Source organism: Bombina bombina, chromosome 1 (assembly GCF_027579735.1).
Source record: "Bombina bombina isolate aBomBom1 chromosome 1, aBomBom1.pri, whole genome shotgun sequence".
Lineage (NCBI taxonomy): Eukaryota > Metazoa > Chordata > Amphibia > Anura > Bombinatoridae > Bombina > Bombina bombina.
The window spans coordinates 605,604,206-605,676,294 of record NC_069499.1 but is presented as its reverse complement, the minus strand read 5'-3'; the positions used below and the strand labels follow the sequence as shown (position 1 = coordinate 605,676,294).

The 72,089-nt window shown below is 38.8% G+C and overlaps 2 protein-coding genes across 4 annotated transcripts; one reads left to right on the top strand and one right to left on the bottom strand.

The window, feature by feature from the left end:
• Positions 1-16,453: 16,453 nt before the first annotated feature.
• TRMT12 (tRNA methyltransferase 12 homolog) lies at positions 16,454-28,271 on the bottom strand. Its single transcript, XM_053698971.1, has 8 exons — positions 28,176-28,271; positions 25,283-25,457; positions 24,415-24,583; positions 23,793-23,991; positions 23,534-23,684; positions 23,345-23,454; positions 19,767-19,924; positions 16,454-17,085 (listed from the first exon to the last, which is right to left on the bottom strand). The coding sequence occupies exons 2-8, from the start codon at positions 25,369-25,371 to the stop codon at positions 16,684-16,686; spliced, it is 1,278 nt and encodes a 425-aa protein (XP_053554946.1). The 5' UTR covers positions 25,372-25,457; positions 28,176-28,271; the 3' UTR covers positions 16,454-16,683.
• A 42-nt stretch (positions 28,272-28,313) lies between these two features.
• CSTF2 (cleavage stimulation factor subunit 2) lies at positions 28,314-71,216 on the top strand. 3 transcript variants are annotated; one of them, XM_053698967.1, is made up of 15 exons: positions 28,314-28,423; positions 30,478-30,556; positions 30,681-30,850; positions 36,068-36,204; positions 37,936-38,055; positions 38,173-38,292; positions 39,858-39,972; positions 40,063-40,125; positions 47,501-47,560; positions 47,970-48,111; positions 54,886-55,058; positions 56,919-57,106; positions 57,626-57,706; positions 70,824-70,948; positions 71,059-71,216. In XM_053698967.1, the coding sequence occupies exons 1-14, from the start codon at positions 28,366-28,368 to the stop codon at positions 70,944-70,946; spliced, it is 1,629 nt and encodes a 542-aa protein (XP_053554942.1). In that variant the 5' UTR covers positions 28,314-28,365; the 3' UTR covers positions 70,947-70,948; positions 71,059-71,216. The 3 variants fall into 3 exon arrangements, with proteins under 3 accessions (XP_053554942.1, XP_053554943.1, XP_053554944.1); XM_053698968.1 differs by having other exon boundaries at positions 70,824-70,956; XM_053698969.1 differs by lacking the exon at positions 47,501-47,560.
• The last annotated feature ends 873 nt before the right edge of the window (positions 71,217-72,089 follow it).

Sequence of the window (72,089 nt, the reverse complement as noted above, 5' to 3'; positions counted from 1 at the left end):
TTGACACTTTTGCTTCTTCGGAGGCTGTTTTTGGGAGAAAGGTTCTACAGGCAGTGGTTCCTTCCGTTTAAGTTCCTGCCTTGTCCCTCCCATCATCCGTGTACTTTAGCTTTGGTATTGGTATCCCACAAGTAATGGATGATCCGTGGACTGGATACACTTAACAAGAGAAAACATAATTTATGCTTACCTGATAAATTTATTTCTCTTGTAGTGTATCCAGTCCAAGGCCCGCCCTGTCCTTTTAAGGCAGGTCTAAATTTTAATTAAACTACAGTCACCACTGCACCCTATGGTTTCTCCTTTCTCGTCTTGTTTCGGTCGAATGACTGGATATGGCAGTGAGGGGAGGAGCTATATAGCAGTTCTGCTGTGGGTGATCCTCTTGCAACTTCCTGTTGGGAAGGAGAATATCCCACAAGTAATGGATGATCCGTGGACTGGATACACTAAAGAGAAATAAATTTATCAGGTAAGCATAAATTATGTTTTTCATCCCCAATCATGTTCTTCATGCATGTTGCTGCATCACCTGATGGGCATTGTGTAAGGGTGAAAAAGCGGAATGGATACTAGATCATTTACAGCGATGGTTTCAGGGGATACAGGTTTGGTTTGGGCTCATAGTTGTAAAAAAAAAAAACAGAGGAGTATGGTACCTGAAATAGGTCTGGGCTCTAAGGTAGGATCATAATGTGTGAATGTGTAAACTGGGGCAAGTATCTGATATGGGCTCATAATTATGTGGCAATATTGGTGTTGTATGTCTGTATGGGTGTTGTATACAGGAATCAATGTTGTTTAGGATATGGATCTGTTGGCGCTCTACAAATAACCGATACTAATAATAATGCATGTATTTCTCCTGTATTTTATGTTTATTTCTTAACTAAATATACCCAATTCTCCTCCCCCCTGAAATGCTTCTCTAAATCTGAAATTATTGCAAACTTTATAATTCCTGCAGAGCCCCCAGTCACTCCAGAGTGAATAAAAATGTAGCACTTAAATCAGTCCATATAACAGTAACTTGGGTAAAATAAGCATGTGAAGGAACACTTAGGGCTTGATTTATCAAGCCTCCTCCTGCACTACAACTGCAGGCTCTGACAAGAGAACCTTCAGTCCGTATTTATCAAGCAGCGGTCATCAGACCGCTGCTTCCAACACTCTTCTCCACCTCTTAGGTGGAGAATATCAATCTCCTCGTGTCCGACCGGCAAGATTGACAGCTCCTGCCCGTGCGTGAATAGCTGTGCGCAGGCAGCATTGCACGCGAGCGCAAAAAACATAATTTATGTAAGAACTTGCCTGATAAATTAATTTCTTTCATATTGACAAGAGTCCATGAGCTAGTGACGTGTGGGATATACATTCCTACCAGGAGGGGGCAAAGTTTCCCAAACCTCAAAATGCCTATAAATACACCTTCCCACTACACCAACAACTCAGTTTAACGAATAGCCAAGTAGTGCGGTGATAACAAAAGGAGTAAAAAAGCATACAAAAAGAGGAACTGGAAATATAATTGTGCTTTTATAGAAAAAAACATAACCACCATAAAAATGGTGGGCCTCATGGACTCTTACCAATATGAAAGAAATTAATTTATCAGGTAAGTTCTTACATAATTTATGTTTTCTTTATGTAATTGGCAAGAGTCCATGAGCTAGTGACGTATGGGATAGAAATACCCAAGATGTGGAAGTCCAGCGAAGAGTCACTAGAGAGGGAGGGATAAAATAACAATAGCTATTTCCACAGAGAAATTAAATCCACACAATAATTACGTTTTTCTTAAAAAAAATTAAATCAAAAGCAGTAGAATCAAACAGACAGCTGCCTGAAGAACTTTTTTTTACCAAAGACTGCTTCAGAAGAAGCAAATAATGGTAAAAACAATAAAAGTATGCAAAGAAGACCAAATTACTGCTTTGCAAATTGATCATCTGAAACTTCATTTTTAAAAAGCCCAAGAAATGGCAACTGAATTTAGTAGAATAAGCTGTAAATCTCTGAGGCGGAACATGCCCTGCCTCCAAATAAGCCTCGAGAAACAAAAGGCTTTAACCAGGATGCCAAAGCAATGGCAGAGGCTTTCTAACCTTTTCTAGAACCAGAAAAACAACAGACTAGAAGTCTTCTGGAATCCTAGTAACCTCGATATAGAATTACAAAGCTCTTACCTCATCCAAAAAATGTAAAGAACTCTCAAATAATTCTTTAGGATTAGGACACAAAGAAGGAACAACAATTTCTCTACCAATGTTGTTCAAATTCACAACCTTAGGAAAAGAAGTCAACAACACAACTTATCTAGATAAAAAATCAGATAAGGAGACACACAAGAGAGAACTGATACATCAGAAACTCTTCTAGCAGAAGAGATAGCCAAAAGAAACAACACTTTACAAGAAAGTAGATAATATTTTAAGAAAATATAGGCTCAAAAGAAAGAGCCTGCAAAATCCTTAAACCAAATTAAGACTCCAAAAAGGAGAAATTAATAAAATAACAGGCTTGATCCAAACCAAAGCCTGAACAAAACAGTGAACATCAGCAAGTTAAGCAATCTTTCTAAGAAATAAAACAGAAAGAACAGAGATTTGTCCCTTCAAAAAAAATTGCAGACAAACTTTATCCAAACCTTCCTGAAGAAACTGTAAAATTCTAGGAATTCTAAAAGAATGCCAAGAGAATTTCTGAAAAGAGCACCATAAAATATAGTTTTTCCAAACCTGATAATACATGTTCCTTGAAACAGTTTTTATCACTATGTTGCAGACGTATAAGTCTGAGTCAGAGAAACCTCTATGACTAAACTCTAATCAATTTCCATACCTTCAAATTAGTAATTTGAGATCCCGATGGAAAAATGTCCCTTGAAACAAGAGCGCTGGCCAAAGCGAAAGCGGGCAAGGATGGCAACTAGACATCCGAACAAGATCCACATACCAAACCTGTGAGACCATGCTGATGCTATCAGAAACACATGAGACTGTTCCAATATGACTTTGGAGATCACCCTTGGAAGAAAAAAACAGGGGCGGAAAGATGTAGCCAGGTTGCAAAACCAAGACACTGCTAATGCATCCACCATCTCCACCTGAAGATCCCTGGACCTGAAAAGGTACCTGGGAAACTGAGAAAACACATCTGTATAGAGATACCAATCTCCCGGATGTAAAGTCTGACGGCTTAGATAATCCACCTCCCAAATGTCTAAACCTGAGATTTGAATCATAGAAATTAGACAGGAGATTAATTCCACCTAAGAACGTATTCAAGATACTTCTTTAAATGCTAAGGAACTGTGAGTCCCTAATTGATGATTGACATATGCCACAGTTGGGATATTGTCTGTCTGAAAGTAAAATGAAAAGTTCTCTCCTAAAAGAGGCCAAGCCTGAAAGAGCTCTGCAAATAGCACAGAGTTCTAAAATATTGATTGGTAACCCGCCTCTTGAAGTATCCAAACCACTTGTACTGTCAGAGGCCCTCAGACAGCTCCCCAACAGGATGAACAAAAGGAGGCCCCCTGAAAAAAACAATGATAATATAATCATCAAATCATAGAGAGTTGAGTGTTGGAATTAAGAATATCAACTGTGATATCTGAAAACAATCCCTCCACCATTGATTCAGTATGCAAAGCTAAAGAGGTCTCAGAGAAAAACGAGCAAAAAGGAACCACGTACGATGCTGCAGTTATGAGACCTAAAACTTCCATGCACATAGCCACCGAATGAATATTCTAGACTGTAAGTTTAGACAGGCTAACCACAATTACAATTGACTCTTGTCCAATAAAGAGAAAGTCATGACACTAAATCCATCTAGAAACCCAAAAAAAGGTGACCCTTGTCTAAGGAATCACAAAACTCTTAGGTAGATTAAATCCTCTAACCAAGTCTTGAAGAAACAAAAACTAGTTGATTAATGAGAGATTCTAATAAAAGAAAAGTTTAAGCTTATACCAAGATACCATCCAAATAAGTAAGCACCACAATACCCTACTGTCTGAATACAGAAAGAAGGGCACCAAGAACCTTTGAAAAGATTCATACGGCTGTCGCTAGACTAAAAGGAAAAGCAACAAATTGGTAAAGCTTACCTAAAAAAGAGAATCTCAGAAACCAAAAGTGGTCTGAATGAAATAAAATATGAGGATAAATGTTCTGTAAAATTGTGTGGACATGATATGACCTTGCTGAACAAAAGGCATAATAGTCCTTAAAGTCGCCAACTTGAAAGTTGAGACTCTTACAAAACAAAATAACGTCTTCAGATCCAAATTTTGACTGAATAAACCCTTTTTCTTTGGGACAAAGAATAGAATTTAATAGAAACCCAAACACCTGTTCCTGCTAAAGAACTGGTATAAGCACTCCTGAAAAAAATTCAGAGTGTACTAAGAAAGAAATAATCTTCCCATAGAAGGTCTCATTCTAAATAATCTATTCAAAACCCTAGAAATAATATAGATTGAATTTCCAAAGACAATTCAATCTGCTCCCCACCAGAAGGACTGGTTTGAGAACCGCACCTTCATGCAGTCTTAATAACTAGTAATTATATAGCGTTTTTCTCCCAGAAGGATACAAAAAAACAAAACAAAAAAAAAAAAAACACTTTTTCAGTGCTTGCACCCGGAGTTAACCAAATCAGCAACTGAAAAAAATAGAAGTTATTATAACCCAAATAAATGGTACACAATAAATTGACTTTAAAAAGGCCAAAGGGCTGTATTAACCCTGCCGGGATATAAATCTATGATCCTTGGATCTAGAACAAGCTTTTGTAGTCAGGACATTAACCAAATGATCTACATCACCAGACTAAAAGTAGGGCAGATAAAACTCCAAACCTCCAGAAATAGTGGAGATAATAGAAATCTGAAACTGCTTATGCTAACTGTTCAACAAAAGGCAGCCACAGATAAAGCTGTATTTCCATAGAAATAGTAGTACAGTCCCAAGAGGGAATCAGGATAAACCATTCTTTATTATTTAATAGGAAAAAAACCTCAAGAGCAAATTAAAATCCAGATTTAAAAAGGATTAATAACATATTTAATAGGACTACTAGACTCCTAATAGCTAAAAATAACAACATTTCCTTAACAAAGAACAAAAAATTTTCAAATTAAAAATAAGGAGAATTTTTAACAAACTGTCTGATACAGGATCCTTTGAGACAAAAAAAACCTTCATCAGTAGAATAAACTTAAGTATGCTGTCGGTCAGAACAAAATTAAATTAATTACATTTTAATAATCTTGAAAAGACCTTGTAAATTTACTTAAAGGCATAATAGCAGTCATAACCTTTATGATAAAGGCAATAATATATGATATTTGCAGATTAAATCAAGTACATGAACTGAGTAAGTAAAAACAGTAAATGTCATTGTACATATAGATTCCAAAGAAAAAAGGACAATACCGCACTCCGTAAAAATTGAAAATTTATTGAATAATTTTAAAATTCAAAAATAGAAATTATGTGACAGCCTTGCCACCTAATTGGAGAAAGAGGGAAGCACACAGGCTTACGCGTTTCGGCTGTTTGCCGTAATCATAGCCTTGTACATATAGAAACATAAATAAAAGCGACATAATTGAGCTGAAGAAAATAACAACCGCTTAATAATGAAAAAAAAACACACTTAACTTTGAAGAATTGTATTTCAGGGCAACATAGTTTCTACAGTAACATCAGAGTCAGGATCAGAATGAGACATCTCGCAAAATGTAACAGAAAAATAACATTAGGCAAAACATTAAATTTCCACAATGTAACTGTTTCAGTAGATAGGAAAAAAACAAAGATAGTTTTTTTGTTTTTTTTAAATAAAAAAAATAAAATAAAAAAGCAGGCATAATAGCGTTCAAAAAATCATGAAAACAGCTAGCAATAGAGGGAGAGGGTCAAATAACTGAATTTTGGCACCAAGAATGACAACTTCGTGCAAAAACAACTAACGTCAAAAAAGACGCAGGAAATGATGAAATTTGTGCCTTCAAAGGTGCAACTTCGTGGCAAAAAATGTTTGCGCCAAGAATGACGCAAGAAATAACAGCATTTTGCGTCCTCGCAAGCCTAGATTTGCCCGCGAAAAAAATTAGAAAAAGACTGAAAACCCCAGGTAAGAAAAAAACATCAATTATGCTTACCTGATAATTTAATTTCCATCGAGGGGAGGAGAGTCCACGGCTTCATTCATTACTGTTGGGAATTAAGAACCTGGCCACCAGGAGGAGGCAAAGACACCCCAGCCAAAGGCTTAAATACCTCCCCCACCTCCCTCATCCCCCAGTCATTCTGCCAAGGGAACAAGAAACAGTAGGAGAAATATCAGGGTATAAATGGTGCTAGAAGACAATAAAATTTAGTTCCACCCACCGGAGATACTCTGCATGCCGATGCAATGGCCAACAGGAAGAGAACCTTCCAGGACAGAATATTAACGTCAATGGAATGCATAGGCTCAAACCTTAAAGTGAATGTAAATTTTGATACTAAAGTGCCCGTTTTTTTAAAATTCGATTAAAAATACTTTAATTCATCAAAATTTACATTTCACTCGAGTTGTGAAAAAATACCTTTTAAACTTGACAGCCTCTCCAGCTTACCTCGGTCGTCACAAGCCATTTCTGACATCAGAAATGATGGATCGGTCATCCCCAGGGAAATCGGTGTCTGATTTAATGCCGTGATTGGAGGAAGCCGGATTCCTCATTTTAGACCCAGGAAGAGGCTTTGCGACGGGTGGAGGAAGCTGGAGCGGCTGTCAAGATTAAAAGGTAAGTATTTTTTCACAACACGAGTGAAATATAAATTTTGATGAATTAAAGTGCCCCTGTTTTTAATCGAATTTTTAAAAAACGGGCACTTTAGCATCAAAATTTACATTCACTTTAAGGACCAAATTTAAGCTTCATGGGGGAGTAGACTGTCTAAAGACAGGCCTGATTCTAGACAGAGCCTGAACAAAAGATTGGATGTCAGGGAGCTCAACGAGTCTCCTATGCAACAAGACTGACAATGCTGAAATCTGTCCCTTAAAAGGAATTAGCAGCAAGACCCTTCTCCAAACCATCCTGAAGAAAGGACAGAATCCTGGATACCTTCATCTTATGCCAAGGATATCCATGCTTCTTACACCAGGACAAGCAAGTCCTCCACACCTTATGGTAGATGCAACGAGTGACTGGCTTCCTTGCCTGAATTAGAGTATCAATCACGCCTTCCGAAAAGCCTCTCTTGGCCAAGACTAGGCGTTCAATCTCCACGCAGTCAGCCTCAGAAAATCGAGATTTTGATGTTGAAAAGGTCCCTGTTCCAGCAGATCCCTGCGCCAGGGTAACCTCCACGGCAGAGAGGATGACATCCCCACCAGATCCACAAACCACGTCCTCCCCGGCCACGATGGAGCAATCAGAATGGCCGACGCTCGCTCCCGTTTCATGCATGTCACTACATGAGGTAGAAGTGGTAATGGTGGAAAAAAGTAAGCTAGGTTGAACCCCCAAGGCACCGCTAAGGCATCTACCAGCTCTAACTGGGGATACCTGGACCTCGACCCGTATCAGGGTAGCTTGCAATTGAGTCTGGACGCCATGAGGTCTATCTCCGACGTTCCCTACCTGAGACAAATCTCTGCAAACACTTCGGGGTGAAGAGACCATTCCCCCAGATGAAAGGATTGCCTGCTGAGAAAGTCTGCTTCCCAGTTGTCCACATCTGGAATGTGAATCGCTGAGAGCAATCAGATGTGGGACTCCGCCCACTCCAAGATCCGAGACACCTCCCTCATAGCTAGGGAGGTAATGTTGACGATCTGGAATCTGATTAAGCTGGACGAACCCAGAAGAGGCCATGCCTTCAGAGCATTGTAGATTGCTCAGAGTTCCAGAATATTTATTGGAAGGAGAGAATCCTCCCGGGACTATTTTCCTTGTGCCATCCTGGCACCCCAAACAGCTCCCCATCCTGCCAGACTCGCGTCCGTGGTCACAATCTCCCAGGATGATCTCAAGAAGGATGTCCCCATGGACAGTTGCTCCGGAAGGATCCACCAAGAGAGGGAATCCCTGGTCTGAGCGTCCATGGATATCTGCTGAGATAGATCTGAATGATCGCCGTTCCACTGTCTCAACATGCACAACTGAAGAGATCTGAGATGGAACCTGATGAATGGAATGACGTCTATGCGGGAGACCATGAGTCCGATCACCTCCATACACTGAGCCACCGAGGGGCTTGAGGAGGACTGAAGGGCAAGACAAGAGGATGCAATCTTCCTGCGTCGACGGTCTGTGAGAAAAATCTTCATGGACATAGAGTCTATTATCGTACTGTGATACTGAGCGACGGCACCTGGACTAGGATGTCGTCCAGATAGGGCACTACAGCAATGCCTCTGGCTTTGGCCACCGCAAGTAGCGCCCCCAGAACCTTTGTGAACACTCTCGTGGCCGTATCCAGACCAAAGGGAAGGGCCACAAACTGGAAGTGTTGGTCCAGAAATGCAAATCTCAGGAACTTGAAGTGGTCCCTGTGGATTGGCACATGAAGGTAAGTGTCCTTCAAGTGTATGGTTGTCATGAACTGACCCTCTTGAACTAGGGGCAGAATAGATCTGATCGTCTCCATTTTGAACGATGGAACACTCAGAAACTTGTTCAAACACTTTAGGTCCAGAATCGGGCAGAACGTGCCTTCCTTCTTGGGAACCACAAAAAGATTTGAATAGTACCCTAGACCCCTTTCTACTTGGGGTACTGGTATGGCGACACCTAGAGAGGAGAGATCTCTCACACATTCTAGAAAGGCTTCTCTCTTTTCCGGTCTTGAAGACAGGTTTGATAGGAGGAATCTGCCCCTGGGCGGATTGGATCTGAAACCTATCCTGTAGCCATGGGCGACAATGTCCAGAACCCAAGGATCTTGAACGTCCTGAAACAATGCTTCTGAGAAGAGAGATAATCTGCCCCCTACTTGGTCCAGAGACCGGTCGGGGGCCACCCCTTCATACAGATTTTGTCTCAGCATGCTTCTTGCTCTGCTTATACTTACTCCAAGAATGAGCCGGTTTCCAAGTACCATTGGACTGGTCCGTTTTAACGGTGGGCTGCTGGCGATGGGCCTTGACCGCACGAAAGGGACAAAAAGTAGAACCTTTAGGCTTCGCCTTCTTATCCTGCGGTAGGAAAGCTCCCTTGCTTCCCGTAACCGTGGATATAATCGAATCCAATCCTGGACCGAACAGAATCTTTCCTTGAAAAGGCAGCGACAACAGCCTCGATTTAGAGGTCATGTCTGCAGACCAAGACTTTAGCCACAGAGCCCTGTGGGCTAAAACGGAAAAACCTGACACTTTAGCGTTCAGGCGGATAATTTGCATATTGGCATAACATATGAAAGAATTGGCGATTTTCAGCGCCTTAATCTTGTCCTGTATCTCGTCGATGGAAGTCTCCCCCTCGAGCATTTGACACAGGGATTCACACCAATATATCGCAGCTCCGGCGACCGCGGCTACAGTCGCTGCCGGCTGAAAAACAAACCCTGTATGTTGAAACATTTTCCTTAACATGTTTTCCAACTTTTTATCCATGGGCTCTTTAAATGACTAACTATCCTCCAGGGGAATAGTAGTCCACTTTGCGAGCGTGGAGATAGCACCATCCACCTTAGGGACAGTACCCTGCAGCTCCAACTGAGAGTCCAGGACGGGGAACAGTTTCTTAAAGGAAGAAGAAGGGGTAAAGGAAGAACCTAACCTACTTAAAAATCCACTCCCATTCCGAAGAGTACTACCCTTCATAAGAGACTACTTCGATCTTCTGCACTTTTCTGCCGTCCTCCTGTGATGAAAGGCAAAGAATGACTGGGGGATGAGGGAGGTATTTAAGCCTTTGGCTGGGGTGTCTTTGCCTTCTCCTGGTGGCCAGGTTCTTAATTCCCAACAGTAATGAATGAAGCCGTGGACTCTCCTCCCCTTTAGATGGAAAGGGAAATAAACAAGACCTGAATCATGGTAAATATACGTAAAATACATATATTTAGAACTTTATATTAACACATAAAGCGCCAAACCATAGTTGAGAGTGTCTTAAACAATGATACATACTTACCGAAAGACACCCATCCACATATAGCAGATAGCCAAACCAGTACTGAAAACTAACAGCAGAGGTAATGGTATATAAGAATATATCATCGATCTGAAAAAGGAGGTAGTTGATGAATCTCTATGACAGACAACCCTTGAAAAGATTTCCCGTGAGAGAAACCATAAAAACAATAGGCGATACTCTCTTCACATCCCTCTGACAAACACTGTACTCTGAGAGGAATTGGGCTTCAGATTGCTTAGAAGCGCTTATCATAAAAGAAATTATAAAAATCAAGCACAAACTTACTTCAGCACCACCATAGGAAGAAAAGTTTGTAAAACTGAGTTGTGGGAGGTGTATTTATAGGCATTTTGAGGTTTGGGAAACTTTGCCCCCTCCTGGTAGGAATGTATATCCCATTCGTCACTAGCTCATCGACTCATAAATGAAATAGCGCTCATGTGCAATGTTAAATTCTGCCAGCAGCATTCTGTCCACCAGAGGCGAGCTGCTGTGAACAGGCGTGCATATGTATGCCCCTGTCCGCCGTAGCTTGATAAATCAAGCCCTTCATGGGCACCAGAATCTCCACCGTCCCAGGGTCACATGGAGAACTTTAAGAACAACAAGCAAAAAGAAAAGGTGTAAACCAGTGTTTTAATCTTTATACCAGGTCAGTTATATTTAGATTATCCACCTATATGGCTTTGAGGGTGAATAGGTCAGAAATATATGTTATATTTCCCCCTGATATAGCAGAGGGCATTGCAGAGCAATTTTGAAAATTGTACAGGATAAATATTAAAGCCCAGCTTTTACTTTTTGGCCAATGTGTATTTATGATGTTTTATTCATACTTTATTTAAGTATATGGTACTCATCATGTTGTGTTTTCTTTAAGAGGTGATCTAATAAGTAGCATCATAGTATATTATGCCATCAAACACGGGTATATTTTACCTCTGTAATTACCTTGTATCTAAACCTCTGCAGCCTACTCCCTTATCTCAGTTCTTTTGCCAAACTTGCATTTTAGCCAATCAGTGCGAGGAGTGAGCACAATGTTATCTATGTGGCACACATGAACTAGCGCTATCTAGCTGCAAAAACCTGTCACAATGCACTGAGATGAGGCGGTAATCAAGGGCTTAGAAATTATCATATGAGCCTACCTAGGTTTAGCTTTCAACAAAGAATACCAAGAAAACAAAGCAAATTTGCTGATAAAAGTAAATTGGAAAGTTGTTTAAAATTGCATGTAGTATCTGAATCATGAAAGTTTAATTTTGACTAGCATGCCCCTTTAAGTGACAATAGATGTTAGTAATAATTTAATTAATTCATGTTAAAATGGCTTTTCTTACAATGCAAACTCTCTCTCTATCTCCTTGCAAAAGTATTCACCCCCCTTGACTTTTTACCTATTTTGTTACATTACAGCCTTAAGTTCAATGTTTTATTAATCTGAATTTTATGTAATGGATCAGAACACAATAGTCTAAGTTTGTGAAGTGAAATGAGAAAAATATATACATAAAACTATTTTTTAGAAATAGAAAACAGAAAATTGGCACGTGCTTATGTATTCACCCCCTTTGTTATGAAGCCCATAAAAAGCTCTGGTACAACTAATTACCTTCAGAAGTCACATAATTAGTGAAATGATGTCCACCTGTGTGCAATCTAAGTGTCACATGATCTGTCATTACATATACACACCTTTTTTGAAAGGCCCCAGAGGCTGCAACACCTAAGCAAGAGGCACCACTAACCAAACACTGCCATGAAGACCAAGGAACTCTCCAAACAAGTAAGGGACAATGTTGTTGAGAAATACAAGGCAGGGTTAGGTTATAAAAAAATATCCAAATCTTAGATAATCCCCAGGAGCACCATCAAATCTATCATAACCAAATGGAAAGAACATGGCACAACAGCAAACCTGCCAAGAGACAGCTGCCCATCAAAACTCACGGCAAGGAGGGCATTAATCAGAGAGGCAGCACAGAGATCTAGAGTAACCCTGGAGGAGCTGCAGAGTTCCACAGCAGAAACTGGAGTATCTGTACATAGGACGACAATAAGCCGTACGCTTCATAGAGTTGGGCTTTATGGCAGAGTGGCCAGAAGAAAGCCATTACTTTCTGCAAAAAAACAAAATGGCACATTTTGAGTTTGCAAAAAGGCATGTGGGAGACTGCCAAAATGTATGGAGGAAGGTGCTCTGGTCTGATGAGACTAAAATTGAACTTTTCGGCCATCAATGAAAACGCTATGTCTGGCGCTAACCCAACACATCAAATCATCCAAAGAAACATGGTGGTGGCAGCATCATGCTGTGGGGATGTTTTTCAGCAGCCGGGACTGGGAACCTGGTCAGAGTTGAGGGAAAGATGGATGGTGCTAAATATAGGGATATTCTTGAGCAAAAACATAATTTATGTAAGAACTTACCTGATAAATTAATTTCTTTAATATTGGCAAGAGTCCATGAGCTAGTGACGTATGGGATATACAATCCTACCAGGAGGGGCAAAGTTTCCCAAACCTCAAAATGCCTATAAATACACCCCTCACCACACCCACAATTCAGTTTTACAAATAGCCAAGTAGTGGGGTGATAAAGAAAGGAGTAAAAAGCATCAACAAAGGAATTTGGAAATAATTGTGCTTTATACAAAAAAATTATAACCACCATAAAAAAGGGGTGGGCCTCATGGACTCTTGCCAATATGAAAGAAATTAATTTATCAGGTAAGTTTTTACATAAATTATGTTTTCTTTCATGTAATTGGCAAGAGTCCATGAGCTAGTGACGTATGGGATAGCAATACCCAATAAGTGGAACTCCATGCAAGAGTCACTAGAGAGGAAAGGATCAAATAAAAAAAGCCATTTCGCTGAAAAAATATTTATGCTTAACCCAAATATAAGTTTATTCTCATAGATAAAAGGAAAAACTTAAATCATAAGCAAAAGAATCAAACTGAAACAGCTGCCTGAAGAACTTTTCTACCAAAAACTGCTTCCGAAGAAGCAAATACATCAAAATGGTAGAATTTTGTAAATGTATGCAAAGAAGACCAAGTTGCTGCTTTGCAAATCTGATCAACTGAAGCTTCATTCTTAAAATCCCACAAAGTGGAGACTGATCTAGTAGAATGAGCTATAATTCTCTGAGGTGGAGCTTTACCCGACTCCAAATAAGCTTGATGAATCAAAAGCTTTAACCACGATGCCAAAGAAACGGCAGAAGCCTTCTGACCTTTCCTGGAACCAGAAAAGATAACAAATAGAGTCTTCCTGAAATCTTTAGTAGCTTCAACATAATAATATTTCAGAGCTCTCACCACATCCAAAGAATGTAAAGATCTCTCCAAAGAATTCTTAGGATTAGGACACAAAGAAGGGACAACAATTTCTCTATTAATGTTGTTAGAATTCACAACCTTAGGTAAGAATTTAAATGAAGTCCGCAAAACTGCCTTATCCTGATGAAAAATCAGAAAAGGAGATTCACAAGAGAGAGCAGATAATTCAGAAACTCTTCTAGCAGAAGAGATGGCCAAAAGGAACAACACTTTTCAAGAAAGTAGTTTAATGCATAGGCTCAAATGGAGGAGCCTGTAAAGCCTTCAAAACCAAATTAAGACTCCAAGGAGGAGAGATTGATTTAATGACAGGCTTGATACAAACCAAAGCCTGTACAAAACAGTAAATATCAGGGAGTTTAGCAATTTTTCTTAGGAATAAAACAGAAAGAGCAGAGATTTGTCCTTTCAAGGAACTTGCAGACAAACCTTTATCCAAACCATCCTGAAGAAACTGTAAAATTCTAAGAATTCTAAAAGAATGCCAAGAGAATTTATAAGAGGAATACCATGAAATGTAAGTCTTCAAAACTCGATAAATCTTTCTAGAAACAGATTTACAAGCCTGTAACATAGTATTAATCACTGAATCAGAGAAACCTCTATGACTAAGCACTAGGCATTAAAATTTCCATACCTTCAAATTTAATGATTTGAGATCCTGATGAAAAAAACGACCTTGAGATAGAAGGTCCGGTCTTATTGGAAGTGGCCATGGTTGGTAACTGGACATCCGAACAAGATCTGCATACCAAAACCTGTGAGGCCATGCTGGAGCCACCAGCAACACAAACAATTGCTCCATGATGATTTTGGAAGAAGAACTAGAGGCGGGAAAATATAAGCAGGTTGGTAACACCAAGGAAATATCAACGCATCCACTGCTTCCGTCTGAGGATCCCTGGACCTGAACAGGTACCTGGGAAGTTTCTTGTTTAGATGAGATGCCATCAGATCTTTTTCTGGAAGACCCAACATCTGAACAATTTGAGAAAACACATCTGGGTGGAGAGACCACTCTCCCGGATGTAAAGTCTGACGACTGAGATAATCCGCTTCCCAATTGTCTATACCTGGGATATGAACCACAGAAATTAGGAGCTGGATTCTGCCCAAACAAGTATCCAAGATACTTCTTTCATAGCTTAAGGACTGTGAGTCCCACCCTGATGATAGACATATGCCACAGTTGTGATATTGTCTGTCTGAAAACAAATGAACGGTTCTCTCTTCAATAGAGGCCAAAACTGAAGAGCCCTGAGTATCGCAAGGAGTTCCAAAATATTTATTGGTAATCTCGCCTCTTGAGATTTCCAAACCCCTTGTGCTGTCAGAGATCCCCAAACAGCTCCCCAACTGGAAAGACTCGCATCTGTTGTGATCACAGTCCAGGTTGGACGAACGAAAGAGGCCCCTAGAACAATACGATGGTGATCTGACCACCAAGTCAGAGATAGTTGAACATTGGGATTTAAGGATATTAATTGTGATACCCTTGTATAATCCCTGCACCATTGGTTCAGCATACAAAGCTGGAGAGGTCTCATATGAAAACGAGCAAAGGGGATCGCGTCCGATGCTGCAGTCATGAGACCTAAAACTTCCATGCACATAGCTACTGAAGGGAATGACCGAGACTGAAGGTTCCAACAGGCTGCAACCAATTTCAAACGTCTCTTGTCCGTTAGAGACAAAGTCATGGACACTGAACCATGTTTTTGAAGAAACAACACTAGTTGATTTGTGTGAGATTCTGCAGAACGTAAAGACTGAGTGAGTACCAAGATATCGTCCAAATAAGAAAACACCGCAATACCCCGCTCTCTGATTACAGAGAGTAGGGCACCGAGAACCTTTGAAAAGTTTGTTGGAGCTGTCGCTAGGCCAAAAGGAAGAGCAACAAATTGGTAATGCTTGTCTAGAAAAGAGAATCTCAGGAACTGATAGTGATCTGGACCACCTCCATAGGAGGCAAAGTTTGTAAAACTGAATTATGGGTGTGGTGAGGGTTGTATTTATAGGCATTTTGAGTTTTGGGAAACTTTGCCCCTCCTGGTAGGATTGTATATCCCATACGTCACTAGCTCATGGACTCTTGCCAATTACATGAAAGAAACCTGTACCACTCTGTGCATGATTTGAGGCTAGGACGGAGGTTCACCTTCCAGCAGGACAATGACCCCAAACACACTGCTAAAGCAACACTTGAAAAAGCAACACTTGAGTGGTTTAATGGGAAACATGTAAATGTGTTGGAATGGCCTAGTCAAAGCCCAGACCTCAATCCAATAGAAAATCTGTGGTCCGACTTAAAGATTCTTGTTCACAAGTGCAAACCATTCAGCTTGAAGGAGCTGGAGAAGTTTTGCAAGGAGGAATGGGCAAAAATCTCAGTGGCAAGATGTGGCAAGCTCATAGAGACTTATCCAAAGCGATTTGGAGGTGGCTCTACAAAGTATTGAGTTTAGGGGGGTGAATAGTTATGCACATTGACTTTGTCTGTTATTTTGTCCTATTTGTTGTTTGCTTTACAATAATAATAAAAAAAAAAATCTTCAAAGTTGTGGGCATGTTCTGTAAATTAAATTATGCAAATCCTTTAACAATCCATGTTAATTCCAGGTTGTGAGGCAACAAAACACGAAAAATGTGAATACTTTTGCAAGGCATTGTATAATGAGATTCCTTGTTTAAAAGAGAAAACTCTTTTAAACGTCATAGAGTCAAGTGGATTAAATATTCACTATTGTTTCATTAACTAAGCGAAGAAAAATATAATGGCTTGCTTAAGGAAGCATTACCACCCAAACAATATTTAAGCTCTGTTTTTTGCAACACTCCTCATACTGCTGAAGTGGTAGTAGGGAGGAAACCTGGGTTCTACAAATGATCTTATTGCTGTGCTTCACGTGGATAAATATATAAGTTACCTAGGATAAGACATAACAGGTACACTATGTTTTATAAGTATAATTCTGTTTTCTTATGGAGAGGAATGCTCATTTTTATTTATGAAAAGTCCAAAATTTTATAACATGACCTAAATTTTATAACATGACAAACTTATTATAATGTGTTTTGTTTTCTTCAAAGAAAGCTATATTATTTTTTTCTCTACATTAAACATAAAATATAGAGTGTTAATGGAAAGTCACAATGGTGAACAATATATTGTATTTTAGGCATGGGTCAGGAAGAAACTAATGTGCCCTCCATTGTCCCTTTTGCTAGTGGGCGACATTCCAGGTCTAAGACAACATGGTCCACATGGGGCGCATATGACTTGACTTGCTCCAGCCTTAAGATTCTTGTGTGCCACAAGTTCCCATGAACCTGGCTAAGTGTTGTACAAATGTACTTTTCAGCTGACTCTGCCCATGCTTCCCATGATTTTCTTCTCCATATCCCAGAATCCTCCTCTGGCCTTTCCATATCCAATTGTTTGTGTCTGCTGTGGAAGCAGTCTACATTGTGATGGATGTGTAGAATACCTCCTGTGTTCTTCAGAACCCTACAAGCCACTGGATAACCTGGTTCTGAAGTAGGAATTAAGCCTAGATTTACTCTATCAGCCACATCCTGCAATTTGATCTAGAAGGGAAAAAAAAAAATCAAGTTAAAATTTAGATGGAACAACCACGTCATTCTTAGAACACAAAACTTAAATTTATAGTCTTTCAATAGATCGACAAGCAAAGCTTGAACCTTAAAATAGTTACTAGTTCTTTCTGAATATTTTTTTAAAAGGGACAGTCTAGTCAAAATGAAACTTTCATGATTCATATAGGCCATGCAATTTTAAACAACTTAATTTACTTTTATCCTCAAATTTGCTTTGTTTTCTTGGTATTCTTTGTTGAAAACTAAACCTAGGTAAGCTTATATGCTTATTTCTAAGCCCTTGAAGGCCTCCTCTTATGTCAGTGCATTTTGACAGTTTTTCACAGCTAGACTGCGCTAGTTCATGCCACACAGATAACATTGTGCTCACTCCAGTGGATATATATGAGTCAGCACTGATTGGCTAAAATGCAACTTTGTCAAAAGAACTGAGATAAGGGGGCAGTCTGCAGAGGTTTAGATACAAGGTAATTACAGAGGTAAAATATAACCGTGTTGGGATTACTGATGAGGGCACTGATAGGCATGAGAGATGGAAGGGGCGCTGTGATTACTATAAGGGGTAAGGGTAGGAAAGGAGTGGAAGTGGATGCTAGTGGGTCCCCTGAAGCTTAATGATCATAAGTTGCACTTTAGTCTAGACCACTGGTTTTCAAACCTGTCTTTAGACCTCCCTAACAGGCCACATTTTGAGGATTTCTGAACTGGAGCACAGGTGAAATAATCAGCTGATTAATAAACATGGTTATTTTACCTGCTTTCATCCAAGGTAATCCTGTAAACCTGGCCTGTTAGGGAGGCCTGAGGACAGGTTTGAAAACCAATGGTCTATATCAGTGTTTTTTGAAGTCCCCCTAACAAGTCAGATTTGTAGGATATCTGTACTAGAGAAATAATCAGCTGATCAGTAACTATGGTACCTAACCTACTCTTGCCTATCAGCTGATTATTTCACCTGTGCTCTACTAGAGATATCATGAAAATCTGGCCTGTAAGGGGTACTTTAGGACTGGCGTTAAGTAACACTGGTCTAGATGTCTAAAGCGAAACATCCTTGCTTTTACTGGGCATTTCACTGCTCTCTGTTTTTAAGGCTTTTCCTTTTATGATAATTTAACTTTATCTTTGTTTTACCATGCTCTATATTAGCCCATTTCGTTAACATTAAGTGTACAGTTTGGAATTACTGTGTAGTAGCAGGAAACATAAAAAAAAACCTGTTGTGCATGACTGAGTAGCTTTGCACACAGCCATCTGCCATCACCAGAAATAAACTGTGCAGTGTGTACTACATAAGACTTTGGCAAGTAGAATACATTTACCATGTTGTTTATTGGTGCAGTTGTACAATTATGCACCAAGCAAAGAAATGAACTTCAGATTGATAAACATGGTGATTTAAGACTCCTAATAAAACCAAACACTGAGAAACTGGCATAACTTTATCAAGCCCATCCATCACAATTTTTGAATAGTGAAGTATTTATTAAATGTGGTATATAAGACTCTTGCACAATCACTATCAGCAACAAAGCTTGTATTACAAAATCAAGATAATACAATTTTAATTGAGACCAAAAATTCAAATGAATGTTTAATATTTTGCAAGCTAGGGAGGCACTGATGATGAGTTTATGAAACCAACGAGGCAGTGGCTGAAAAAAGTTTGGGAATCACTGGTTTAGAGATTCAATTAAAACAAACAAAAATATTAATTCAAAATGGACACTAAAGTCAAAATTAATCTTTCATAATTCAGATAGCACATGCAATTTTAAGAAACTTTCCAGTTTACTTCCATTGTTAAATTCTGTACATTATTTTTACATTTACACTTTTCGAGGCACCAGCTTTTACTGAGCATGTGCAAGAGTTTACAGCGTATATGAGTCTGTGATTCGCTAAAGGCTGTCACATGATACAAAGAGCAGGCAAATTTAAGTAAATTATGAAATTTGTCAAACAAAAATCTACTGCTTGTTCACAATTAAGACTAAGTGCTTTTGCCTTATATTTTTATATGCACTTGTCGATTATGCAATTCTACTGTATTTAATAGTATTTTAAGGAATAGAAAGGTCAAAACCGAAATGTGCATGGGTGCATTTCAATTTTAAATAAAAGCATTTTTGTAATTTATATCCATTAGAAAAAAATGCTTCAGTTTTTTCAGTGGCATACACCGCACCTTCTCAGAGTCAGCAGTGGCTTATATGTCACAAATTATATCTTCACAGACACAATATACACTACCGCCAGTTGTCTTAACTTGAATACGGGTGCACAGGCCCTCACAGCATTTGTGCATATGCTGTTAAAAAATGCTTTTATTTAAGATTGAAATGAACCCAAGCACATTTCAATTTCGACTTTTCTATCCCTTTAATGTTAAGTTTATTGTTTAATGTTCTGCACAGCAGATCAAATGGCAGTGTCCAAAACACTAGTTAATCCGAACATGGACATCCTACAGATCTGTCAGTAGTACTAGTAAACTGAATTTGAAAAATGGGGACATAGGGCATTTAACCATTATAAGAGTCCTACACTAACAAAGACAAGCATGAAACTTGCACCATCTAGTCACATAAATATAAACTGAAATGAACAACTGCCTTGTATAGAGACAGCACAGCACATGCATTAATTACCTGTCTGTTATCACCCTCATGAATCTGACATTGGTCTGACACTCCATTCAACTTTAAGTTTTCTCGAAGAGCTGTCACAGCATCTGGGTTCCACTCACAGGCATGAACAAAAGATGCTTTGGCATGGATCAGGTAAGGCAAAGTGAAATATCCAATGCCTGGGAGAAGAGTAGCAGAGAGAAGTCTCACTCATCCTGTTTATATATATATATATATATATATACACACACATACACTAGTCCTAAAGCCCGTTCACACGGGCCATTTTTTGCAGTACAGCGGTCCCACCCCTTGTTCTCTCTCCCCCTCTCTTTTGCGTTCTCTCTCGCTCCACCTCTTTTGCTCTCTCTCTCTCCCCCCTCTCTCTTTTGCTCCCTCTCTCCCCCCCCTCTCTCTTTTGCTCCCTCTCTCCCCCCCCTCTCTCTTTTGCTCCCTCTCTCCCCCCCTCTCTCTTTTGCTCCCTCTCTCCCCCCCCTCTCTCTTTTGCTCCCTCTCTCCCCCCCCCCTCTCTTTTGCTCCCTCTCTCCCCCCCTCTCTCTTTTGCTCCCTCTCTCCCCCCCCTCTCTCTTTTGCTCCCTCTCTCCCCCCCCTCTCTCTTTTGCTCCCTCTCCTCCCCTTCTCTTTTGCTCCCTCTCCTCCCCTTCTCTTTTGCTCCCTCTCCCCCCCCCTCTCTCTTTTGCTCCCTCTCTCCCCCCCCCCCTCTCTTTTGCTCCCTCTCTCCACCCCCCTCTCTTTTGCTCCCTCTCTCCCCTCCTCTCTTTTGCGCCCTCTCCCCCCTCTCTTTTGCACTCTCTCCCCACTCTTTTGCACTCTCTGCCCCCTCTCTTTTGCTGTCTCTCTGCCCCCTCTCTTTTGCTGTCTCTCTCCCCCCTCTCTTTTGCGCTCTCTCCCCCCCCTCTCTTTTGCGCTCTCTCCCCCCCTCTCTTTTGCGCTCTCTCCCCCCCTCTCTTTTGCGCTCTCTCCCCCCCTCTTTTGCTGTCCCTCTCTTTTGCTGTCCCTCTCCCCCCTCTCTTTTGCTGTCCCTCTCCCCCCTCTCTTTTGCTGTCCCTCTCCCCCCTCTCTTTTGCTGTCCCTCTCCCCCCTCTCTCTTTTGCTGTCCCTCTCCCCCCCCTCTCTCTTTTGCTGTCCCTCTCTCCCCCTCTCTCTTTTGCTGTCCCTCTCCGTCTTGCTGTCCCTCTCCCCCCTCTCTTTTGCTGTCCCTCTCCCCCCCCTCTCTCTTTTGCTGTCCCTCTCCCTCCCTCTCTCTCTCTTTTGCTGTCCCTCTCCCTCCCTCTCTCTCTCTTTTGCTGTCCCTCTCCCTCCCTCTCTCTCTCTTTTGCTGTCCCTCTCCCCCCCTCTCTCTTTTGCTGTCCCTCTCCCCCCCCCTCTCTCTTTTGCTGTCCCTCTCCCCCCCTCTCTCTTTTGCTGTCCCTCTCCCCCCCTCTCTCTTTTGCTGTCCCTCTCCCCCCCCTCTCTCTTTTGCTGTCCCTCTCCCCCCCTCTCTTTTGCTGTCTCTCTCCCACCTCTCTTTTGCTGTCTCTCTCCCCCCTCTCTTTTGCCGTTTCTCTTCCCCCTCTCTTTTGCTGTCTCTCTCCCCACTCTCTTTTGCCGTCTCTCTCCCCACTCTATTTTGCCGTCTCTCTCCCCACTCTCTTTTGCCGTCTCTCTCCCCACTCTCTTTTGCCGTCTCTCCCCCACTCTCTTTTGCCGTCTCTCTCCCCACTCTCTTTTGCCGTCTCTCTCCCCCGCTGTCTCTCTCTCCCTCTCTCTATCCCCAGTCTTTAGAGTTCTCTGTCTCTCGGCATCTGGCCCAGCCCGCGTCACGCCCAGCCCCGCCTGCGTCACACCCGGTCACGCCCACATCACACCCCACTCTGCACCCGTCCGGCCACGCGACACCAGGTCAGTTGGAAGGCCAGGTGTGTTTGTCCTCGCGCGCAGTCTCTACTGCGCATGACAGCTTCGGACAAACACAATTTGCCTTTTATTATATAGGATATATATATATATATATATATATATTTAGTTTGCGATTTCTTTCTTTATCACCTTGCAGGCATGCAACATCATAAGGAAGGAGGGAGGGCAATCTCCATGTTCTATATTTCCAACAGTGGGAGGAAAGATTAGATTTCCCCAGCTCTATCCTGCCTATATCATAGTGTTACCCTATAAGAAACCTGGACAATTTATGTCTATATTGGGGGTCCAGATGTTCAAAGGATCGTCAGAATCAATAGGGATTGCTGCCTGTTCATCGCCAGTGAATACAGATCTCAGAAGTGTGTAGGGGGCATATTTTCAGTGCATCCTTACACAACATTTACTGTACATTCACTAAATGTAAAAATGGTTTCTATTTAGTAACAGATTTGAAAACTAAGTTTAACTGTACAACTGCTAATCTTGCCACTGAAAGTTTGCCGAAAAAAGTCTGTGTAAAACGGTGCACCTAAACTGGCAGATATTGTTTACAACATTAGAAACTCCAGTCGATGTTTCCCCATTAAAATACAAGTTACTCCCACAAAGCACCTATCTATTCGCTATGCATGTGATTACCATTGTTAATAAAGAAAAGAAAAAAACTTAAAATAAACCGATAAAAGCTGGGTGATTGCAGGTATTCTGTACATGTAGTGTGTTGTATGTATGCGTTATACTGTAAAATACTATATTATGTGTTTATATTCCGTTATATAAATTGGTCTTTTTAATTTTTGGAGTGTTCTTTTCTTTTTAGGAAGGAGATTTTTTGTACGGTATAATAATATCCCATAGAAGCTAGTAACCACAGCTTTTTACAATAGTGCTTTTTTTTTTTTTTTTAACTTTGCATAAGGAATTGATGGCTTTTTAACATTGTATTTTTACAGACGCTATAAGTTTTCATTGTACTGTATGTGTTTAGTTTTAAAATCGCTACTTTGCTGTATCAAACTCATTATATATTAATAACTCGTTTTTTTACAGTGTGACCGCAATATTAAATCCACTCAGTACTGTGTTAACTTACTTTGTTGTTACATGTTTTATTTTAACAACACATTTTGTAAAGAGTGATTATAATAGAAATGTATCAAGGTACGTTTAACAAATACTGAACATGTTTACCTCTAATATTGCCGCCACACTGTAACAAACGTGTGTTCTTACTAAAGAATACATTTGGTTCGGTGAGGATATTAGAATTAAACACGTACAGTACAGTGTGAACTTATAGTGGCTATTAAAATACACTGTTAAAAAGCTGTCAATTCCTAAAAACACATTTTTACATAGCACAAAGTTAGAAAAAAAGCACTTTTGTAAAATGAAAAAGCTTTTAACATTCTGCTAGTGTCAGAGAAGAATCACTTTAGAACATTTCACCTGCAAACTCAATCAGGATGTGGATTCCCTTTATAACATACGAGCTTTTTTGACAATGCTTACATCAGGGTCTGAGACACTACTTGTCCCTGAAAGACTACACTACTGTGTTTTTCCTGTAGAGGAAACACAAACTCAGTGACTCATATTTCCCTTTTGTATATCACTCTGCTAAGCCCTGCCTAGGCCTCCTTGTTGCTGAAAGAAACAGACTTGATATTTCTTACCTGCATACAGATCCACTACCACCTCTCCAGTACAGCAGAGTGATGCTACCCTTTGCTTTTCAGATATGTTCCCTGCTGAAAACATGCATTTTGTGACATCAAAAGTGTATCTGTAATTTATAACAGAATGTTAGACAAGAAATGACACATAAGGTTTACATCAAAATTTCTCTTGTCTGCATATCACACCTGATACCATTATCCACATGCTCTACCCATCCGTTATCGCCGACTAGAAGAGCCACAGTTGGCGATCTTTTCCCATCTCCACATACCCGACCTTGCTTTGCCAAGCGTCTAGCACTTAGTGAAGAGGCAACAGCTGTCCACAGCTCATGACCTGCAACAAACACAGAGAAATATTATGCCACCATAGTGTCACATATACTAATACACAACCTAAAACTCCATCACATTCAAATGATCAGTCTATAGGGCTCAAACTTACCCAGTTCGTTCCACAGAGGGTCACAGAAGCAATCCTCACTGAGAACAATCATGTCTCCATGACGCTGCCATGAGTGGGGAAGATCTCGCTCCAGGTCCCGTTTCCAAGAAATGTCATGATACTCCAAAAGTTCAATCAAGTCCCCACGTAGCTTCTGAGCCGGAGACTGAACACGGGCTCGTTTCGAGAGCACAGGATTCTGAGAATAAGAGCAGATTGTACAGAATCCTACATGTTACGCTCTAAAACGATATGAGAGAAAATAGTCACTGTAGTGGAGGAATATTTGTATTAGATGGTGTCACTGGTCTTGTCATAGTATGTGAAATATGAGTAAAAGAAACCCTTATTTCAAGGAAGTTATTACATAGGCTCCTTTAGTGTAAAAAGTCATAATTCATATTGCAGTAATTTGTCACAAACTCTCCTATAATACAAAATTATGAATGTGGGTTTCTCTCCTATACAATGAAGAACTACCAATAATACTTGAGATTATACCACCTATGTGTTAGCCATATCCATATAACATCAGATGACAGCTTACAGAACCAGATTTATTTTTAGATCCCATGAAAGTGGCTGACCAAAGTTACTACCAGTACATTGCAATTTTTCTCACCAGTATTAGCGTCTCACTACAGGAGCTCCCAGGAGCTACACTTCCCTTTAGCTCTTCGAAGACAGAGGAACTGAGTTTGCCTTTCAGCACTGGCAAGGCTACTGTACCATCAGGAAGCTTCTGAGCTCGGTAACGTCCATCTAAGACACCAGCCTTCTCCAAGTATTCTCTGTAAAAAAGGTGAAGAGGGAAGTTTCAGTTCATTTACAGTTAAAATGAATAATGTTAAAAGGGATACTAAACCCAATTTCAAGCAACTTTCTAATTTACCCCCATTATCAATTTTTCTTCGTTCTCTTGGTATCTTTATTTGTAAAAGCTGAAATGAAAGCTTGGGAGATGGCACATTTTAGGTTCAGAACCTGGGTTACGCTTGATTATTGGTGGCTAAATTTAGCCACCTATCAGCAAGCGCTATCCAGGGTCTGAACCAATAATGGGCCGGCTCCTAAGCTTTCATTTCTGCTTTTTCAAATAAAGGTACCAAAAAAATAAAGAGAAATTGATAATAAGAGTAAATTAGAAAGTTGCTTAAAATTGCATGCTCTATCCGAATCATAAAAGAAAAAATGTGGGTTTAGTAGCTTCTAAGGTACATCATGTTGTCCCTAGGCAAGTATACTGGTTTCTGGCCCAATATTAACTGTAGGTAAACTAGTCACAAAGGATTAAAAAAAATGTCATACACGGACAATCGCACTACTCTTCAATCCCAACAATTCCCTGACTGTGCAAAGTATATCTCAACCATTCTCTGTCAACACATAGACCTGTGATATTATATATAATATTTAATGATTAACTTCCTTCCCTAATCAGTATGCTGTGCCCTGTATGCCACCCCTTTTTTATTAATATAAGATAGTACCTGTATCTCTGAGAGAAGGTGGACTGTGTAAGCACAGCTGCAACTCCAAGGGCTTTGTCTTCTAGTTCAATGTCCAAGTCACAAGACATGGCTCCAGAGCCCAAATTCAGTGTGAATATAAAAGAACATATAAGGGTCTTAAGATGTTATGTTGAAGTATGCAGAACAATGATATCTAGAGGCAATATGAAAATATCTTCAAGTAAGTAGCTTGTTCTACCAAAGGACAGATAAGTGTGTCTACTATGCAGTAAAATAACCTCCTAACCAAAAAACATGCAGTTAAAGGAAAACATAGACACACTAGATGCAACTAACACATTAAACATATTAGTCCTATTGCTTTGGATTTTTTTTTTAAATTATCAGTATTTCTTCTTCAAACTCTGTCTCTTTCTACTGCCACCAAAATACCTTTAATGATCCAGCAATTAACAATGGAATATGAACATATTCCTGTACCAGGAGAGCCAGCACATGGTGAATGCAACATCATTGCTGATGTTGCCTGTTCTAAAAGTGATGTGTCCTATCAAATGTTCTCAAACTGTGCCATGCTCATAATAAATCAAATGATTTGCTCACTTGTCTCTTAAGCAACAACATGCTTCCCAGCAAGTACAATAAAAGGCACTCATGTCGGCACTTCTCATTATGTATACTTTTTATATAGGGGGTGGAAAAATATCACTAATTTACTAGTCAGAAGAAAATTTACTAGGCCACTCAATGTTTTTTTTCAACTCGTCCATAGTATCTTCTTATTCATCTATGACTATATATGTGCATGTAGCACAAAGCAATCTTTTGTCACAGTGAAAATAAATGAATATATATAAATAAATATATATAATATATATATATATATATATATATATATATATATATATATATAACTTAACATTAGGTAAAAGAAGGTTATCCAGAGTTTTGCCTTCATTGATGCATCTATCCTACTGAATTACATTAATATTTTTAGACATTGCATATGTCTATATGTTGGCTATACTGTGTGTGGTATTGCATAGGAAATTTACTAGCACCCAGATATGTGAGCAGAAGCTCTAACTTTAATTGCACAAATCACTTTGTAACCTATAAGCACACACATCATACAGTACTAGCCATGAAGTTATTCCTGATTGAAGCACGGTAAAGGTGTAAAAGAAAAGGTAACCAATTATTTTCTAAACACAATATTTAATTTATTTGATATATTTATTTGAGATATATATATATATATATATATATATATATATATATATATATATATATATATATATATATATAAATAAATATAAATATAATTAGCACGTGTTCCAGTACTCCAGCTTCAACTAATAATGAAGCACCTGGGTGCAATCCTCAATGGATTGTAGATAAGAGCTAGGAAAGGGAGGGCACTCTCAGGATTTATATACATCAAAGTTAGTATATTGTTTATAACAACAACGTTAGAAAGTCATAAGGATAGGTCTGTTTTGCCGGTGGTGTTGTGTGCGGCTGCTAGTCGTTGTTGTGAGTTGTTCATCTGTCTTGATGAAGGCTTCTATGTAAGCCGAAACGTCGACCTATCCTTATGACTTTCTAGCTCATATATATATATATAAAATTTATTTATTTGATTAAGGAGGCCAATATTAAACAACCATGTGCCATATACATTCACTGCCTGTTTCAAATTTGTTGACCTATAAAGGATTATTGTGTTCTCTTCTACAACTTTACATCGCTTTCAAGAATACTGGCCGTATTACAGCAAAATGCAGATGAGGGGAGATGCACTCTTTCACTGCAAATTACAATTTTCTTCTAGAAATTGGCTGCAAGGCTGGAGCAAACATTGTCATATGTGGTATTTCAAATAGAGCGAGAGGCATTACACAAATGCAGGACAGGAGACAGCAGAAAGCCATATACAGACGTCAGCAGAAATAATGATCCCTCATAAAGTACAAACTATATCATTTACATATGCCCAGAGCAATGTGAAAGAGCAGATTTTAAAGACCACCCTAGGCAACACCAGCGATCAATTGTGAAATCACTGCATTAGGCAAAAACCCAGCGTGAACAGTACAATTCAGAGACAACACCAGTAATCTGAAAACATGGTGTTACTTTTACAGAATGTATGTAGAGCACATAAATAATAAACAAGTATATGGAACTTTTGAAAGAATTCCAAGAAAAATAATTATAAAAGGATGTGTAGACTTGTGCAAGCAATACATTATTTATTTTTTTTTGGCAAAATCTTAGGTTTTATAATAATTATTTCTGAAAGAAAAAAAAATACCTAAATGAAAAAGGGCTAACATTATTTGTCTCTATGTGAGTTTTTACAAAACAAAATTGCAGTTTTAATTTACATGGAAATTGTTTTTATCCACTGTAGCCTATCGAATATTTATTGGATTGCACTCGGCAAAACTAAACCATGAGAAGCAGCTGCATTGCACACATCAAAAACATACAGAGCCCAATGCTGAGCTATTTGTCCGACAACAAACACAAAGGTCTTCACTACAGAGCCCAATGCTGAGCTATTTGTCCGACAACAAACACAAAGGTCTTCACTACAGAGCCCAATGCTGAGCTATTTGTCCGACAACAAACACAAAGGTCTTCACTTTGGGGGAGTTCTGTGAATTCAGTATATATATATATATATATATATATATATATATATATATATATATATATATATATAGTGACTCTAAGAAAAATCACTGAATGACAAGTGTACTCCCTACTACAGACCTATATAAATACACCACCCTCCTCAGTTTGCTCGGTTTAGTCCGTTACCAGAATTGCTACCCTTTACTGCCCCCTGGAACGTTCATATACCGATCCTCAGTACCCCAACACAAAGTCACGTGATACCCACTTTCAAATTCAATTTGGCAATCTCGTGTCAACACCACACGGACTATACAAGTCATACTGAGGTTTTCAATAGGCGGGGATGGTTTTGAGGTCGGACTACACAGAGGAAGTTGATTTGTTCTACCGGAAGTTTCTTCTGGGGAATATTTTCTCAAGCGGACAATTGCTTTGGTGCGAGTGTGACTGTGAGGATGGCGGGGCTGGGAGTGAGGGACCCAGCGGTGGATAGATCGTTAAGATCTGTGTTTGGTGAGATTTTAAGAGACCCTTGTGGATCAGTCACATTAGGTTTTGTCAGTGGTCACTGGACTTGACCAGTTTAAATTAACCCCTTCAATGCAAGATTAACATGTAACCCTCTTTGGCAGACAAGTGGGTAAAACCTACTAGAATTTAAAATCTGAGTTCTGAATACTTTTTAAACTGATGTCTACCTCAAAGCAAGAGCTTTCAGCTTTAGTGGTGTTATACGTTTACCTCACATGTATTTATCTTTTTAATTCTTCAGATGGCTGGACCTGGCTGCTTTAAACAGCAATATGTAAATTATTTATTTTAGAAAAAAACATGTTATAATAGGTAATTTGTTAGGCCTGCTTCTTTAAAGGGACGTGGACGATTTTTAGTGTATCTGTTCCAGTCTTGTTAGAATAATGCAAATAAAAACTATTGCCTTTAATGAGTGCATGATTTTTTTTGTCCTTAAAGGGACAGTAAGATTAAAATTATAACACCCGTGGCATAGATAAAGCATGTAGTTTAAAATATCCTTTCAATTTTACTTCTGTTATCTAATATATTTTTTTGTGGTATCCTAGCTTAAAGAGTAAACCTGTGTAGACTTAAAGGACAGAAAAGTCCAAATGAAATTTCCATGATTTAAATGGAGCATGCAATTTTAAACCACTTTCCACTTCTGTTATCAAATGTGTTTGTTCTCTTGGCTGGTGACAGTAGTGCATTTCTGCTCCTGAGCCTAACTAAGCTTAGTTTTCAACAAAAAAATACATAAGGACCAAAGTAAAATTGATAATTGAAGTCATTTGGAAAGTTGTTTAAAATTGCATGCACTGAATCATACAAGGTTATTTTTTTACTTTACATTCTCTTTAAATGGATACTAAACCTACATTTTTTCTTTAATGATTCAGATAGAGCATGCAATTTTAAGCAACTTTCTATTTTACTCCTATTTTCAAATTTTCTTCGTACTCTTGCTATCTTTATTTAGAAAGCATGAATGTAAAGCTTAGAAGCCGGACCATTTTTGGTTCAGAACCTGGGTTATGCTTGCTTAAATGTAGTCACCAACAAGCAAGCGCTATCCAGGGTGCTGAATATGATAATAGGAATAAATTAGAAAGTTGCTTAAAATTGCATGCTCTATCTGAATAATGAAAGAAAAAAATGTGGGTTTAGTATCCCTTTAAAGGGATATTAAACCCCAAATTTTTCTTTCATGATTCAGATAGAGAATACAATTTTTAAAAAGTTTCCAATTTACTTCTATAATCAACTTTTTTTTATTCTCATGTTATTCTTTGTTGAAGAGATACCTAGGTAGGTAGCGCGCACATGCCTGAATCACTACATGACAGGAAATAGTGCTGCCATCTAGTGTTCCTGCTAATATATAACATTGTTGCAAAACTGCTGCTATATAGTGCTGCAGACACGTGCACACTCTTTAGCTTACATTTCGGATTTTCCAAATCGGATAACAAGAAAACAAAGAAAATATGATCATAGAAGTAAGTTGTTTAAAATTTTATCTTCTATCTAAATCATTAAAGAAAAAAATGTGGGCTTTAAGTGCATGCGTGTGTCTTTAGAATGTATAACATTACTACAAAAGAGAGGGTGAGCTTGTGAATGCAGAACAGCTAGGCTTAATTTAAATGTACAAAATAAAATTAGGCAGCTTTGTAATATTTATACTTCAATGGAAGAAATGCATTGAATGCATCACTTCTACGTCCCTTTGCTATTAAGGGTTATGTTTCTAAGTAGCTTTAGGTACTAAAGCATGTTTAAGCAGCAATGTCTTATTCAGTTGGTGAACACATTCACACACACACATTAATTCAAATAGTTTTTCTTTAGAAAAATCATATTTAATCTTATTGGGCCAATTTAATTGTGAACAAGTGACATAGCTCGCCAAAATCAGTGAATTAGCTGCATAGTATAACATAGGAATTGGAGAGTTATTCCCACTGGAGATGCATCTGGTAAAAGCCACCTTATTCTCTATTTTGTAATTATCTTACATTTTTTTTTCTCTTATTCATCTGTCTCTGTAGTGGGTAATATTCCATATGAAGCCACAGAGGAGCAACTGAAGGATATCTTCTCTGAAGTTGGACCGGTTGTCAGTTTTAGGTGAGACCCTAGCTAAGACAACAAGGGGCTATGAGACATGAGGTTTTTTTTCTTTACTTGTGTAAGTTGTCTCAGAATGGATGTACATCATAGACAGTAATATTACTTTTAAATGTCTTCACAGGCTTGTGTATGACAGAGAGACTGGTAAACCCAAGGGTTATGGCTTTTGTGAGTATCAAGATCAGGAGACTGCACTCAGTGCTATGCGGAACTTGAATGGACGGGAATTCAGTGGACGTGCCCTCCGAGTGGACAATGCTGCCAGCGAGAAGAATAAGGAAGAGCTAAAAAGTCAGTCTTTGAAGGGACATAAAAAATATTTAATGTTTGTGAAATAATACAATTTAGACAGGTTAGGATTATTTGTTTGGTGAGAAAAATGTATGTTAAAGCTGTTTAAACTTATACTGAATATAATGGTAAGTGCTTGTCTTGTGCATAGCTAGTCGCTGGGATTTAAGATTACTTGCTGATAAGTAAAAATTCCACAGCTCCACTGCTAGACAGTGTCAATCTCCACAAGAAACAAAGGGGTAGATTTATTAAGCAGCGGATGCTGCAATCTACCCCCCTTTATTAAGCAGCGGGTGCTGCAATCTACCCCCCCTGTAGTTTCCCGCTCGGCAGAAACTGAAGTTAAGAAGCAGCAGTCATAAAGCAATGTTTGGTGGACATGATTCACATCAGTGTGGCTCTATATCACTGCTAAAACAACAACTAACACTAATGGTGGTGGTGTGTGTGTGTGTGTGTATATATATATATATATATATATATATTACACATAATTTTCATACATTTATATAATGACCCAATAAAAGTGGGATTAGTATTTCACAGCTGCAAGGGCTAGAAAAGGTTCCAGCCGCACCAAGACAAGTTTTTAGTACAGTTGGTGGTGTCCTGGGGGGGAAGTAGGGGGCACCCATGGGTGTCTTGGGGAATCTAAACCAGGGTGCCAAGACATAACTATATGGTGCCAGTGGCCCTCTGGCACCTGGGTTTGTCAAGCCTTGCAAACCATGCCCCAATATATGCATATACAGTACATAAATTAGATACTATATTTCTAGGGTAGAAAGGTCATTGCCACAGGTTTGAGATTAGTCCCTTCGGGTAGAACTTGTATAAAAATGGCAATTAAAGGTTGACATGTCTATATAATAGACAAATGGCAACAAATATTGGGAAAATGCGCCACATAATAACTGAAGCCTGGCAACAAATGTTGGGGTATAAAATAATATAAACTATTCTAATAAAGAGTTTACAATTGGGAAATATGTCTACATTAGCAAGTGATTTTAGAGAATCACCATATAGAATTCTTCATAAAGATTATTTGACACCAAATAGAATATGTGATGGTGGGGGATTGTCTGAAAGTTTGTCCAAAGTTATCAGTTTTGTTTATTAATATTAAACTAAATCTTTTATTATTTAATGATATTGCTATGATGACAGTTACATTTAAAGGGACAGTAAAGTCAAAATTAAACTTTGATGATTCAGATATAGCACGTCATTTTAAACATCTTTCCATTTTAGTTGTATTATCAAATTTAATTTGTTCTCATGGTAACCTTTTGTAGAAGAGTAAGCTCCTATGGGCTCAGTGGAAAAAAACAACTGCAATAGAGTACTAAAGACACATGCACACTCCTGAGCTCCTATCAGCCTACTTCGAATAACTATTCATTAAATGATACCAAGAGAACAAAGCAAAGTTGATGATCAAAGTAAAATAGTTATTTAAAATTTGCACGTTCTATCTAAACCATATAAGTTTAAATTGGACTTTACTAATTTTGTTGAAGGTAATACATTTCTTAAAGGTACAGTAAAGAGTGATTTGGTTCCAGATTCTTAAAGAAAAGTTTGACACCCTGATGGATTTTACAAATAGATTTAGCATCTTTATTAAAAAGTGGGGTGCATATTTGGAAGTCTTTTGAGCAACCTCTACAAGAAATACTTGGTGAATTAAAAAAAATTCCCTTGTTTTAGAAACCTGGACCCTAATAATGTATGGTTTTCAGAAAGAATCTTAATGAAAATAAGGAATGTCTGTTATTTTATGGTAGTGGGTCCCAAATTACATTACTCCAAGATGTGATCTAATAAACAATATTATGACTATAGATGTGAAGAAACAAATGTATTTAGTGTTATAATACTTGGGAATTATAATATTTCTTTTTCATCAGTTTCAGCTTTTTGTTTACATAAATGTTTCTTGTTTTTAAATGATTACAAGAGTAACAGTGGCTGTTGGGGGTTATGGCAGTGTTATGCAGGTCAAGGCTGTACTGCGCACTTCCATTTCTTATGGGAATTTGAAAGACCGCAATCTGAGAAAATAAAATGCAGCATAAGGAACAAAAAAAATAAGAGTATATTGCAGACTTGTTTTACTATACACAAGTATTACAATGTCATTGTTTTAAAGTGAAGGTCAAGTCTGGGTGACTTGTTCACGCCATTCTGCAGTTGATCTGAAATGAGTTTGACGTTCATTCATCATTTATCTTACATTTTAATCCTACTTTAATCAACTTTTATTTTCGCTCTGTTTCTCTTTTTTCGTCTGCCCGCCATCTTGCCTACTTTGATTGACAGAAATGTGATATTCGATTCTCCAATGACCGTTCAGCCCCCTTTCTCACAACGTCACTAAGAACTTATGCACATGCGTTACTCCCTCAGAGCTATCAGGCTCGTTCATGAGACGCCTGCATATTGCGCTTCCTGCTTCTTATTTGGATACATATCACTTACGCTGCCACACATTTTCACCCATGCGCAATTCCGTTGCAAATACGCATGCGCAGTTTCATGTCAATATTGTGCACAAACTTTTCACTGACGTAGCGAGCGTGTGGGACCACTTGCTATGTCACTAATGCTGAATAAGGAAGTGGTGGAGGGGAGGAGTCGCAATGCAAACGGAAAGTATACTATCAATTAATTTTTTATAAAAAAAGTACAATGTTTTGTGAAAAATAAAGTTAGCGACTAGAATGAGGGTATGTTATTGAATAAATTTCAGTAGTCCTTTGGCCCGAAATTGACTTTCCATTCAATTTATTTTATTTTTTTAATGGAATTTTAGTTAGAATTGGCAGATGACCTTGACGGATTGGTTATTTTATCTATTTTTTTCTGAATGTGTTATTCTTCATTCTTTTTTTATATACAAAGAAAAAGAAGTGCTGAATAAACATATTTTTCATGCTTTTGGAGGGTCGTTCGGAGGCAAATTGGCTTAACAGTAGTACAGGCTGTGAGCTAAAATCTATATTCTGCTGGTTTCAGTCTGTTTACGCATGTTCTTCCAGGGCTCGACAAACCCAGCAGCCAGGGAGCCACTGGCTCCTAGAATTTTACCTCTGGCTCCTAACATTTTGAGTTATTCTCTATATATCTATATACAAATACCACTATCTGGCTCCTAAATATTCTTACTGGCTACTAAATTTTAAACAGTTTTATCGACCCCTGAATATTTACTTTATTTTTCCACTTTAAATATATGCTTTAATTGCACAGTGAGTTCATCCCACTCTTCTCTTTGCTAAGCCAGTTAAAGGGATATTTAAATGTTCTTTTGTGATTCAGACAGAGCATACTATTTAGAAAAAAAAAAGTTTCCAATTTACTTCTATTATCAAATTTGGTGAAGAGATTCATAGGTAGGTTTCTGGAGCACTACATGGCAGGAAATAGGGCTGCCATCTACTACTCTTGCAAATGGATAACATAATGTTCTTGCAAAACTGCTCTAAACACGTCCCTGATTTTCAACAAAAGAGAACAAATAAATTAGAGCATGCAATTTCAACCAACTTTCTATCTGAATCATGACTGAACAGTTTTTTGGGGTTTCATTTTATTTTAAACACAATGGGCTAGATTACAAGTGGAGCACAATTGTTTGCGCCATAGCGCGCCGATAAGGGGTATATTGCAAGGGTTGGCGCTCATCAGGCTTACCGCTCTTATTACAAGTTGAAAGTAAATGCAATCGCCTGAGCGCAATCGTGATTTACGCTAGAATCATTACCGTAAATTCAGAGCTGTGGTTAACTGTTTGGCTAAAATAAAAAGTTGCACGGAAAACTTCAAAAATACATTACAAAGTACAGGTAAACTTTTATAATAACACTGTTTAACAAAAAATATTGTATATATTTATGCAATATTCATTTTTAATACAATTTTTAACTATGTATTTACTATAAATATTTCACATTCCAATGTTCTGTACATAGGGGAATATGTTCTTTGTATTTTTAAGTAGATATTCCTATATATATTAGTGTATATCTATACCTATATATAATTATACATATTTGTTTAAAAAACTATATGTAGAAATATTTATTTATGAAGAAATAGAACATATTCTATATTTATATCTTCATGTCGGGTTAGTGCTAATGAGAATCTGTGATGGTGTTTGCGCAAGAGTGAGGGTTTTTTTTTTTTTCTTTTTTCTTCCTCCTTCCTTGACTTCTATGGGGGAATACGTGAACGCACACGTACTTGTTTAATGGTGGGTGAATTTAGCCACCAATCGGCAAGCACAACCCCGGGTGTGAACCAGAAATGGGCCGACTTCTAAACTTACATTTCTTGCTTTTCAAATAAAGATAGCAAGAGAATGAATAAAAATTGCTAATAGGAGTAAATGAGAAATTTGCTTAAGTTTGCATGCTCTATCTGAATCATGAAAGAAAAAAATTTGGGTTCAGTGTCCATTTAAAGGGACTGTAGTATTGAATTACCCGTAAATTGATTCCTGAAAATTAAACAATACATTGGTTATCTGTTTTGCTTGTGTTTGCTGTAAAATACCTGCTCTGACTATACAATATATATATATATATTGCCTTCTTTGCTGCATTAGCTTTTCAATAGCTAAACCACCTCCACCACTTTCCTTTTTTTTGATGAGCTAATTCAGACTTGTAACTGGAGTTAACACATCTAGCTACTGTCAACTTGTTAGCAAAACCTCAGTTGTTTTGCAGTTCTTCATTTGATCACCTCTGCCGAGGGCCATTAGAAACAGATATATTGCAGGATTAGCCCTGTGAAGTCTGCAGTGCACTTCCAATTCTCACAATGTTCCTGCTTAAATTACAGGATAAAGGGAAAATAATCAAAGAAAGTAAATTGCAAAGTTGTTTTACTACATACTGTTAAACATTTTATGTTGCAAAAGTGTTCCAGCTTCTCTACTGAGCATGGGATAAGCGCATTTCTACAGCAAAAGCAAGAACAAATAAAGAGTTTTCATGTTATTTTTGGGGATGACATTCGTAGTGTAATATGGAAAGTATTTTTAGACTTCTTTTTTTACAGACAGTTTCTAAAGCCTGCTGTGTTAGATGCATTATGCTCATAGCTCAGAACTAGTGAGAAAGGATGCTTTAAATACCAGGTCCTCTTGTATTTGAGTTTAAGGAACTGTATGAATACAATTATTTTCTCTATTTTTTTCAGGTTTGGGAACTGGGGCCCCTATAATTGAGTCTCCATATGGTGACCCAGTAGCCCCTGAAGATGCCCCTGAATCCATCAGCCGAGCTGTGGCCAGCCTTCCTCCTGAGCAGATGTTTGAGCTCATGAAACAGATGAAGGTGAGAAATAGACCCCAGCAGCTCTGTCTGCACCGTTAAGAAATCTGTTCCTTTTGTGCCTGTTTACAACCTTTTCCCTGCAAGAAACTTCACTCTTGTGTAAGCTGTTTGAGATGTAAAAATTCTGTTTTTCCCACGCTCCATAGAGTCGATTAGCAGCATTTTGAAAGCCTAGGTTACAGGTTTTGCTTTTTAGTCTCTGTAGGAAACCTAGGACAAAACACAATTTTTACACAAAACAATAGGTATTTAAAGGGACATGTTATTGAAAAATTGTTTTCCCCACCCGCAGAGTATTAAATTACTATTATAGGTTAATTTTTGAACTTGAAATCATTGCTTTTGCTCTTCAAACCTCAAACAGTTATTCTCATGAAATACCCATTTAAAGGGACATGGAACCAGATATATTTCTTTCATGATTCAGATAGAGAATATAAGTGTAAACAACATTACAATTTACTTCTATTATTTAATTTGCTTTATTCTGCAGATATCCTGAGGAAATAGCAATGCACATGGGTGAGCTAATCACATGAGGCATCTATATGCAGCCACCAATCGGCAACTACTGAGCCTATTTGCATATGCCTTTCAACAAAGGATATCAAGAGAATAAAGCATTTGAGATTCTAGAAGTAAATTGGAAAGTAGTTTAAAAATGCATTCTCTTTCTATATCATGAAAGAAAAAATGTGGGTTATAAATAAATAAATAAACACGGAAGGGAACTGCACTCTCATACCGGACCGGGTACACATCCCATGACCCTGCAACATACTCAGCCCTGGGTGCAAGAACCATAGGGAAAATTACAAATCAAATTAATACAACACACAAAGTCCAGCACTCGCTTACAAGCTTTTAGCTAAGATTAAAAGCAAAAATGGAAGAGTTAGTTACAGCATTTGGCCAAATAGGACAAGCCCAGGTACCACGACAAGGTCCCTTCCAAAAACCTGGGACCCTAAAACAGCCACACAATGCAAGCTCACAATCCAACAAACTGGGAACAAGTGAAGGGTGCACAGGCTTATGTAATCACCCCAGACATGTACAAAACACGGAAGAGAACTACACTCTCATACCGGACCGGGTACACATCCCATGACCGTGCAACATGCTCAGCCCTGGGTGCTCACTGGCACTCACAGGAAGCTGTGCTGTCCCCATAGTCATATATATATATATATATATATATATATATATATATATATATATATAATAAAAAAATTTCAATCGCATCAATAACCCTGCAATTTCCAATACATTTGATGTTAGGCAGCTGGTATAGCACGTCATTATTAAAACTATAAAGGGATAATGTACTCAGGCAAGTAGCTAATAAGCGTTTATTGTATTCCAAGCGCTGGGAAAAGCCTCCCACTGGAAGATTGATTTTGTCTGTTGGCTCTTGTTTACATAGCTTTTCTGTAGATAGTAATGTAGTACTCATATTTTCGGTATAGGTGGAGGTTTGAACAGGCACATGCAGCTATTTCAGTTAACAACATTAAGGGTAAATTAACTATTTATAATGGATCCCTGGGAACACGTTAAACTAGAGGAAAAATACAATACACTATCATTTTAATGCCCATTAAAGTACTATTTTAAGTTTTAAATTCTTATAAACTAATGTAGTTGTGAATATTAGTCTAACCAACTTCTGAAATGCTTTACTTAGTAGATGTTAACCTGTGTAGTGTGGATTTTCTGTTCTTTTCTCAGCTGTGTGTACAGAACAGTCCACAGGAAGCACGAAACATGCTACTGCAGAACCCTCAGCTAGCATATGCCCTACTGCAGGCACAAGTAGTAATGCGAATAGTGGATCCTGAAATTGCTGTGGTAAGAACTTTATTATTTTGTTATTCATCAGAGTAGAGGCAGACTTTTTACGTCTTATCTCCTGTCGTGTCACCTGGTAATCTGGAAATACATAAATAGTAATCCCTTTTCTTACAGAAAATTCTTCATCGACCAACTACTGTTCCCACTCTAATACCTGCAAGCCAGCAGACCGTGCAAGGTCCCAGTGTACCCCTCAATCAGCCAAATGTACCTGTGAGTCAACCACAGCCTGGGGTAAGTGCCTCAGCTATAGTACCTTGCTTGTACATGTCATACAACTCAGCACTTACATTATCCTTATCTCTAGTTACTAGAGATGTGCACAGGAAAAAAAGTGTTTCCTCTAAAAGATCTGTTTCCAATTTTCCCAGTGTTCATTGTGGCCAAATTCCGTCCATGGACAGTGATTAGTAATACTATGGCAGGACGAGACAAATGATTGGTCAAACCCCCTGTACATCATTACAAATAAAAGAGCTGATTAGCCAAACAATATAGCTCCTATACACCTTTGCAAACCCTTCCTGCATTTTTTTTGGTGCCAAACAGAACAAATAAAACAGTTTGACAAGTATTGTTTAGTTCTTGGTTTTCTTTCAATAATGTATTTGGTTGTTCATGTATAAGACAAATTACATATCTGCAAGTTACTCTGGATTAATGCACATTGAAGACATTTTAATCGTACATGGCCAGAGGCAGAACTTTTTTTCACTTTCTGCGATAAGATATTTTTTTAGTGAAAATTTTGCTGCAGGTCATTTTTAAATAAAATACAATTGTAAATTTGGCAGTTAAAGGGACACTGAACCCAAATTTTTTCTTTTGTAATTCAGAAAGAGCATGCAATTTTAAGCAACTTTCTAATTTACTCCTATTATCAATTTTTCTTCGTTCTCTTGCTATCATTATTTAAAGAAGGCATCTAAGCTTTTTTTTTGGTTTCAGTACTCTGGACAGCACTTTTTTATTGGTGGATGAATTTATCCACCAATCAGCAAGGACAACCCAGGTTGTTCCCCAAAAATGGGCCGGCATCTAAACTTACATTCTTGCATTTCACATAAAGATACCAAGAGAATGAAGAACATTTGATAATAGGAGTAAATTCGAAATTTGCTTAAAATTTCACGCTCAATCTGAATCACTAAATAAAATTTTTGGTTACAGTGTCCCTTTAAACTAAAGCACCAGATCAATTGCAATGTGTTAGTTAACTGGAGAATAAAGCAATATTTTAAGTTGTATAATCTAGTGCAGTAGTTGAAAATTGCATTGCAAATTAACTGCAGACAAAAAAGTAACTGTAAAATGTCCCTTGAATTAATTTATTTCCTTTTCTCTTAGTCTAAGATTGAAATGTAGTAATAAAAAAGATGCATTGCTCATACGAACATCTTACATTCAGAGAAAAACAGCTTTGCAGACTGTGAAAAGCTAGTGGAAGGGCTTGAAAAAAATCTCTGAGAGCCAGACAACAATCCACGCACTGCTGCTTTGCAGCACTACTGCATATTTGACTGTTCTCTTCAAACAACAGCACTTTGCTCTGGATGCACTGTTAAGGAAAATGTATACAGTGCAGCCAGAGAACAGCTCTGTTTGAAGAGAAAAGCTTAATGTGGAGCAGCGCTGAAAAATTAAAGTGCGAACAGTTCATGTTCTTTCTGCAGACATGCTGCATTTTTTTGCAATGACATCTCAGATCACTGCATGTTCTGCCTTGAGGCATACATGCACATAGTATTCTCAGTTCACTGTGCTAATTGTCAATGTATAGATGTTTCTCCATCTTTTAGGCTGGAATGCATGTTAATGGAGCTCCACCAATGATGCAAAACCTCTCAATGCAGGGTGGGGTCCCAGCTCCCTCACCTATGGTTAACCCTGGGCAGGGGCCAATTCTACAGGGAGGTAAGGGACCCACAAGATTATTGGATCCCTCATGTAGAAAGTGTTGGTGACTAATTACAGGATACTAATGCATTTCACATCCTTTTATAGGGCCAATGCAGCCTCAAGTTGGAATGCCAACTGGACCTACTATTCCCATGGAACGAGCACAAGGTAAACCAACCCCTTGCATTTTTCATTGTGATGCTACTGTGTTGCCTTAAGTATTTTTGTATTGCTGGCCACATCATCACAGTATTTTATGTGTTGCTAGAACTCAGACCCAAACCCAACTATACATCTGCTGTTTAAACAGGCTGTAAATAGAAACATGTTCTGTCAATACTTTATTCTTCCCTTCTCTATGCTGTCTTCCTTGTTGCCCAGGGAGCTATGGTGTCTGACAACTGGGTTTAGCTTTTCTGTGGTTAAGCAACAGAAGTACTGCATTATGTTCTCTGGAGAAAGCACAGCACTGCTCTTTATGGTGCCTTGATTTAGAGGTTAACCGCATAGGGCCTTGTTCTCTTCAAATTTTGTATCAGCCTCCACAATTTCTCCTATACCATATGCAAATATATCATTTTTAAGCTTTTTTTCCCATTGAGAAGATGGATTAATACAAACACTAAACACACCGGTTACACCATGACAATAAAACATGTACTACATTTATAAAAGAAATTGCATTAGCCTGAATTTAGATCAGACTGCTGCTAGTTTGTATTGCAAAACCAGAGAAAAGTTACAGTATTTTCTCTTGTATATAGGTGATACCACAAATGTCCACAAGAGGCTGAAACATAGCAAGTCATACATGTGCTTCTCTTTTTTTTTCTCACTTATATACTAGAAAAATGTAATAAAACCCATCTACCAAACCTGCCTGCACACCAAACCATATTAAAAAAAAAAAAAGTAAAGGCCTGGAGGTAACATTTTAATTTTTATAGTGTACATGATGTTTAGTGCAGAGTGGGTGGGCAAGTGCAATATTATTAAAGAGCATCAACAGGCTGAGGACAGTTGCGCCACGCCCCCCCCCGTACATTGTATGGAATTCTAAGCAGTAATCTCTTTTTATATTGCAAGTGTGTAAAGTATAAACCACTTACCTTGTACCTTATTAACGTGCTATACGTTTTAAAGAAGCTACTTATGAAGATATGTAACCCTCCGATCATTAATATAATTCTATAGACTGTTATCTTAAGAAAAACAGTACATTAAAACACATTATTACTACATGTATCAATACTGCATACAATATTGGGAAATTATACAAAACTGTATAGCAATTTTTCCATTATAAATAAGAACTTCTGCAACAGTTCATTAAAGGGACATTAAACACTTTGAGATGGTAATATAAAATGATAAATTGTATATAATAAAACAACTCTGCAATATACTTTCATTATTTATTTTGTCCTCTTTGCCTGTAATTCCATTCTGAAATTGTGAGCTTTTCAGTTCCTGTTAGAATTGGAAGTGCAGAACACTGTTAAATCCAGCACAACCATTGGCTGCACACTCTAGTGACCTATTTATAACTGTCTCTAATTGGCCACAGCAGAGAAGGTAACACAAGTTACAACATGGCAGCTCCCAGTGTTTTATAGACACTAAAACTTTACACTTATTTTGTCACTTTTTTAACAACTAATGAAACTTTAAAAAATACATCTACATGTTACTCATGGACTAATCTTTTCTTTGAATGCATCATTCTATCTAGCATGTGTTTAGTGTTTAATGTCCCTTTAACTAATGAACAGCCAACGGGGCCGCACCTTGGAAACATAATCCTATGACTGCAAACTGAAAAGAAAAACTGGTACAATCCAGAACGGCTTCATAGAGAGTAATGGTAAAACATAAACATAACCTTGCTTATGTATAAGGCAGGAGACCCAAAAGTTCCTAAATCTTGATGCCTAGAACAAGAAACGCTATAATATTGAATAACTGAGTATGATTACAGTGAAAATTTAAAGCTTCAGCAACAGTGTCCAAGCTGTCTTTACGTTGATACCGGTTGCTAGCCATGTGCTGCATAAGTTCGTTACGAAGAGATTCCCCCCAGAATCACACCTGTTAAGGGATTTAAAGGCTCTAGTAACAGTGTAGAGCCATGATTGTTCACTTGCAAGCCAGAACTGCCCTGTCAAGCGTAGAAAAGCGATCCCAGCTACGAAGCTTTGCCGGCCACAGAGGTAGCTGACCAGGGAGAAGTAGCTGTATATACTATAACACAATGTAGAGGAGTATAGGTAAAGGTAATTGAAAGGTTCTTTTTCAGCAAAGAAGAGTTTGGCATCCATTACTATTCTTCCTCTGCTATCCAAAGATGCCTCTGCAAAAAAATCAAGTGGGCTGTCTTGGCATGAGTTCATGCTCAGTATCGGTGTAAACTGAACTTAACAGTTGTGTAGGCCCCACATGACACTCAGAGTAACTCTCAACAGTCTTCTTTGCATGCCTAGTTTCTCTATGCGGTCTCTGCTCTTGTAAGACTTTGTCCATAGACGATTGAAGGGAATCAAATAGCGGTTTCCACATTGCTCTACATTCTGCTTAGGAAGCTCCATATTGCAGTGTGGCTAGTGCAAAGATTTAACAGAAATTTACACAACTTTAGCAAGATTATATGTCTTCTCGAGGACCAAGAGTTGGTTTGTCTTAAATTAGTAGAGTTCTCGGGCACAGAGGTTGCCAAGAGAGGTACGGATAGCAGATTTTGTAGCCACAGACTTCATAATGGATAACATGCAAAGAGCATTACAGAGTAGTGGCCATCTTGGAGTGCCTCCCACCGGAAGTCTACGCAAATGTAGAGGATTTATGAGAGGCATTGAAAGAAAGTTTAAGGATGTAAATAAATGCAAGACTACTTATGTAACTTAAAGGGACACCAATTGTTTTCTTTCATGAGTCAGAGCATGTGATTTTAAACAGCTTTTTAAAACAAATTCTATTACCTAATTTTGTTGATATTTGTTGAAAAGGATACCTAGGTAGACTCAGGAGCTGCTGATTGGTGGCTGCACATATATGCATTGTTATTGGCTCACCGAATGCATTCAGCTAGCTCCCAGTAGTGGATTGCTGCTTCTTCAATAAAGGATATCAAGATAATCAATTAAATTAAATAGAAGTAAATTAGAAAGTTGTTTAAAATTGTATTCTCTATCTGAATCATGAAAGTAAAAATAGTGTTTCTTGTCCCTTTTAAGTCATTGCTTTTAGTCTTGTTTTAATCTTTGAAGACCAGGTCTTCTGAGAACCTTTGCTTTGTTAGAGGGGAAAAAAAAAAATCTGATGTAATGGAGCTCAGTCAACAAAAATATAAAATGCTGTACCTGACATAACCGAAAAAATATTGTTAGTGAAGTTGTATGAGGTGTAGATAATGTCAAACTGGTTTCTAGTTTCTGTGAAAAGGTAGAAACCTGAACAAAAGGCACTTCACAAACATTTGATATTATTGTAACCTAAGGTAACTTGGAATTTCTGTAATCTTTATTTTTAGCTACAAAACTAGTTGAGCATTTGGGAACACAGCAGAATATTAAATATAACATTCTAATTGGACCAGTTAGTTTTTTAGAGATGTGTATTTGCCAGGTTATTTATGAAATAGTTATCACTAGTATTCAGGGTTATGCAAAGTGATAAGGGAAAGCTAGGAAGTTAATTGATTGTCAGCTACTTTGGTTTACAGACTTATAAATCAATATGGATAATAGGCAAAATGAAAATGGTGAATAGAACACTTTAGATTTTCATTCCACGAATGAAAGAGAGAACTGCATTTAGTAAATTGTCCAATAGACAGATTAATGTAATTTTTGCATATATATATATATATATATATATATTTATAATATAGAGTTTGGCAACAAGGTTAACCCATTGGCTGCCCGAGAGCTGTGTAATATTTATGTATAAACCTATTTCTTTCTCTCTCGATTCATTCATTTTTTAAACATGCTAAAAGAATAGTTGTGTCCTCTGCATTACACAATGCAAATAAAGCATTGTATTCTCAGGTGCTGCCATTTGCTTACAAGCATGTTATCCTGTTTGCTTTTAGGACACCGAATGCATTTCTCCTTGGGATAGAGACAAAATATATGTACTTTAATTACTTTACCTGCAAATTTATACTGCAGTGCTGCGCCATTAACCCTTTCCTTTAAGTTTCTGAATTGTGCAGCTCTAACTCCCACCACACAATTCCTTTTATGGCTGCATATATATCCACCATTGATTTGGTAGAATGCAGAATGTAACGGTCATTATCTGCTGGAGCACGCCTAGAAGCAAATAAGCTCCTGTGAACTCCGTTAAAATACAATGCCTGTGTTTCTGATGTTAAACACTGATAAAGGGAGGTGGATCAGGCAGCAATGTAACTAATTTTGCTTATTGTTGATAATCATTTTAAAATACTTGGCAGCAATTTATAAATATTTTTTTTTATGCAAACTATTTTTGCTTAATTAGCCCTTTAAAGGCACTTTTTCCCAGTAGACCGTTAATGATTCATCTTTAGCTGGTGACATTGGTAAATAAGTGACCACAAGAGCACTGCTTATAAATCTTTTATACAGCTTTTAACATTAGTTACTATACATTTGTAGGTTTACAGTATGCAATGTTTCATGCATCCTGTAGATGTCACCTTTGAGCTGGTGTCATTGTTAGATATTTACTCATTTTGTATGGAATTGTTTTTATTCTATGCGGTGCTCCTGGGAACAAGTTAAAGGGACACTAAACAACCTTTTTTTTTTTCTTTCATGATTCAGATAGAGCATGCAATTTTAAGCAATTTTCTAATTTACTCCTATTATCATTTTTTTCTCTTTGTTCTCTTGCTATCTTTATTTAAAAGGCAGGAGTGATGCATAGGAGCCAGCCCATTTTTGGTTGAGAACCTGGGTTATGCTTGCTTATTGGTGGGTAAATATAAGCCTCCAATAAGCAAGCGCTATCCATGGTTCTGAACCTAAAATGGTCTGGCTGCTAAGATTTACATTCCTGCTTTTAAAATAAAGATGGCAAGAAAACGAAGAAAATTTGATAATAGGAGTAAATTAGCAGTTGCTTAAAATTTCATGCTCTATATGAATCATGAAAGAAAAAGTTTGGGTTCAGTATCCCTTTAACGACTCACATCGTACAGAGTACGTCATACAAAAACTTGTCTTTAAAGACCAACGAGGTACCCTGTACGTCAGGGGTTTAAAGCGGCTGGAAGCAACCCTGATCGCTTCCAGCCGCTTTCAAGGTATAATACCTTTTTTTGCACACCGGTGCAGAGATAGCCACTCTGTGGCCCTCTCTGCATCAGCCAGCGATGGTGCTGATCGTTAGTGGGTGGGAGCCATTGCAGGGAGGTGGGTGGGCGGCCTATCACTGGTAAATGTCCGGCCAGCTGTCGGGAGTGCGCACCCGCAATCTGTTTTAAATATGTTAGTTAAGTGGTGGGAGCGGGTGGTGGGTGGCAGAGGAGGGGGGGGGGAATTCAAAAGGGATCTGGGAGGGGGTAGGGTATGGAGGGGGGCAGCTACACTACAGAAAAAGTAGGTATTTGCAAACAAATGTGGCTTTTTTTTTATTTTTTTTAAGTGGGTACTGGCAGACAGCTGCCAGTACCGAAAATGGTGGCAAATAGTTGGGGCAGGGTTAGAGAGCTCTTTGGGGGGGATCAGAGTGGTTGGGGGCTAGGGGGGATCCTTCACAGCAGAATATATATATATATATTATTATTATTATTATTATTATTATTTTTTTTTTTATTTATTTTTTTTATTAAAAAAAGCCTTTTATTTTAGTACTGGCAGGCTTTCTGCCAGTACTTAAGATGGCAGGGACAATTGTGGGGGGAGGGAAGAGAGCTGTTTGGGAGGGATCAGGGGGTGGGATGTGTCAGGTCGGAGGCTGATCTCTACACTAAAGCTCAAATTAACCCTACAAGCTACCTAATTAACTCCGTCACTGCTGGGCATTATACAAGTGTGGTGTGCAGCGGCATTTAGCGGCCTTCTAATTACCAAAAAGCAATGCCAAAGCCATATATGTCTGCTATTTCTGAACAAAGGGGATTCCAAAGAAGCATTTACAACCATTTGTGCCATAATTGCACAAGCTGTTTGTAAATAATTTCAGTGAGAAACCCGAAGTTTGTAAAAAAGTGAACAAATTTTTTTATTTGATCGAAGTTGGCGGTGAAATGGTGGCATGAAATATATCAAAATGGGCCTAGATGAATACTTTGGGTTGTCTACTACGCTACCCTAAAGCTAAAATTAACCCTACAAGCTACCTAATTAACCCCTTCACTGCTGGGCCTAATACAAGTGTAGTGCGCATTTAGCGGCCTTCTAATTACCAAAAAGTAATGCCATAGCGATAAATGTCTATTTCTGAACAAAGGGGATCCCAGAGAAGCATTTACAACAATTTGTGCCATAATTGCACAAGTTCAATTTCAGTGAGAGAAACCTAAAGTTTGTGAAAAAGTGAACAATTTTTTTTTTTGTTGATCGCATTTGGCGGTGAAATAGTGGCATGAAATATACTAAAATGGGCCTAAATCAATACTTTGGGTTGTCTACTAAAAAAAATATATATACATGTCAAGGGATATTCAGGGATTCCTGACAGATATCAGTGTTCCAATGTAACTATCGCTAATTTTGAAAACAAATGGTTTGAAAATAGCAAAGTGCTACTTGTATTTATTGCCCTATAACTTGCAAAAAAGCAAAGAACATGTAAACATTGGGTATTTCTAAACTCAGGACAAAATTTAGAAACTATTTAGCTTGGGTGTTTTTTAGTGGTTGTAGATGTGTAACAGATTTTGGGGGTCAGTTATAAAAAGTGTGTTTTTTTTTGTCTCCATTTTTCATCATATTTTATAATATTTTTTATGGTAAATTATAAGATATGGTGAAAATAATGGTATATTTAGAAAGTCCATTTAATGGCGAGAAAAATGGTATATAATATGTGTAGGTACAGTAGATGAGTAAGAGGAAAATTACAGCTAAACACAAACACCGCAGAAATGTAAAAAATGTCATTGTCCTTAAGGGGTTAATCATCAGGATTTCCCTTTTTTGCATTTTTTTTTTTAATTTAGACTTTGCACCACATCAATTTTAGGTCAGTGTATATTGTCTATGCAGTTTTTATAGTGTGACTTCATCAGGTGCATTTGTGGGTTTTTGTTTTTTGTGTAGCCCTGAGGGGGAGGGGGGGTTATACACCACAGAACCCAAACTCTAATCTTCAGTTCAGAGATTAATTTATTAAATATATTGCATATATTATGAGAAGATCAATGTGGGTTTTATGCCCCATTAATCCTATATAGATAAAATACATATTGAAATACTGCCCTGTAGAATGAACACTCCACTATTCCTGGCCTAAATACCTAAAGCTCTGATACTGAACCATATGTAACGAGTTCTTTAGTACATCATATCCCTGACTTCTCTCTTCTTCTGTCTTTTCATGCTATCCGTGGCAGGGAGCCTGCAGCACTCTCCTGCAGCCCCCTCAGGGTCCGCTCCTATAGAGAGAGTACCAGGTATCTGTTGTGCATGGAGAAAGCACTCTGCATTGCAACTACTGTAAAGTTTTGTCAAATCCTATTAGTGACACGCATATGCATGAAACATATACTATGGCAAAACATCTGTAGCTTTCCTGTAGTGTAAATGACATATCATGGAGATCGTCCAACATATGGTGTATGTGTATATAAATAAATATATAATATATGTGTAAGTGTGTGTTTTTTTTATATATATATATATATATATATATATATATATATATATATATATATATATATATATATATGCACACCAACACACGTACGCACACATACAGCTTTTAAAAGTACTGCCCATTAGTATAAGTTGTAGAGACCTTTTGATACTTATATTTATGTGCAGGTTCCAATAACCTCAAACAGTGTTTTGCTTAATTTACAGTTCCTATTCCTGACCCCCGTGCTCCAATCCAGAGAGGTCCCCCAGCTCCCAGTATCCCACCCCGTGGCCTTCTGGGAGATGGACCCAATGACCCTCGTGGAGGGACTCTGCTCACAGTCACTAGTGATGAGCAGCCACCCAGGTAAGAGGAAGAAAATTCCTAAAGTAACATTGCATTTATACATTGGAAGTTATACATCTACTAAATGCAGAATTAACCAAGTAGGATCTTGCTGAGTTCTATGAAAAATAAAAAAGAAGAATCTCTTCTATTGACTTATACATCTCTATAACTGTTGAACAATATGCCCTGTATAAGAACAAATCCTATAAAAATTAAACTGTGAATCTGCGAAATATAGACTAAAGGATACCATATTTTCTTTCTAATGACACGGTGAGTCCACGGATCATCATTACTATTGGGAATATCACTCCTGACCAGCAGGAGGCGGCAAAGAGCACCACAGCAAACCTGTTAAATACCACTTCCCTTACCCACAATCCCCAGTCATTCTCTTTGTTTTCAGCAAGGAGGTGGTAATGTTTTTAGGTGTTTGAAGATTCTTCAATCAAGAGTTTAATTTTTTTTTAATAGCATAGCTGGTTGTTCTGTTTTTTACTGGTGTCTAGCTGTGTTCCACATCAGTCTCTTCAGTAGAGTTGTGGTGGCTTTTGAGCACTTGGAAACTGGTGGGATTTTTAATTTCACTGTGCCTTCCATGTTTGGTGCTGCCCTATCCGTAATGCCTGATTAAGAGTAGTCAGTCCTTCATTAGTTCCACGGGTCTATGGGGGGAGGAAGCCTTTCCATATCTGTGAGCTGCCCTGCTGCCAGGCAGATTTGACTCAGGTAAGTGCCGGTTTTTATTTTCTTTATTTAGAGAGTTTGGCACTTTGATGGGTATAGGGACTGTTAAACCAGTGTGGGTTTATGTTTGGGCAGTATTTGGGCACTGTGTGACACTTTTTTTAACCGGCTTTTTTCTATAAGGAAAATAGCAATGGAAGACGCACTTTTAGTGACGCCCACGAATGGGAGGGGCTTATTCTGAGGCAGCAATTCTGTTTGGTGTTTTTGCGGATCACTTCCTTGTTTGTTCCGGTGTGTGGAGGTTCTCTGGGAGCTAAGGTCTGCTTTTTTTGCGGTTTGCATTTCCTTTCAAAGGCTGCTGGGTCTGGACCATCAGGAGTATTTTCTGGCTTCAGGGGGTCAGGTAGGCACCTCAGCAGGGTCTGTTGAGGTAAGGAGGCTGCCTGAAGGGGTTTTTTAGCTTTAAAAGCAATCGTATTTTTCTGAAGTAAAAAAGTTGCATTTTAAAATTTAAAGGGACAGTAACGTTTTTTTATTTTCAAATTTTTGGAAGCCAGTTTGATTTGTTTTTGGTAAAGATGGGAAGAGGCTTTGCAGATTGTTACATGCAGCTTGTGTTTTGACTCTAATGGAACCTCCAATTTGTTCCTCATGTATTGAGGGGACATTACAGTATAAGGGTAAGATTTTTGATTCTGAGCCATCATTGGCGAAGGTGGATGCTGTTCAGGGGTCTCCTGTCCAGAATATGCCGCAGCTTTCTCTTTGTGTGTCCAATTTTTCAGTGTCATCGCATGCAGTGCCCAGTGTCTCTACTCCAATTGGAGTTTCTTTGCAGGACATTGCTACCCAGATATTCTCTGAGGTAACTCATGTCCTGGCGGCTTTTCTTGCGTTACAGGGGAAGCGTAAAAGGAGATATAAGGATTCAGTGAGGAAGGTATCTGAATCAGGTATGGCTATGTTGAATGAATGTTTCTTCCCATTGCTCTGAGGGGGGAGATTCTTCCATGGCGTCTGAGGTGGAAATTTCAGACTCTGATAGTATGGTTCCTTCTTCTGATTCTGAAGTGGTAACTTTTAGACTTAAGCGTGAGCACCTCCGGACACTGCTTAAGGAGGTTTTGGCTACTTTGGAGGACTCTGATACTACATTAGTAGTTATTCCAAAGAAATCTAGTAAACTTAACAAGTTTTTTAATGTTCCCTCAGAGGTGGAGGTTTTTCCTGTTCCTGACCGTGCTTCTGAGATTATTGCACGGGAGTGGGAGAAGCCTGGGGTTCCTTTTTCCCCTTCTCCGATTTTTAAGTAGATGTTTTCTATTGCTGACTCGGTTATGGAGTCTTGGCAGACGGTTCCTAAGGGGGAAGTAGCGATTTCCACTTTGGCTAAGAGGACCACTATTCCCATAGAGGATAGTTGTTCTTTTGAGGATCATATGGATAGAAATTTGGAGGCGTTGCTTAAAGGGATTTATGTTCACCAGGGTCTGGAATGGCAGTCTGCAGTGTGTATTGCTACTGTTACCAGTGTGACAGCATATTGGTTTGATGCTTTGTCTGATTCTATTCAGACGTATGCACCTATGGATGAAATCCAAGATAGGATTAAGGCTTAGGTTAGCAAACTTCTTTATCACGGATGCCTCTTTGCAGGTCATCAGATTGGGTGTAAACATTTCTGGTTTTGCTATTCTGGCTCGCAGGGCTTTATGGTTAATGTCCTGGTCTGCGGATGTGTTGTCAAAGTCTAAACTTTTGTCTATTCTTTACAGGGGTAGGATTTTGATTGGGCCAGGCTTAGCTGAGATTATTTCTGATATTACGGGAGGTAAGGGACATTCTCTCCCTCAGGATAAGAGAAACAAGTCTAAGGGACACTAGAGTAATTTTCGTTCCTTTCAAAACTTTTCAGACAAGCCTTTCCCTTCCTCTGCCAAGCAGGAACAGTCCAAGTCCTCCTGGAAGTTCAATCAGGCTTGGAGGAAGGGGAAGCAGTCTAAGAAGCCTGTCTTTGAATCAAAGATAGCGTGAAGAGTCTACTCCCGGACCGGGAACGGATCTTGTGGGGGGGCAGACTTTCCCTGTTCGCTCAGGCTTGGGTTCGGGATATTTCAGATATTTGGGCGGTAGACGTAGTGTACCAAATTAGAGTTCAAAAGTTTTCCTCCCAGGGGCAGGTTCCATCTTTCAAGGTTATCTGTAAACCAGATAAAAAGAGAGGCATTTTTTACTACACTGTTGGTATCTAACTCCACGGAAATTACACCGGTTATACCCCAGTACCAATAATAAATGTTGGAGATGTGGCCACATGGGGAGTGGCATGGGACACATGTGGTGGTGGTGCTCACAGCTAATCCACTTCTGGTACGAGATAATAGATGAGGTTGGAAATATATTGCATGTGACCCTGCCGCCTGACCCCCTCATTTGGTTGCTTAATAGGTCCGTTAGGCTCCCTTTTAAATCTCTTCTCCCCTTGTTCCGAATATTTACTAATAGTGTGAAAGTCCTGATTGCCAGATACTGGAAAGTAAGAGATGTTCCCACTCTGGGAATGTAGAGGGCCAAGGTAACCAAGCTACTAGAGTTAGAAGAGTATTCCGTCTATAAGAGAGGTAACACTGATACTTTTATAACAATACAAGCAATATGGGACGAATACCTCAAAACACAGAGATCCAATTAGAATGAATATAAATGCTCAGTGTTCCCTCCTGAAAATAATAAAACTCCATTTTTTTTTTACCATAACCCCGAGGCTGGACAATTTCTCAATTTCCCCTTTTCCCCCTCACCTAATCTTAACGGTTATATCTAGTTCTCCATCCTTGTATGTACATTGTATCACAAAAATGTTTGGATCTTCGCCTTCCCATAACATCCTTATTCTCTTAATACTTACCGCAATGTTTATGTACGATGTTGGATGTGTGCTGATTCATTTCAATAAAAAAAATTTAACTAAAAAGAGAGGCATTTTTAAAATGTGTTCAGGATCTGTCCGTCCTGGGTGTGATAGTTCCTGTTCCAATTCAGGAACAGGGTCTGAGATTTTATTCCAATCTGTTCGTGGTTCCCAAAAAAGAGTTAACTTTTAGACCTGTTCTAGACCTCAAGAGTGTAAACAAGTTTCTCAGAGTTTCGTCTTTCAAGATGGACACTATTCGCTCCATTCTTCCTCTGGTTCAGGAAGGTCAGTTCATGATTTCTGTGGATCTAAAGGATGTGTATTTACTTATTCCTATCCACAAGGATTATCACAAGTTTCTGAGGTTTGCGTTCCTAGACAACCATTTTCAGTTTGTGGAACTTCCTTTTGGCCTGGCAACGGCCTTTTCTCAAAGGTTTTGGGAGCGTTGTTAGCGGTTCTCCAGTTGCGGGGTGTTGCAGTGGTGCCTTATCTGGACGATATTCTGGTTCTGGCGTCCTCTTTTCAACAAGCAATCTCCCACACAGAGTTGTTGTTGTCTTTTCTGCGCTCCCACGGATGGAAGGGGAATTTAGAAAAAAGTTTCTTATTTCCATCTTCAAGGGTGATATTCTTGGGAACTATTATTGATTCTCTGGAGATGAAGGTTTTTCTGACAGAAGCCAGAAGAACAAAGATCTTCAACTCTTGTCTTGCCCTTCAGTCCTCTTCTCGGCCGCCAGGGGCTCAGTGTATGGAGGTAATCGGAATGATCTCCATAGCTGACACCATCAGACCATTTGCTCAGTTCCTTCTCAGGCCTCTGCAGTTGTGCATGCTCAGACAATGGAACGGGGATTATGCGGATCTGTCTCCGCGAATCATTCTGGATTATGTGACAAGAGATTCTCTTCTGTGGTGGGTGTCTCAGGAACACCTCTCCCAGGGAACCTGCTTTCGCAGTCCTTCCTGGGTGATTGTGACCACGGAGGCCAGTCTGCTGGGTTGTTTTGCTGTCTGGGGCTCATTGAAGGCTCAGGGTATATGGATTCGGGAGGAATCTCTTCTTCCCATGAAAATCTTAAAGCTGAGGGCAATCTTCAATGCTCTTCTGGCCTAGCCTCAGTTAGCTTCAGCCCAGTTTATCAAGTTTCGGTTGGACTATATAACGTCAGTGGTTTACATCAATCACCAGGGAGGAATTTGGAGTTCCTTAGCCATGTCAGAGGTAGCCAGGATTATTCAGTGGGCAGAGATCCACAATTGCTGTCTGTCTGTGATCCACATTCCAGGGGTGGACAATTGGGCGGATTGTCTGAGCAGACAGACGTTTCATCCGGGGGAGTGGGAACTTCACCAGGTGGTGTTTGCCAACTTGGTTCTCAAGTGGGGGCAGCCGGAATTGGATCTCATGGCTTCTCGTCAGAATGCTAAGCTTCCAAGATTCAGGTTGAGGTCAAGAGATCCTCGGGCTGTGTTGTTAGATGCTCTGGCAGTTCCTTGGAACTTCAGTCTAGCGTATGTGTTTTCTCTGTTTGCTCTCCTTCCACCAGTCATTGATCGAATCAGACAGGAGAGGGACTCAGTGATTCTCTTTGCTCCGGCATGGCCTCGCAGAATCTTGTATGCGGATCTGGTGGAGATATCATCTCTTCCATCTTGGAGTCTTCCGTTAAGGAAGGACCTTCTACTTCAGGGGCCCTTTTTTTCACCCAAATCTCATTTCTCTGAAGCTGACTGCTTGGAGATTGAATGCTTGATACTATCTAGGCGTGGGTTTTCTGATTCGGTTAGTGAGACTATGATTCAGGCTCGCAAGCCTGTGACTAGAAGAATTTATTATAAGATATGGCGTAGATATCTTTATTGGTGTGAATCTGAAGGCTATTCTTGGAATAGAGTTAGAATTCTTAAGAGTTTGTCTTTTTTCCAAGAGTGTCTCGAGAAGGGTTTAGTTGCTAGTACCCTGTAGGGTCAAATTCTGCTTTATCTATTTTGTTGCACAAGCGTTTGGCGGATGTGGCAGATGTTCAGTCTTTTTGTCAGGCCTTGGTTAGAATCCGGCCTTTGTTTAAGTTCTCTACTCCCCTATGGAATCTTAATTTGGTTCTTAGAGTTTTTCAGCAGGCTCCGTTTGAACCTATGCATTCTTTGGATATTAAATTGTTATCCTGGAAGGTTGCTTTTTCTGCGGCTAGTAGAGTTTCAGAGCTCTCAGTGCTGCAGTATGAGTCTCCTTACCTTATTTTTCATTATGATAAGGTAGTTCTGCGTACTTCCTGTGGTTTCGGATAGGAATATTAATCAAGAAATTGTTGTTCCTTCCTTGTGTCCTAATCCTCCTTCTCATAAGGAACGTTTGTTGCACAACCTGGATGTGGTTCTTGCTTTTAAGTATTTTTTTGCAGGCGACTAACGGTTTTCGTCAGTCTTCTTCTTTGTTGGTTGTGTTTTCTGGAAACCGCAAAGGTCAAAAAGCTACGTCTACTTCTTTCTTTTTGATTGAGGAGTGTTATTCGTTTGGCATATGAGGCTACTGGACAGCAGCCTTCTGAGAAAATCACGGCTCATTCCACAAGGGCTATTTCCTCATCTTGGGCCTTTAAAAATGAATCTTCTGTGGAACAGATTTGCAAGGCTGCTACTTGGTCATCTTTACACACTTTTTCTACATTTTACAAATTTGATACTTTTGTTTCAGCTATGGCTGTTTTTGGAGAGATGTTCTTCAAACAGTGGTGCCTTCTGTTTAGGTTAACTGCCTTCTCCCTTCCTTATCATCCGTGTCCTCTAGCTTGGGTATTGATTCCCAATAGTAATAATGATGATCCGTGGACTCACTGTGTCATTAGAAAGAAAATTAAAATTTATGCTTACCTGATAAATTTGTTTCTTTCTTGACACAGTGAGTCCACGGCCCGCCCTGTATTTTCAGACAGTTTATTTTTACATAAACCTCTGCACCTTATATTACTTCCTTTCTCCTTTCCCTTTGGTCGAATGACTGAGGGTTGTGGGTAAGGGGAGTGGTATTTAACAGCTTTACTGTGGTGCTCTTTGCGGCCTCCTGCTGGCCAGGAGTGATATTCCCAATAGTAATTATGATGATCCGTGGACTCAAAGTTTGAAGAAAGAAACACATTTATCAGGTAAGCATAAATTTCATTTTTTCAACTTTTTTCTTTTAGCCGTGGGTACTTGGCACCACCCATGCAGAGTGGCCCACCAATGCATCACGAACGAGGCCCTGCACCCCATGACCTTAGAGGAGCTCCCATTGCAGAAGCTCCCCGAGCCATGATGGGTGATGCACGGGGGCCTCCCATTATGGATCCTCGGGGACCACCTCTAGATACACGTGGTAAGTTGGGTGTCCTCTGTTATGTGCTAGGAGTGGAGAAGAAATGTACTGTGTGTGGAGTGGGAAAGGGCAGTTTAGAGAGCTTTGTTATGTAAATGCAGGGTTACCACAATGGATGGTTTGGAGAATTAAAGGGATAGTCTACACCAGATTTTGTTATTGTTTAAAAAGAGAGATAATCCCTTTTATTACGCATTCCCCAGTTTTGTACAACCAACACTTGTTATATTGATACACGTTTTACCTCTGTGATTACCTAGTATCTAAACTTCTGCAGACTGCCCTCTTATTTTACCTCTTTTGACAGACTTGCATTTTACAATTAAATAGGAAGAGAAGTTGATACCAAATAAACTCCCTGAAAGAGAGGAATATAAAGTCCCTCCAGACAGGTTGTGCTGGATGCAGTTAAAAATGTTAAATGACAAGAAAATAGAAAATAAACATCCCCCAAGCACTCAGAAAGAATAAGCACAAGGTGCCGAAAACAAGAGAGTCCCAACCCCCAAGACAAAAAAAGTGAAAATAAAACTTAAAGGGACACTGAACCCACACTTTTTTTATGATTCAGATGAGAGCATGCAATTTTAAGCAACTTTCTAATTTACTTCTATTATCAATTTTTCTTCGTTCTCTTGCTATCTTTATTTGAAAAAGGCATCTAAGATTTTTTTTGGGGGGTTCAGAACTATGGACAGCACTTTTTTACCAATCAGCAAGAACAACCCAGGTTCACCAAAAATGGGCCGTCATCTAAACTTACATTCTTGCATTTCAAATAAAGATACAAAGAGAATGAAGAAAATTTGATAATAGGGGTAAATTAGAAATTTGCTTAAAAATCCATGCTCTATCTGAATCGCAAAAGAAAAAATTTGGGTTCAGTGTCCCTTTAACTTTTATTAAATACCAAGATATTTAAAAAAATATATGGTAAAACACAATTAAAAACAACTAAAAAGTACCTTGTACATAGGCATGTGCGGTCCAAATCACAATTCTAGTCATATAATAGCAAGTCAAATTCCCAACAAACATAGGCCCAATATCAGGCAAGTTAAAAGTAGGTAACTATCCCCATTGAACTGTGTCACACGAAACAAAAAGGCCCCTCACTACAGTCTATCAATGACTCATAAGCCATACCGGACCATACAGCCAAATGCCTGATGTATGTTTCGCACTCCTGCTTTGTCAAAGGCAAAGTAGTTCTGTTTTTTTCAAATTTACTCATAGCGGACTTTCTATTCATTCCACAAACGCATCTTATAAAGTGCTGTTATTGATATATGAAGTGTCAAATGATACATTGTGTCTATAGCCCCACTTTTGTATTCACACGATATTGTGCGTGTCTCCGCCCCATTTCACTTCTTCTTGTTGTAATGGGAGAGGCTCATTCTATCACAACCAATCCCCACAATTACTATCCCCGTAATATATATCAAATCCAGAAATTATGTGGATAGTGAGTGACAGTTATTAAAGGGAGACCGGCACTATGTGGGTAACGTAATAACAACACTGACCTGAGGCTGGGATTGGTCGGGAAGGAACAAGCCCCTATATGTTTGTTTATAATATAAAGAATTGCAGTGGGGAGTTAATCCTGTTTGATAGGTTGCTCGAGTAAACTAATCAGAGACCATGCCCCACTCACGTAGACACGTCAATGACTAATTGTGGGGATTGGTTGTGATAGAACGAGCCCCTCTCCAATTACAACACGAAAAAGTGAAAAAGGGCAGAGACATGCACAATATACATGAAGAAAAGTTTTATTTTGACTAGACTGTCCCTTTAATTACAATACTACTTTGAATGTCGTGTTGCATGTTCAACGTATACTACTTTCTTTAGGAGCCAGAGATCCTAGAGCAATGGAACCTCGACCCATGGAGTCAAGAGTTCCAGTTCCAGGACCTGCTAACAGAGGCCCAATGCCTACAATACAAGGACCTGGGGTGCCTGCAATACAGGGTCCAGGGATTCAAGGACCAGCAGGGCCTGCAGCGCAAGGTTCTAGTGGGCCTCAACCACAAAGACAGGTCAGTAGATATAACGCTTGTGTTCCTCCTGTGTGATCTTATTTGAGAGCAACGGGGTTCCCACCACCTAGTATCCTGCTCTCTGTATCAATGTAACCCTGTGTAGGAAGAAGCCAGGAAAAGTCTCCAATAGCTCTCGGATTTCTGTGTCGCTTTCTTTCTTGTAAAATCTGTTAATATCCGTCTTCAAATTCAGCTGTATTTGCACTGCAAAAATGGCACAGATCCAAAACTTGCTCTAATGTCACTGAGGTAATAATACTGTATGGATAAAGTTACTACAGGAACCTTAGTGCTGGCTACAGGTTAAGATTTATAAAATATTAACTCTTTGAGTACATTCCCCACAATTATGATATAGAAGCACATTAGCAGCTGCAATATTTTTGTGCCAACAACATTATAACCTCCTCACATTACTCCCTTCAGATGGGCACGTTGCTAGAAACATAATCCTCTCTTCCCTTTCTCACTATATGTAGTTGGATAGATCACAAAATTATAATCTTGTTTTCCTAGGTTCCTGGTATCCAACCAGCATCAGCACAAGGAGGGTTTAGCCCTGGACAGATTCAGGTGACACCCCAGGACCATGAAAAGGTGAGTTCCATTGTTTAACCCACTAACCACAGAAGTGTCATTTTGTACCTAAATTCAAAGTGGAAATAAGAGACTGTAATATCAGTCAGACTTGTTAATGGCTCCTTTTTGTAGGTGCAGCATAACCTGTTGACATTTAATGTTAGTCCCACATGAAACAATGTTATAACAATGACATGACAATGCATTGTGAAATCAAACAAAAATAGAGAATGCGGTGTTTGACACTGTATCATAGAGAAGGATGCATATTACAGGTACACATTATTTCATAGAGTAGGATGCATATCACAGGTACACATTATTTCATAGAGTAGGGTGCATATCACAGGTACACATTATTTCACAGGTAGAGTAGGATGCATATCACAGGTACACATTATTTCACAGGTAGAGTAGGGTGCGTATCACAGGTACACATTATTTCATAGGTAGAGTAGGATGCATATCACAGGTACACATTATTTCACAGGTAGAGTAGGATGCATATCACAGGTACACATTATTTCACAGGTAGAGTAGGATGCATATCACAGGTACACATTATTTCATAGGTAGAGTAGGGTGCATATCACAGGTACACATTATTTCACAGGTAGAGTAGGATGCATATCACAGGTACACATTATTTCACAGGTAGAGTAGGATGCATATCACAGGTACACATTATTTCATAGGTAGAGTAGGATGCATATCACAGGTACACATTATTTCATAGGTAGAGTAGGGTGCATATCACAGGTACACATTATTTCACAGGTAGAGTAGGATGCATATCACAGGTACACATTATTTTACAGGTAGAGTAGGGTGCGTATCACAGGTACACATTATTTCACAGGTAGAGTAGGATGCATATCACAGGTACACATTATTTCACTGGTAGAGCAGGATGCATATCACAGGTACACATTATTTCACAGGTAGAGCAGGATGCATATCACAGGTACACATTATTTCACAGGTAGAGTAGGGTGCATATCACAGGTACACATAATTTCACAGGTACAGTAGGATGCATATCACAGGTACACATTATTTCACAGGTAGAGCAGGGTGCATATCACAGGTACACATTATTTCACTGGTAGAGCAGGGTGCATATCACAGGTACACATTATTTCACAGGTAGAGCAGGGTGCATATCACAGGTACACATTATTTCACAGGTAGAGCAGGGTGCATATCACAGGTACACATTATTTCACAGGTAGATCAGGGTGCATATCACAAGTACACATTATTTCACAGGTAGAGTAGGGTGCATATCACAGGTACACATTATTTCACAGGTAGAGCAGGATGCATATCACAGGTACACATAATTTCACAGGTACAGTAGGGTGCATATTACAGGTACACATTATTTTACAGGTAGAGTAGGATGCATATCACAGGTACACATTATTTCACAGGTAGATCAGGGTGCATATCACAGGTACACATAATTTCACAGGTACAGTAGGATGCATATCACAGGTACACATTATTTCATAGGTAGAGCAGGATGCATATCACAGGTACACATTATTTCATAGGTAGAGCAGGATGCATATCACAGGTACACATTATTTCACAGGTAGAGCAAGATACATATCACAGGTAGAGTAGGGTGCATATAACAGGTACACATTATTTCACAGGTAGAGCAGGATGCATATCACAGGTACACATTATTTCACAGGTAGAGTAGGATGCATATCACAGGTACACATTATTTCACAGGTACAGTAGGGTGCATATTACAGGTACACATTATTTTACAGGTAGAGTAGGATGCATATCACAGGTACACATTATTTCACAGGTAGATCAGGGTGCATATCACAGGTAGAGTAGGGTGCATATCACAGGTAGAGTAGGGTGCATATCACAGGTACACATTATTTCACAGGTAGAGTAGGGTGCATATCACAGGTACACATTATTTCACAGGTAGAGTAGGGTGCATATCACAGGTACACATTATTTCACAGGTACACATTATTTCACAGGTAGAGTAGGATGCATATCACAGGTAGAGTAGGGTGCATATCAAAGGTACACATTATTTCACAGGTATAGTAGGGTGCATGTCACAGGTACACATTATTTCACAGGTAGAGCAGGACGCATATCACAGGTGCACATTATTTCATAGGTAGAGTAGGGTGCATATCACAGGTGCACACTATTTTACAGGTAGAGTAGGGTGCATATCACAGGTACACATTATTTCTTTCATGTAATTAGCAAGAGTCCATGAGCTAGTGACGTATGGGATATACATTCCTACCAGGAGGGGCAAAGTTTCCCAAACCTCAAAATGCCTATAAATACACCCCTCACCACACCCACAATTCAGTTTTACAAACTTTGCCTCCGATGGAGGTGGTGAAGTAAGTTTGTGCTAGATTCTACGTTGATATGCGCTCCGCAGCAAGTTGGAGCCCGGTTTTCCTCTCAGCGTGCAGTGAATGTCAGAGGGATGTGAGGAGTATTGCCTATTTGAATGCAGTGATCTCCTTCTAAGGGGTCTATTTCATAGGTTCTCTGTTATCGGTCGTAGAGATTCATCTCTTACCTCCCTTTTCAGATCGACGATATACTCTTATATATACCATTACCTCTGCTGATTCTCGTTTCAGTACTGGTTTGGCTATCTACTATATGTAGATGAGTGTCCTGGGGTAAGTAAATCTTATTTTTTGTGACACTCCTAGCTATGGTTGGGCACTTTGTTTATAAAGTTCTAAATATATGTATTCAAACATTTATTTGCCTTGACTCAGAATGTTCAACTTTCCTTATTTTTCAGACAGTCAGTTTCATATTTGGGATAATGCATTTTAATTTCACTTTTTTCTTACCTTAAATTTGACTTTTTCCCTGTGGGCTGTTAGGCTCGCGGGGGCTGAAAATGCTTCATTTTATTGCGTCATTCTTGGCGCGGACTTTTTTGGCGCAAAAATTCTATTTCCGTTTCCAGCGTCATACGTGTCGCCGGAAGTTGCGTCATTTTTTTGACGTTATTTTGCGCCAAAAATGTCGGCGTTCCGGATGTGGCGTCATTTTTGGCGCCAAAGAGCATTTAGGCGCCAAATAATGTGGGCGTCTTATTTGGCGCGAAAAAATATGGGCGTCACTCTTGTCTCCACATTATTTAAGTCTCATTTTTTATTGCTTCTGGTTGCTAGAAGCTTGTTCTTTGGCATTTTTTCACATTCCTGAAACTGTCATTTAAGGAATTTGATCAATTTTGCTTTATATATATGTTGTTTTTTCTCTTACATATTGCAAGATGTCTCACGTTGCATCTGAGTCAGAAGATACTACAGGAAAATCGCTGTCAAGTGCTGAATCTACCAAAGCTAAGTGAATCTGCTGTAAACTTTTGGTAGCTATTTCTCCAGCTGTTGTTTGTATTGATTGTCATGACAAACTTGTTAAAGCAGATAATATTTCCTTTAGTAAAGTACCATTGCCTGTTGCAGTTCCTTCAACATCTAAGGTGCAGAATGTTCCTGATAATATAAGAGATTTTGTTTCTGAATCCATAAAGAAGGCTATGTCTGTTATTTCTCCTTCTAGTAAACATAAAAAATCTTTTAAAACTTCTCTCCCTACAGATGAATTTTTAACTGAACATCATCATTCTGATTCTGATGATTCCTCTGGTTCAGAGGATTCTGTCTCAGAGGTTGATGCTGATAAATCTTCATATTTATTTAAAATGGAATTTATTCGTTCTTTGCTTAAAGAAGTCCTAATTGCTTTAGAAATAGAGGATTCTGGTCCTCTTGATACTAAATCTAAACGTTTAAATAAGGTTTTTAAAACTCCTGTAGTTATTCCAGAAGTTTTTCCTGTCCCTGATGCTATTTCTGCATTAATTTCCAAAGAATGGGATAATTTGGGTAATTCATTTACTCCTTCTAAACGTTTTAAGCAATTATATCCTGTGCCGCCTGACAGATTAGAATTTTGGGACAAGATCCCTAAAGTTGATGGGGCTATTTCTACCCTTGCTAAACGTACTACTATTCCTACGTCAGATGGTACTTCGTTTAAGGATCCTCTAGATAGGAAAATGGAGTCCTTTCTAAGAAAAGCTTATCTGTGTTCAGGTAATCTTCTTAGACCTGCTATATCTTTGGCTGATGTTGCTGCAGCTTCAACTTTTTGGTTGGAAACTTTAGCGCAACAAGTAACACATCGTGATTCTCATGATATTAATATTCTTCTTCAGCATGCTAATAATTTTATCTGTGATGCCATTTTTGATATTATCAGAGTTGATGTCAGGTTTATGTCTCTAGCTATTTTAGCTAGAAGAGCTTTATGGCTTAAAACTTGGAATGCTGATATGGCTTCTAAATCAACTTTACTTTCCATTTCTTTCCAGGGTAACAAATTATTTGGTTCTCAGTTGGATTCCATTATTTCAACTGTTACTGGTGGGAAAGGAACTTTTTTACCACAGGATAAAAAATCTAAAGGTAAAAACAGGGCTAATAATCGTTTTCGTTCCTTTCTTTTCAACAAAGAACAAAAGCCTGATCCTTCATCCTCAGGAGCAGTTTCAGTTTGGAGACCATCTCCAGTCTGGAATAAATCCAAGCCAGCTAGAAAGGCAAAGCCTGCTTCTAAGTCCACATGAAGGTGCGGCCCTCATTCCAGCTCAGCTGGTAGGGGGCAGGTTACGTTTTTTCAAGGAAATTTGGATCAATTCTGTTCACAATCTTTGGATTCAGAGCATTGTTTCAGAAGGGTACAGAATTGGTTTCAAGTTGAGACCTCCTGCAAAGAGATTTTTTCTTTCCCGTGTCCCAGCAAATCCAGTAAAAGCTCAAGCATTTCTGAAATGTGTTTCAGATCTAGAGTTGACTGGAGTAATTATGCCAGTTCCAGTTCCGGAACAGGGGATGGGGTTTTATTCAAATCTCTTCATTGTACCAAAGAAGGAGAATTCCTTCAGACCAGTTCTGGATCTAAAAATATTGAATCGTTATGTAAGGATACCAACGTTCAAGATGGTAACTGTAAGGACTATCTTACCTTTTGTTCAGCAAGGGAATTATATGTCCACAATAGATTTACAGGATGCATATCTGCATATTCCGATTCATCCAGATCACTATCAGTTTCTGAGATTCTCTTTCCTAGACAAGCATTACCAGTTTGTGGCTCTGCCGTTTGGCCTAGCTACAGCTCCAAGAATTTTTACAAAGGTTCTCGGTGCCCTGCTGTCTGTAATCAGAGAACAGGGTATTGTGGTATTTCCTTATTTGGACGATATCTTGGTACTTGCTCAGTCTTTACATTTAGCAGAATCTCATACGAATCGACTTGTGTTGTTTCTTCAAGATCATGGTTGGAGGATCAATTTACCAAAAAGTTCTTTGATTCCTCAGACAAAGGTAACCTTTCTGGGTTTCCAGACGGATTCAGTGTCCATGACTCTGTCTTTAACAGACAAGAGACGTTTAAAATTGATTACAGCTTGTCGAAACCTTCAGTCACAATCATTCCCTTCGGTAGCCTTATGCATGGAAATTCTAGGTCTTATGACTGCTGCATCGGACGCGATCCCCTTTGCTCGTTTTCACATGCGACCTCTTCAGCTCTGTATGCTGAAGCAATGGTGCAAGGATCACACGAAGATATCTCAATTAATATCTTTAAAACCGATTGTTCGACACTCTCTAACATGGTGGACAGATCACCATCGTTTAATTCAGGGGGCTTCTTTTGTGCTTCCGACCTGGACTGTAATTTCAACAGATGCAAGTCTCACAGGTTGGGGAGCTGTGTGGGGATCTCTGACGGCACAAGGAGTTTGGGAATCTCAGGAGGTGAGATTACCGATCAATATTTTGGAACTCCGTGCAATTTTCAGAGCTCTTCAGTTTTGGCCTCTTCTGAAGAGAGAATCGTTCATTTGTTTTCAGACAGACAATGTCACAACTGTGGCATACATCAATCATCAAGGAGGGACTCACAGTCCTCTGGCTATGAAAGAAGTATCTCGAATTTTGGTTTGGGCGGAATCCAGCTCCTGTCTAATCTCTGCGGTTCATATTCCAGGTGTAGACAATTGGGAAGCGGATTATCTCAGTCGCCAAACGTTGCATCCGGGCGAATGGTCTCTTCACCCAGAGGTATTTCTTCAGATTGTTCAAATGTGGGAACTTCCAGAAATAGATCTGATGGCGTCCCATCTAAACAAGAAACTTCCCAGGTATCTGTCCAGATCCCGGGATCCTCAGGCGGAGGCAGTGGATGCATTATCACTTCCTTGGAAGTATCATCCTGCCTATATCTTTCCGCCTCTAGTTCTTCTTCCAAGAGTAATCTCCAAGATTCTGAAGGAATGCTCGTTTGTTCTGCTGGTTGCTCCGGCATGGCCTCACAGGTTTTGGTATGCGGATCTTGTCCAGATGGCCTCTTGCCAACCGTGGACTCTTCCATTAAGACCAGACCTTCTGTCACAAGGTCCTTTTTTCCATCAGGATCTGAAATCCTTAAATTTAAAGGTATGGAGATTGAACGCTTGATTCTTGGTCAAAGAGGTTTCTCTGACTCTGTGATTAATACTATGTTACAGGCTCGTAAATCTGTATCTCGAGAGATATATTATAGAGTCTGGAAGACTTATATTTCTTGGTGTCTTTCTCATCATTTTTCCTGGCATTCTTTTAGAATACCGAGAATTTTACAGTTCCTTCAGGATGGTTTAGATAAGGGTTTGTCCGCAAGTTCTTTGAAAGGACAAATCTCTGCTCTTTCTGTTCTTTTTCACAGAAAGATTGCTATTCTTCCTGATATTCATTGTTTTGTACAAGCTTTGGTTCGTATAAAACCTGTCATTAAGTCAATTTCTCCTCCTTGGAGTTTGAATTTGGTTCTGGGAGCTCTTCAAGCTCCTCCGTTTGAACCTATGCATTCATTAGACATTAAATTACTTTCTTGGAAAGTTTTGTTCCTTTTGGCCATCTCTTCTGCTAGAAGAGTTTCTGAATTATCTGCTCTTTCTTGTGAGTCTCCTTTTCTGATTTTTCATCAGGATAAGGCGGTGTTGCGAACTTCTTTTGAATTTTTACCTAAAGTTGTGAATTCCAACAACATTAGTAGAGAAATTGTGGTTCCTTCATTATGTCCTAATCCTAAGAATTCTAAGGAGAAATCGTTGCATTCTTTGGATGTTGTTAGAGCTTTGAAATATTATGTTGAAGCTACGAAATCTTTTCGTAAGACTTCTAGTCTATTTGTTATCTTTTCCGGTTCTAGAAAAGGCCAGAAAGCTTCTGCCATTTCTTTAGCATCTTGGTTGAAATCTTTAATTCATCTTGCCTATGTTGAGTCGGGTAAAACTCCGCCTCAGAGGATTACAGCTCATTCTACTAGGTCAGTTTCTACTTCCTGGGCGTTTAGGAATGAAGCTTCGGTTGACCAGATCTGCAAAGCAGCGTCTTGGTCCTCTTTGCATACTTTTACTAAATTCTACCATTTTGATGTATTTTCTTCTTCTGAAGCAGTTTTTGGTAGAAAAGTACTTCAGGCAGCGGTTTCAGTTTGAATCTTCTGCTTTTGTTTTTCGTTAAACTTTATTTTGGGTGTGGATTATTTTCAGCAGGAATTGGCTGTCTTTATTTTATCCCTCCCTCTCTAGTGACTCTTGTGTGGAAAGATCCACTTCTTGGGTAGTCATTATCCCATACGTCACTAGCTCATGGACTCTTGCTAATTACATGAAAGAAAACATAATTTATGTAAGAACTTACCTGATAAATTTATTTCTTTCATATTAGCAAGAGTCCATGAGGCCCGCCCTTTTTTTGTGGTGGTTATGATTTTGTATAAAGCACAATTATTCCAATTCCTTATTTTATATGCTTTCGCACTTTTTTATCACCCCACTTCTTGGCTATTCGTTAAACTGAATTGTGGGTGTGGTGAGGGGTGTATTTATAGGCATTTTGAGGTTTGGGAAACTTTGCCCCTCCTGGTAGGAATGTATATCCCATACGTCACTAGCTCATGGACTCTTGCTAATATGAAAGAAATGAATTTATCAGGTAAGTTCTTACATAAATTATGTTTTTACAGGTAGAGCAGGGTGCATATCACAGGTACACATTATTTCATAGGTAGAGTAGGGTGCATATCACAGGTGCACACTATTTTACAGGTAGAGTAGGGTGCATATCACAGGTACACATTATTTCATAGGTAGAGTAGGGTGCATATCACAGGTACACATTATTTCACAGGTAGAGTAGGGTGCATATCACAGGTACACATTATTTCACAGGTAGAGTAGGGTGCATATCACAGGTACACATTATTTCACAGGTAGAGTAGGGTGCATATCACAGGTACACATTATTTCACAGGTAGAGTAGGGTGCATATCACAGGTACACATTATTTCACAGGTAGAGTAGGGTGCATATCACAGGTACACATTATTTCACAGGTAGAGTAGGGTGCATATCACAGGTACACATTATTTCACAGGTAGAGTAGGGTGCATATCACAGGTACACATTATTTCACAGGTAGAGTAGGGTGCATATCACAGGTACACATTATTTCACAGGTAGAGTAGGGTGCATATCACAGGTACACATTATTTCACAGGTAGAGTAGGGTGCATATCACAGGTACACATTATTTCACAGGTAGAGTAGGGTGCATATCACAGGTACACATTATTTCACAGGTAGAGTAGGGTGCATATCACAGGTACACATTATTTCACAGGTAGAGTAGGGTGCATATCACAGGTACACATTATTTCACAGGTAGAGTAGGGTGCATATCACAGGTACACATTATTTCACAGGTAGAGTAGGGTGCATATCACAGGTACACATTATTTCACAGGTAGAGTAGGGTGCATATCACAGGTAGAGTAGGGTGCATATCACAGGTAGAGTAGGGTGCATATCACAGGTACACATTATTTCACAGGTAGAGTAGGGTGCATATCACAGGTACACATTATTTCACAGGTAGAGTAGGGTGCATATCACAGGTACACATTATTTCACAGGTAGAGTAGGATGCATATCACAGGTAGAGTAGGGTGCATATCACAGGTACACATTATTTCACAGGTAGAGTAGGGTGCATATCACAGGTACACATTATTTCACAGGTAGAGTAGGGTGCATATCACAGGTACACATTATTTCACAGGTAGAGTAGGGTGCATATCACAGGTACACATTATTTCACAGGTACAGTAGGGTGCATATTACAGGTACACATTATTTCACAGGTAGAGCAGGATGCATATCACAGGTAGAGTAGGGTGCATATCACAGGTACACATTATTTCACAGGTACAGTAGGGTGCATATCACAGGTACACATTATTTCACAGGTACAGTAGGGTGCATATCACAGGTACACATTATTTCACAGGTACAGTAGGGTGCATATCACAGGTACACATTTCACAGGTACAGTAGGGTGCATATTACAGGTACACATTATTTCACAGGTAGAGTAGGGTGCATATCACAGGTACACATTATTTCACAGGTAGAGCAGGGTGCATATCTCAGGTACACATTATTTCACAGGTAGAGTAGGATGCATATCACAGGTACACATTATTTCACAGGTAGAGCAGGGTGCATATCACAGGTACACATTATTTCACAGGTAGAGTAGGATGCATATCTCAGGTACACATTATTTTGCAGGTAGAGCAGGATGCATATCACAGGTACACATTATTTTACAGGTAGAGTAGGATGCATATCACAGGTACACATTATTTTACAGGTAGAGTAGGATGCATATCTCAGGTACACATTATTTTACAGGTAGAGCAGGATGCATATCACAGGTACACATTATTTCACAGGTAGAGCAGGATGCATATCACAGGTACACATTATTTCACAGGTAGAGTAGGGTGCATATCTCAGGTACACATTATTTTACAGGTAGAGCAGGATGCATATCACAGGTACACATTATTTCACAGGTACACATTATTTCACAGGTAGAGCAGGGTGCATATCACAGGTACACATTATTTTACAGGTAGAGCAGGGTGCATATCACAGGTACACATTATTTTACAGGTAGAGCAGGATGCATATCACAGGTACACATTATTTCATAGGTAGAGTAGGGTGCATATCACAGGTACACATTATTTCACAGGTAGAGCAGGGTGCATATCACAGGTACACATTATTTTACAGGTAGAGCAGGGTGCATATCACAGGTACACATTATTTTACAGGTAGAGCAGGATGCATATCACAGGTACACATTATTTCATAGGTAGAGTAGGGTGCATATCACAGGTACACATTATTTCACAGGTAGAGCAGGATGCATATCACAGGTACACATTATTTCACAGGTAGAGTAGGACAAAAAAAGCTATTATGAGCCAAAGAAAGGAAAGAGCTTAGAGCTCAGTAGTCATAAACTGTGGTTTTACAGCAAAACAATGCAGTGTTTTAGCTCTGCAGGCCATACAGTTAAGAACATTGTTTGTTTTTTTTGTCCACGTTCATAATGGTGCACCAGAATGTACAGACCTAGGGAATTGACTACATGGAATTTTCAAGGTTATGTCAGCTCATCATTTAGACAGGTTTTCAGGGTCATCAATTGAAATGGTGACAACTTCCAGGCCAAGGGAGTAGAGGTAGTTTTCATTGTACAAAGCAGCAAAAAAAAATTCTCTAGTGTTCACACAGGACAGAGCACTTGAGGTGAGACTTTTTCTGTGGCACATTTAAATTCAAATACATACAGCAAATGAGATAAACAATACTTTATGAACTTTTCAAGTAGTATTTTCCAAGACTGTAAAACAATACAAATTGTGATAATAAAATACATTTTAAAACATGTAGTTTGTATTTTGAATTTTTTTTTTCAATAAACTGGTTGTTTATATATAAAAAAAAATCTAACTTCTTTGTTCTTGTAACTAGTGGAGTTGTTGTGGACTAACAGACATTAACACATAAATTGATTTATACGTTTTAATGTATTTATATGGGGTATTTTTGATTGGCTATGATCAAATTTTAGGTTGTATAAAGAGGTGTGGTATGAAGGTATTGATGTAATTGTATAGAAAGTGTGCGGCATGAGTAAGGGCAGATATCTCTGTTACCTGTATTTTGTCTGCTGATTTATAATAAATGTATGTTATGTTTTTGTTTTTTTATGAAATAATATACTTGATGCTATTTTAAATGGATGTAAATAAGAGAAATGTTTAGTATTCTTCATGTGCAATTGGATTAATTATTAGCATGTGCTGGGTCTCTGACTTAAACTGCCATAAAATATGTTGAGATCTGTGCATATCCTAAAAGGGCTAATAAAGTAAATAATAATATATATAATATAATATAATAATATATATAATATAATATTTTAATTGTTTAAAGGTAGGGTGCACTCGGATAAATGTGAACAATTATGCAACAGAATCCGTGCTAGCAGTCCCAAAATTTATAATTACCACTTAGAGCAGATAGAGTTCCATCAATATATATTATTAGAACCAAAGAAGGACAAGGCTGCACTGGAAACCACAAGAAAACATGCGCTTTATTTAAAGATAAGAGACACAGGTTATGCCTTCCCCTATTAAACTTCATGTACCAAAAGAAAATGTAGAGCAGATGGTTGTAAATCATATACATATATATATATATATACCCCCTACATGATAGAATGTATCTAAGCCGGCATAGAACAGTCCATGATACAATCCAGGCTTTTAGTGTAAATACACGCTCTGGCTGTGTTAGACAGATTTACCGTCCTAACCTCAATTACTCCGGGCACTTAAGTGTAAAGACACACTCTGGTATTGAGAGGTGTGTACTGTCCCACAAATATCAGAGGACCAATGTTGACTTTCCAACAAAGCAGGGTAGTTATCCTAGAGGGCATGAAAATACTTCCACCACCTTGCAAGGCTTTTACCGCACGGCTTACCTTCACTACTTGATTCTTAGGAATGGTGCCTATGTCAGGGCTACCAAATACCTCAATGATCCTGTGATGTGTGCCGATGCGGGACTTACTTGCTATTGTACCGTAGGTTGGTGAACTTGATTTCTCCTTACGTTTACAATCAAAACTGCTCCACCATAGTAGCGTCTGCCTCGACGTTGCAGATTTCCAAACTCCCTTTTTTATTTTTTTTATTAGATTTTGTCTCTATCCCAACTTGTTTTTATGTCCCTTTAAAGCTATAAAATACCAATTTCACATACTTAAAGGGACATTATACACTCATTTTTTCTTTGCATAAATGTTTTGTAGATGATCTATTTATATAGCCCATGAAGTGTTTTTTTTGGGGGGGTTTAAATGTTTAGTTTTGCTTATTTTTAAATAACATTGCTCTGATTTTAAGTCTCCTAGCCAAGCCCCAAAGTTTTTGGAGAATATCGTCAGATACCTACTCCAGCTTGCTCCTGTTTGTGTAAAGGGTCTTTTCATATGCAAAAGAAGGGGGGGGGGGAGTGTCTTATTTCCCACTTGCAGTGGGTGTCCCAGCTAACCTTTTCAACAGAGCTAAACTGAGAGCTTCTAAGTAAGTTTTTAAACAGTTTTGTACTGGATTTTTATATCAGTATTTGTGCATCTTATTCTTTATAGTAGTGTCTTCTACATGCAGTTATATGAAAATTGGTGTATACTGTCCCTTTTAAGGAGAGGTGTGAAAAAAACATCAATCGTATTTGTAGCTTGATGGTCAAAACAGATTCCTCACTTTGTTGGGGTTTTTTTTGTTTTTAAGTTCTGTTGCTGGAATTAACACCCTTTTTACAATGTCATGGGCATGTGCGAATTATGTTTTAGTGGAGTATTATGTTCATCTGGAAGAAAAGTTGTTAGACAAGAATTGTAGCTTTTCACATCTTTAGGTTTTGATATGAATCAGTCACAGATTACTGCACACAATCATTTTTAATTACAGATAATATTTCACATCATTAGTAGTTGTTATAACTTTACAAGAATTACTGTCGCTAGCGATTCACTTGTAAATAGATTTGCTGGCAGTGAATTCATTTTTATAATAATACTGAACATTTTCTATACCATACTGACTGACTGCATATTGTCTCTAGGCCGCACTCATCATGCAGGTACTTCAGCTAACACCTGATCAGATTGCCATGCTGCCTCCAGAACAGAGACAAAGCATCCTCATCTTAAAAGAACAGATTCAAAAATCGACGGGAGCTCCCTGACGGTACAAGGGTATATTGGGCAACTGTACTCACTAAGGCTAAATTTATATATTTTAGATGAGAAATTTTGCATATTCTACAATATCCCATGACATTTAATTTTGTTCTTCAGGTTCATAAACTGTAAGTGGGGAAAATGGTGCTGGCACCCGCCCCACCACAGCCCCATTGTCATCCTCATCAGAAGGTTACAGTCATGCGCAAGGAGACGGCGTTCTACATGTGTTTACTGTAAATGTGCAGTTGGAAATAAAATTTAGACCTTGTTAATTGTCAGACTTTGTGATTTATATATCCTGCAACTGTGTGTGTGTGTGTGTGTGTGTGTGTGTATATATATATATATATATATAATACAGTTTTTAAAAACAATTTTATTGAAGCCAACCTTTAAGCTCTCATTTTAATATACGCAAAACCAGTAAATGGTGGGCTTGATGTGCATAAAACATATTTAGAGCTATGGACCTGCTGGTTGTTCTTATATAAACCAGGAACTAAGCTAAAAACTTCAGCACATCAGTTTTTCTCCATAAAATATTATTTTTACATGATAGACAGCAGATAAGACATACAATAAACCAGAATTATTAAAGATCTTTAAAGAGGTATGAAACAGTGCTCTTTTAGTAGAAAAAAATTTAAACATAAAAAGAAACATAATATGTTAAAAGACAGCAAACGGCTTCCTTGTTTTCTTGCTAAATGAGCACTTAGAAATTCTCAGTGTAGCCTCTGCCTGCAGCTAGACCACAGAGCAGACATTATTATTTTTTATTATTATCAGGTATTTGTAGAGCGACAACAGATTCTGCAGCGCTATAAAAATAGGCAGTATAAAAAGTAACATTTATAAGGCTCAAATGGGTAGAGGGCCCTGCCGAGAGTTACACGGTTGTAGTCGGCTCTTATGAAGGTGATCTACAAACAGCTGAGCTCTTAGGCTTACATTCTAAGGGGTTCAAGTGGATAGAAATGGAGTTAGCCAAGGTTAGTGTAGGTTATATGCATCCCTGAATAGTAGAGGAACGCTTGAAGCTTATAAAACTAAAGGAAATTCTTGTGGAGTGAGGCAGAGAGTTCCACAAGATAGGAGCCAGTCTGGAGAAGTCCTGTAAAAGGGAATGTGAGGAGGTAACAAGA

Excerpts from the sequence above, each read along its gene's own strand:
- CSTF2 (XM_053698967.1), top strand. The coding sequence starts at position 28,366 with ATGGCGGGGCTGGGAGTGAGGGACCCAGCGGTGGATAGATCGTTAAGA. Across the intron at positions 38,056-38,172 it reads TGGATCCTGAAATTGCTGTG|AAAATTCTTCATCGACCAAC; the intron begins GTAAGAACTTTA and ends CTTTTCTTACAG. Across the intron at positions 40,126-47,500 it reads TCCCATGGAACGAGCACAAG|GGAGCCTGCAGCACTCTCCT; the intron begins GTAAACCAACCC and ends TATCCGTGGCAG.
- TRMT12 (XM_053698971.1), bottom strand. The coding sequence starts at position 25,371 with ATGTCTTGTGACTTGGACATTGAACTAGAAGACAAAGCCCTTGGAGTT. Across the intron at positions 24,584-25,282 it reads ACCTTCTCTCAGAGATACAG|AGAATACTTGGAGAAGGCTG; the intron begins GTACTATCTTAT and ends CCTTTTTTACAG. Across the intron at positions 19,925-23,344 it reads GGTAGTGGATCTGTATGCAG|GCATTGGATATTTCACTTTG; the intron begins GTAAGAAATATC and ends CTCTTCTCCCAG.